Here is a 61,033-nt window from a genome sequence, read left to right as displayed (position 1 = left end):
TCTGACTACTCATCACAATATAAATTGAACCTGATTCATCCAAGAACCTGTCTGCATGATATGGTTGAAATAACGGTTTCCAGAGGATCATACAGTATGCAGTACAAAAATGACTTTGATGGTACATCATTCAACATACATTTCCTGACTGGAAAAATAAACTGAAGGAAGGAACAGTTACCACGTCCTGAGCAGCAACGAAAACCTCTTGGATTCCCTGCTTAAAAAAAGAGTGCCATAATTCGTAATTTGGGTGGAATAATGAAAAACAGACTGACATTTTGGGAGAATCTTCCAGTAAATGATGACTAAAATGTTATTATGTTCAAGTATCAATTATTTGGTATTAACTAACTTTTCAGTGTGTTATTTTTTTTTGTTAATTTATTTACCTCAGTAATTTACGTAGAAGTGTTTTGTGAACTGTATACCTTAGTAAATATAACCAAACATTTATTTTCAACTTCAATGTTGTACCTTTGTATCATTAATATAGACTATTAACAGAATGATTGGTAAATAAATTGCTGTCTCTTCACTAATTTTCTAGATAATATTTGTCTTAGATTGCAGTATTTTTACAATACTGCTATGCAGTATGTGTTGTAATTTATTAAAATAATAAAAATATTGAATAAAATAAAACAGAATTAATTTCACTTACTGGTTTTTTATGTACAATATGAGATACGCCTAATTTGCTAAGCATATCAGTATCTTCAACAATTAATATTAATACTTAGCAAATTAGGCGTATCTCAAATTGTCCACAAAAATGTAAGCTAATTAGCCTAAAAATTGTATTCTATATATTTTGAATATATTTCAATAATGAATACGCTGAAAATTCCAATAAATTAACTTTAAAAGTAGGCGCGCTTTGATCATTCACTAAATCCTCAATACTGAAAAATATTCAAGTTTTGAGATACGGCCTTTTGGCTTGGGAGGGCAGTAACAGTTAACCAAGTAACTTCGGTGCTCCGCTGCCAAGCACATAAACAGATAGAACCGAGTAACTCAACAGTTCTACTCGCTCCGTCCCCAGCTCTAATTTACACTATTCACCTGTTAACTGAATTGATCATCACAAGCAGCTCACAACAGAAGTTCACCTGTGTTGAACTGGAACACCTGAGATTGTGTTAGATTTCAAAAATTGGTGGCCTCCACTTTACAAGAAGTGCCCCGTATCCCAAGAAACTGCAAACAAGTCAAAGAGAGAAAGGTCGTTTTTTTGGATAAGCAGCCGGTACCATTTTCATTATAATTCAGATAACGATGGAGTATGCATAGGTTCCACATATATGAACGGAATGATGCAATGTATTTTCATCCTGAGACAAACATCAAGACCATAGATGCCCAATTGTAACTCGTACGAGGAGACAGTGGCGACAAGAGTGTGTGTTAATTTTCATTGGTCGAGTAGATCACGTGGTACCAGCGGCCATTATGCAGCAAAAATTGTGTGCTACATCAGGACTTAGGAGGTCCTGGCTACATGGTACTAGATACGTTTTCTGCGTTATTTTTGCGACTGATTTGCAATATAAAAGGTAAGTATCTCATATTGTGCTTTATGCTTGTTTAACTTACAGGTTTATTCTTGATATAATTCATACTGATGTAGTGAAATACGCTCATATACTTATGTTTTTAGATAAATATGCCTGGCTGTGCTGCAGTAATTCAGCCAAGAAGGGCATGTTAATGAAGCGCTTCCCAAAAGATCCAGCAAGAAGAAAGGAATGGCATATTAAAATGAAAAGGGATAAGTGGAAGCCAACTGATTATTCATATTTATGTGAGGTATGTATTAAAATATAATTTGTGGAAAATAATAATACAAACAGCCAACAGATGTTAGGTCTAAGTATGATATCAAAATATTCATTGTATAGATCTATTATGTTAATACCAATATAATTTTGATTTATTTAGGTTCACTTCGCTCCTGATATGTGGGAAAAAAACTCGTGTTGATGGCACACGAAAACTAAAATCGAATGCTGTACCAACAATCTTCTTTTTCTCACCACCATCAGCAATGAAACGAAAACCTCCAATCCAGAGAAAAGCTTCAGTTCCAAAAGCCACCAAATCTTCGTCAAGTAAGTAAATTGCTTTCCATTAAAAATATTTTAAAAAGGTCATTTTCATTTTAATATTCATATTGTTAATCTGATAAGTTATAGGCCTAATTACTACTATTAATCACGTATGTGTAAATTATATTTCATTAAAAAATACATAAATCTAATGATATTAGCCACCGGCGTGGCTCAGTCGGTTAAGGCGCTTGCCTGCCAGTCTGAAGTTGCGTTCGGGCGCGGGTTCGATCCCCGCTCAGGCTGATTACCTGGTTGGGTTTTTTCCGAGGTTTTCCCCAACCGTAATGTGAATGCAAGGTAATCTATGGCGAATCCTCGGCCTCATCTCGCCAAATATCATCTCACTATCACCAATCTCATCGACGCTAAATAACCAACTAAAATAAAAAAATCTAATGTTATTCTATACACATTACAATACATTATTATATTTTTGTGTATTTTAAAAGGATATTTTAAAATTTAAATTATCTTCTAGTATACTGGTACCTTAAATTTTAATATAAAACTTAGATTTAAACTGATGACACCTAGCAATGTAAATGGCGAAAACGTTTGTTAATTAGACATTAAATACTAATGTTACGTTATTTGGCGGAAATATAATATAGGCCTACACATAAATAATAATAATAATAATAATAATAATAATAATAATCTTATATAAATTTCCGTACCCAATTTCTTAATACATGTTGTCCCTTAGGTATGAACACATAAGTTGCATTACATTAACTTAACCTCCCTGAAGTACTATTTGTATTACTGTGTATTTAATTGGTTTTAATGTTAAACGCCACACAACAGCCACAAAATTATATTCTGAATTAGGCTGAGATATAGTTAACACGAAGCATTTTCCACTGACCTTAGTGGTTTCAGCTGACGTCATTTATTTATTTGTGTTTATAGTCCCAATCAGTGGGTGTGAAAGCCTCCTTCATCCAACAAACAGAAAATTACATTCGAAATTAGGCTAAGACATAGCCAATATGAAGTATTTTCTACTGACTTAGCTGCTTCCAGAAGTGGCCTCTGATCTGGTACCTTCTATTGATGTGCACTTACAAAGAACACAAAATATTAAGTGAATATTTTCAAATTAGTCTACCAAATCCCTTCATAACGTATTGGTAGAGCATCTGCCTATAAATCGAAAGGTTTTTGGGTCGATTCCCAGTGACTGCACATAAGGTAAATTGAAATGTATTAAGATTAAATATGAGATGAAAAATATAAGTAAAGAGTGGTGTAAGCAGGATAAAAAATAGATAAAGGAATAAGAAAAAGGAGAGGAAGAGAGAAAGAAAAATATAGATGAAAAAAGAAACAATACAAAATTATACAATTTCTTACAGACATAGCAAGGTAAGTGCGAAAACGACATAGGAACATCGACTGGTACTAGGAAATTACATAAATTTCAAACAACACTGTTGGCTTAGAGTCCTTCCTCATTACGGGAGAACAAAAAATTATGTCATATGAAGTGAGCTTACAGAATAATTATGTAGTCAGTATATGTTTGCCATGAAGAGGTATGACACCCTTTCTCAATTTACCTCTACACTGTATTCGGTAGCAATAAATTTCCCCTTCATCTGACAGATACACAAATGCATAGAAGGAAGAAGGCTGCAGATTTTATCTTAAACTTTTATTACCTATTTTAATGCGTTCTATTGTATAATTCAAAATCAAAACTTGTTTTGCCTGTTTAGGTCCAGTTCTAGATTCTCAAGTGGTTCCACAAAATACGGCAGTTTCTATTGGCAGTGGTGCTGAATTACAACCGTCTTCATCACATGCAGCATCATCTTGTGAAATTTCAACTCCTGAGTCTTCTGCATCAAGTGAGGACAGTGACAACTGCTGTCAGACTGAACAAGCCATACATGAAGAATCAACTACAAAACTGGCAAGGTATGAGAAACTATATTTAAAAGAAAAAAGGAAGGCTGAAAGCTACAAGAAACTTTTAAGGAATTCAACCAAAAGATTAAAAAACATGAAAAAGTGTAGTGTTGAAAATGATCTTTCTTTTGTAAATAAGATTTTTAATAATGATCAGATTATTTCATTACAAAGAAAGCAACAAGGAAAGACGAACATGTTTGTGAAATGGTCAAATGTGACTATTACCAAAGCCCTAAAGCTGAAATTTAGTTGTGGTGGAAGTGGATATGAGGAACTGCTCAAACAAGGCTATCCATTGCCTTCTGTACGTACTTTGCAGAGATCACAGAATCTCAAATTTGATAGTGGGATTTTACATGAAGTTTTTTAATTTCTTAGAATAAAAGTGGAATCCTTCGAATCTCATGAAAAGGACTGTGTTTTAATATTAGATGAAATGGCTATCACTTCAGGGAATGTATATGACTGCTCCTTAAGCAAATACTTTGGGAATGTAACACTGCCCGAACACTCAGGCATGGCAACTCATGTTTTAGTTTTTATGTTAGGTGGTGTAATTACACGGTGGAAACAAGTAGTTGCCTATTATTACACCAGTGATTCAGTAAATGGTGCTGTTTTTCATGACATCATCGAATGTATCTTTCAGAAAGCTGAAGAGTTGCAATTGAACATTTTAAGTGTATCTGATATGGGTTCTTGTAACCAAGCACTATGGAGGGCTTGGGGTGTAACAGCAGGCAGATATTCTGAGATCAAGTGCACAGTTGCCCATCCACTGCACTCGGATAAAGTTGTATTTGTCTTTGCTGATGTACCACATTTATTTAAAAACATTAAATCAATGTTCATATCGAATAAGGTGATTAGAATACCCAATTATATTAAAGAGAAACAAAAGCTACCCACAAATGAAGTTCTGGCAAGCCATATTTATGAAATAATTGCACATGAAAAAGAGCATTCTTTTAAACTAGCACCAAAACTATCAGAACGAGACCTGTTCCCTAGTCACTTCGGCAAGACGGAAGTGTGTACATCAACAAGTGTGGTAAACCATACTGTAAGCAGTGCTCTGAAATTTCTTGCTGAAGAACTTGATAAACCTGCTTACTTAACTACTGCATGGTTTTTGGACCAAGTAGAAAGATGGTTTCATTTAATGACCTCTAGACATCCATCATGTGCTTTAAGTAAATTTAATTTAAATGTTTACAGAGATTCCATAGCATTCTTTGAAGATTTTAGGGATCTTTTTTGTAATATGGAAGTTGGTCAGAAAAAAATTTGGAAACCATCTCAAACTGGTGTCCTAATTTCAACGCAGGCCATGTTAGAATTGCAGGCTAATTTATTGGAAGACAGAGAGTACAAGTTTCTTTTAACTAGCAGGTTTCCTCAGGACTGTTTGGAAAATCTTTTCAGTGTGCCAAAAAGTAAACAGTGTGTTCCAAATGCAGTTCAGGTTAAAAATAACCTCAAGTTGATCTGTGTGTCACAATACTTACGAAATGCATCTCGTAGTAGCTACGAAGAAGATGACAGGGAATTTCTTTCTGGATTATTGGACACAATAAAGCCTAAGTCTGAAGAAGCAGAAATTTCTGCAGAAATGAATCATCCTATGGCAAGTCTCAATTCTAGTGAACTGGATTCCTTATATAATATATCTGGTTATATCGTTCAGAGTATCCAGAAAACATAAAAAACATGTTCAACATGCATATCTGCTGTAGGCTCTAAAACGCCTATGTTTGAAACATTTACCAGGTTCACAAACTTTCAATGCTTCAGGCAAGACACACTATTTTTCTGTTCAGAGGAAACATTTCAATTCTTTGTTGAAATGGAAAATATTTTTGTAATGTTCCTTCCAAGTGTTTCTGTACAAGATGTAAATTTGAAACAATTCTACTTTAAGGAGATGAGTAAATTAGAGCTGAACATACCTGACTGTCACGAACTGAAAACTAAAATTATTAGCAGATATATTGAATACAGACTGAAAATTAATTCTAAAATCTGCAAACCAGCTACTAATACCTATGCAAGTAAATCCATTGCTGGACATTCACTGTAGTATAATTTAACACTAATAATTCTGGTATTGTATGCATATGTGTTTATTTTTATCGTGTACATTTTATTGAATTCTCTGTTTCTGATTTTATTATGTAGCTTAAATCATATATTCTTGTAACTTAACACTAATAGATTATGTATTGCAGTGTGTTTACTTTTATTTCTATTGTGTACAATTTTTCAATTGTCTGTTTCTGATTTCAATGTATTTGACAGTAATTTAACTTTAATATGTATTCCACAGTGTGCATTTTTATTTTTATTGTGTATATTTCATTCAAGGGTTGCAAAGGGTAGTGATGTGTATTCCATAACCTCTCCTACTCAATTCCCATTCTTACCTTCTCGTGGTGCACCCTGTTCTAATGAATGAGGCTCTGGAGACCGAGTCATGGCGGTATAACCATTTCATCTTATACTGAGGAAATGCAGTATACACCAGTTTGTCAGAAGCTGTAAAGTGATAGCCCTACCATAGGACTTGCCTCCTCTTTCCTTGCAACTAGTTGGAGGAAATCATTATGTTTGCAAGTCTACAAATATAATTTTGTAGATCGTTGTTATAGCACTATGGCCTGTTAGAATGATATTTTATTAAATTCTCTGTTTCTGATTTTATTATGTAAATCATATTCGTTTGTAACTTAACACTGATAATATGTAATTACTTATATCTAATATGTTTTTTATGTTTGGCTATGAAGTAAGTTTTACTCCTATTTAGTGTAAGAGAAAACCTTATGGTCTTAACTGTACCAGGTTAAATAAAACTTTCCTCGTCGTCATTATATTTGCAGCTTTCACATGGTATTTTTTTTTTCCACTGCAGTATGCCATTTCCTTGGTATGTATGCCTAACTGAAAACTTGCATATTGCAGTGAAAAAAAAGATTAAATGTAACAAGCAAATACAATAATAGTATTCTTATAGGAGATGTTATGTAACTATAATGTTCACCACTGTTACCAGAAGAATTTGCATAGGCCTGTTTGTATAATTATTAATTCCTCACGCCTTCTATTCTGTAGGTGAATTCATGACATTGAACAACACTTCATGAAATTGATATTAAAGATATGTGTTGTACAAGTAAACTATATTGTAAACCTCTTCTGTTTGTATTTCAACTAGACTAAATTAAGAGTTTACAGTAGTATTAAGTTTCTTTGACTTGTTCCATATTCTAGCTGTGAAGCAATGTATGAATACCATGGAATGTTAATAAATACAATAAGTTTACTGTGTAATGTATTGTCAGCATAATTTTCCAGGTACCATTCACAATATTTAAAATGCTATGAGAGTTGACATGTATACTGTTTACTTTGATTCATTATGACTTCTGTTATTGTTTTGTATTTCCGAAAATGTATTGAAATAAAAAAAAATTAATTAAATGTACTGGGAAATACAGATATTAAAAGTGTATCCGTACCAACATACTTTTCCCTTCCTCATGTGTAAAAGTGATATGTTGATTTTATGTCATTTTTCCAGCTCAGTTTATATTTAGACATTGGAAATGGGAGACCTCTCAAGAAACTTTCTCAGGTACGCAATATTAATACTAGAAGCTCCAATTAGATTAAATTAAAGGATAGGGACTCAATTTCCAGATATATTAAAAGTTATATCCATATAGGCTCTGCTTGACTATGCAACAACATGGGGGATGGGCGGAGCTTAAGCTGTCTTGTCGCCACTGTCTATATACAGCCACTGTAGTACGAGGTAACCCCTGGCATAAGCAACTAGCAGTGCATATTCTTTAAGGTCGTTTTTCTTATTTTATATGAAAAGTTATTGACTTTAGCACAGCATACTTGACGTGCAATATCTCCTGGTTCTATAGGCGTTTGGACATCCATGATCAAGACAGTTCGTTGAAGCCGTACCCTTTCTTAATCTTGCATATAAAAACAGAATACCAATAACTAAGGCAAAGCTTGAGGACATTTCCAAGGCTATACAGTATGTTCCAGACGAACATAAGGCTTTCTATGAAGAGTTTAAGGAATGATCTGTGTCTGCAGGAACATAAATCAATGGAGAATGACCCAGGAGTTGATGTGGAACCAGGAGGGACAGTAAACTAGGAAGAAGAGCTAGAAGAAATCATATAAACATTATTATTAATAAATATGTAAGTTAGTTGAGTTTGAAACACAAATAATAATTGTTTTAAGTTTTTTTCTTTAATTTTTTGTTAAAAGGGTATAATTTAGTAGATTTTGGAATATGATTACTCTTAATACGGTAGATTTAATGAAAGATTATTTGTTGAAGTCCATGTCTCTTAAACAGTTCTATGTAGCCCACCTGAGATCTAACAAGTCTGTCTCTTGGTTTAGATGTGAATATGTTTTTTGTGTTTTCCCACAAATGTGGTTTCATGGAAATATGCCCTTTTAATATCAGCACGTTCATATAATTTGAACTGGTAATGGAAATTACGGGAAAATGACTGAACGGATTTTAATGAATAACTCCTCATTTTGAAGTTTGGAACCCAAAGATTTGCAGAAAAATACTAGTTTTCAGTGAAATGTCAATTTTCCTACATAATTTTCCTATTTTCCAAAATCCATCTGTCGTCAGTTTTGAGAATGAAAATAAAACACACACACTACAATAAGCAATATTATACGAAGGCCATGACCTACAGGATTGCCAACATATTTAGAGCAAATCAGAGCAAATTCTGTGACATCATAATGACAATAATGTGTCGATCTTCATTTGTGTAATTTTATAATGTCTCTGTGATCCGTTATTAAAATTTTTCAAGACTTGCTACAAATAATTTACAGATCTGATTTTGTGGTGTGTAATTTTCTGAGTACAGCTGTGTATTGGATATTAAAAACTACGAAACTTGAGGTGGTTTGATGACATTATCACCATTGAAAGTGAAATATTATTATAGTTAACGCCATGATGTGAGTATTTGTCACTAATATACATATTGATGATATGAAGCTCAAACTTTTGGAGTTATATAAGTAGACGTAGAGAATATCTTAAATTAGATCTCCATTTCTATAATTTACTGAGTGATGGCTGTATAATATAAACAATATATGTTGCTGAAAACTAAATAACTTAGGTACATAAATTTGAATTTTAAATTCATCTTTGTAGATTATCCAATGAGTCATATTATGATGAAAGAGTAATATGGGTTCAATGTTTCCGTCTTGACTTATTTATAATGTCAACCCAAAAAAATATCTTTGTTAACACATTTTAATTATTTTTGTGAACGTTTCCGCCCTGTTTGGGCATCTTCAGACAATATAGATATCTGTACATAGTGCATATCAAAATTACATAATACATATGACCAATTATACAAACAATAACTTGAAGTTTTAAAAGGCTATTAAAACTTTTAAAAATCTAACTAAAAGTACAGCAACAAGATTAATCAATAAGTTGTATAATAAATATTCATATTAATTAATATCATACTCTGATCGTCCAGACAGATAGAGATCGCAAACGGGCTATTATGTAGGATCGATAAGCTGTATTGTTACTATTATGTGTGTGAAGACTTATAGGTGGACACTTATTTGATAATAGGACCCATAAATGTCTTTTAACAGAGAATAACATGAAAATATTTGCAAATCAATGAAGGTCATAGATAACAAGTATGATTCTGAATTGGTGTTTAGGCGTGAAAAAAAATGTTATGTTGTGAAATTTAATGTCTATGAAAGAAAATAGTTCGTGGAAATAATAATAGAAATAAATTATAGAAAACATCAATTATAATAATTATAATAAAATAATAGGGCATATATTTAACTTAATTACTGCTGTTGTTAGGAATATAAGTAATGAGAAATAATTGTGTTATAATTCAATTTATCCAAATTTAATTGTGTATTCATTTTAACTTTCAGTTTAATTTGTTTATAATATATTAATATGTAATATGTATTCCTGTAGCTACACTAGTATTTTCTATGAAATTTGTCACTTAGGCCCTTCTTCTATGTTGTAATTTCTTGCTTAATCCCTATTAAAACAATATACCATGATTTTAATGTGTTTTTCCAAATACGCGTTTGTTTTCTGAGCAGTTAATGAGGATTATTTTAGTATCACGGAATTAGGAAAACACTATCACGGATTTAGGAGCCACTGTATAACAATGAAGAATCATATATTATATACCAAACTTGTGAAACTGTTGACACTGAATGTTGTAAAAAGTGTAGCTAAGACGTTATTTGAAAATTTTTAATACAATTTTGGCACAAATATAGACTTTATTAAATATGTCACGGAATTAGGCAACTTTACCCTAATTGTTGCATTACCGCGCTGAATGGCGATACCAATGCCCTGACGTAGATATTGACTGCTTCGAGGGTCCCCAGCAAGCTGCTTTAACATCTGCCTATGGTGGAGATAAGAGTTTTTGGCTTCACTACACCATGATCCAAACGTTTCAACCGCAAAAGGAATAAAATTATAATTATCTGTAAGATGTTTATATTTATGATGTTTACTGACAGCAACACTTTCTGCTGCAGATCCTGATGTCTTAGAGGTTGAAGACAGATGAGAAGGGGCCAGTGTATTCACAGTCGTCATCTACTGCCATGATTGTTTCACGAGTGGAATCAACGTCGACCCTAGTCGCCTGGCTGTTCCAGTGTGGCTCTTCCTCTTCGGGGTGCCCGTTACCTGAAGGTCTCCAGTATCTCCAGCTGTTAGCAACCCCCGTAGAAGCTCACTGACCAGTTGCTGGTGACGAGGTCCGAGGATCGACGGCCAACTAGTCAACAGATCCTTCATCTGGGTGAGTGTATTACTAGTCTCGAGAGACGTTGTTACAGGCATCCAACAAGGAAAACTCAGTGGGCAGAAACCAGCAGGCGTGACTGTCTCGCGCAGATGACGTATGCTCCCGTTCCCAGCATGCTCTCACGCCTACGGAAGGAGGGTAAGAGGGGTATAGCATGCGTGCCGCGAGGAGTTCGAGCTGAGGTTTGCTTGTGGGATACCTATAACCCTTGTTATAATTTCTTAAAATATTGGTGAAAGTTAGTACTCCGAGTGAAAGCCCTTTAGACCATGGCACAAGCAGATCAAGATCAACGAATTCAATTGTAGACGACCAATTGAACACTCTTCTAAGACAACAAAGAATAAGTGCTGAATTATCCGTTACACCTGCTGCTAAATTGTTTGAAAAATGTTTTTTTTTCAGGCAAACCATCTATGCTAAATGAATTTATTGATAATGATAAGTCAGCTAGGTCATTAATAAACGCAAATCAGGAGAATATATTAATCAAACATATTTTATCAAAAATTACAGGTAATACTAGGAGAACTTTAAACATCCATCCAACATACGAAACAAAATGGGAGGATATAAAGGAAAAACTAGAGGCATATTTTGCTGTACAACGAACATTTTTATGTACAATACGACACAATTCTGTCAAGTAAATCAGAAACCCTACGAAAGTATTACTCTATGGGGGCAAGAGTCGAACAATTGAGTCAATCTACTTTAGACAGTACTAATCGCTTCAATTGGACAAAAGATTTTAATTAAATTAGGAAAAAATGTTTTTGTAAATGGAATTTTCTTTGATTCTGTGAGAGAAGCAGTGAAAGCAGTTGCGGATGAGAAATCGTTAAAAGAAGTGATAGACAGAGGGATAATAGATGATTGTGACAGAAGATCTAGCGTAAGATGTACCTATGACATAGCTCTGGGAGGCAAGGTCTTGTTACGAAAGGAGAATAGGAAAAAGTTGGACCCTCTGTGGGAAGGTTATTTGGGTTAATAAAGTTAACCTCGAATTGTGCAGAATTGGGAGTACGGGAAAAAAGAGATTCACTGTACACATCAATAAAGTAAAGGAATACAAAGAATAATTGTGTTTCTTTTTTTTTCAGAATCATACCAAGATGATTTTATGTAAGTGGTTATCACTACTCATTGGTATGGCTACTGTTAAGGTTGAATGCTTTTCAGCAACTCAAAATGAAGAATTCAAAGGACAGACAGACATATACTTTAATTTTGTAACAGACGTGTGGTTCACTCCGCATCTCTGGGATGTCATTACTTACGTAGACATAGGACCGGTAAAACACCTGTATGATACGCTCAAACAAGGGACTGCAACTATACAGAATAAATGTAAAAATTTATTAGTATACACATGGTATCACAAAATGGATTGTGAGCAAGGATTAGCTCACATCCTGGCTAAAAGAACTAGTGTACAAAGGCTAAGAGAAACTATCCAAGAAATTATTGGACGAATGTTCAATAAAAATAACAGGCAAATGCGTTCTGTACTAGGTTTTGTAAGCGAAATTTCTAAAATTCTATTCGGCACTGCAATTTAAGCTGAGATAGAAATGTATAAGGAAAGAATAGATAAAATGTAGCAAGAACAACTTAACTTCTTGCATATTAGTTCAGAACAGAAGTCAAGTTTGGTAACAGTCAATGAAACAACTACAGAATTATTGTTAAATCAAAAAGCAATAAAAGAAAGTTTCAATACTTCCCTTTCACATTACCAAAACAATGGGAAGGTAAGACCCTTGAAGACAGTGAGATTACAGCAATTAATCTAAAGATTAAACATGTTGAGTCAGGATACTAAGATTGTTATGAATATTACGATTTGTTGATCACAGTGACAACAAATGCGCGACTTGGAATTATTCAACCTTAGGCTATAACTTAAGAGAAAATTAAAAAAGTGTTACGTGAAACAATTCCTATCGATTTTCCATCACACCAAGTGGACCAGGTGATGACGGCAACTATTTATAAAACATCACCTACGGTGGTATACATTGTGAGAGTACCTTTACTGTCACGCGAAAAATTAAATTTATATGAAATTTTTCCTTTTCTGGTAGTTATGAATAATAATAGAACCGCACAATTTATACAACCCCAATACCTTTACATACCAACCAATATGTTGAGAACGAAAACGGCATTTTTATCTCAACTGCATGTTAGAGAATGCAAGAAGATAATTGAGGCACTCAGAGGCAAAGTGATACAAGTGGCGTTTAATAAGTTTTGAGACAAATGACTATGAAGTTGAAAGAAAATTTAAAAATCCTTTACAGGAATATGTTGCTGTAAATTTTCAGTTGTAACCTATAAGTTGAATATGGCAAATGCCTGTTATTATTCTGTTGAGAAGCTTTTGTCATCTAGTCTGCTGTCAAAAAATCTGAAAGTTAGAATTTATAAAACAGTTATATTACCGGTTGTTCTGTATGGCTGTGAAACTTGGACTCTCACTTTGAGAGAAGAACAGAGATTGAGGGTTTTTGAGAATAAGGTTCTTAGGAAAATATTTGGGGCTAAGAGGGATGAAGTTACAGGAGAATGGAGAAAGTTACACAACGCAGAGCTGCACGCATTGTATAATTCACCTGACATAATTAAGAACATTAAATCCAGACGTTTGAGATGGGTAGGGCATGTAGCACGTATGGGCGAATCCAGAAATGCATATAGAGTGTTAGTTGGGAGGCCAGAGGGGAAAAGACCTTTGGGGAGTCCGAGACGTAGATGGGAAGATAATATTAAAATGGATTTGAGGGAGGTGGGATATGATAGTAGGGAATGGATTAATCTTGCTCAGGATAGGGACCAATGGCGGGCTTATGTGAGGGCGGCAATGAACCTCCGGATTCCTTAAAAGCCAGTAAGTAAGTAAGTAAGCCTATAAGTTGGTACGTATATTTTTTAACTTATAAATAGAAATTATCTATTCTAAAACAGTTCAGGTAAAATTGGGCCCTAAAGTCACTTGTAGTATTTTTCCACGGAATTATTTTTTCTGGAGAAGTAATACAAGTGCAAGGGTTTTCAGTATTTGTATATTATTTAAAAGAAGAACAAGAACATTGCTTAGAACATTAAAACATTCCTGTCTTAACAGCATGTGAGCTTTCTTATTATCATATTACGACACAAAATTTGTCTATATAACCGAAAGAAGTGGGTTAATGATATTTTTAATTTTCAATGAAATTCAGCCTTAGTCGCTGTCCATTACGTCACTAGCCTCATCTGAATACGTCACATCTCTGTCTGCTGCAACATCTGTGTTTCTGTCATGAAGTGCACTTGTAGGCCTCCTACTGCGATTGAACTTCCTCTTCCACGTCCACGTCCTGCAGTCCTTATTATAAGCCCCTCCTCATGCTTCAGGTCATCAAAGAAAGAGTGGTTATGGGTGGGATGAATTTCTTCAGTTCTTGCAAGTTGCTCCACTTAGCAACTGTATAGTTGGTCCAGTTCAATGTGTGCAGGCCTTCCACGAAGATGTTTCGAGAAGTCAGCGCTGTAATATATTACCTCTCTCCATTATAGCAAATGAATTAGTCATAAACAGAAGAAACGCAACAACACTATGTAAACAACGCACTTGTATTAGTTTGCCTCTCAGCCAGAACTCTGTAAGCATGGTAATACAAGAGTTAGGCCAACATGGAACAGCACTGACTGCAACTGCACTTATATTACTTTTTCTCTGAATATAGGAAGTATAAAACTGTTAAGATTTGTCCGGTAATAATATAAGGGTCTTCTACTGGTCGTGCTCCAATTCATGTTAATAGAATTACAATATTTGTTATTAACCAGAATATAATTTGGTTAATAAAAATTACTAATTTTATCATAATTACAAATAAATAATAATTTAATAAAAAATTCCAATAAAATAATTAAATATTAATAAATCAAAACCTAAAAAGATTTAAAATATACACTTATCTCACTTTTTTTTTTTTTTAGGAAAATGTCACTTGTATTACTTTCCTTCTGAGCCTCAATTGTTAATATGATTTGTACGGAGAATGTACCAATAAATCATATAGTGAAAGAGAATTGCCTCATCTACCTAACACATCCTACTACTACTGAATATCCGAAATATGTAAAGCATTTGAACAATATGTAACTTACATATAATAGATACCATGTGGATACCGTTAACACATAGTAATGAATGGCTGTATGTAAATCATCAAAAGGATGAAATAACTGTAGTATGTGAGAATGAAGTAAAGGAAAAAGTAAAATTATTCAATAGAGGGAAACTTGTGTTAGCCGTTAATTGTAAAGGGTTGACCTCAGTAGGTGTGTTATATCCACTACAGCAGGAGTTTCCAACCGGTGTGTCGCGAAATTTTGGATTTTAAAAATAAATTTTATGCCATCCACAAAGTCTCTTTACAACGCATTTTTTTATTTGCAACGAAGTCTTTGATATGGTACATTTTATTTTGAGACAGACTTTACCAATGAAACGTGAACATCTGCAACAATGTTCAGTTCAGTTTTTCAACCATAAGGCCACGTACTGTATAAAGAAACTCTGTGCAACCCACCAACCGCAGATTTCACATTAATTTAAATAGGCGAGTTTTCAAGAACAATAATCTTTGATAGGACATCTTTTATCGGATATCCAGCATAGACAGATTGGGATTTTTGACACATCTTTGTTTTTTTTTTCTAATGCCACTCAAGTTGCTGCTTGTTCTTTTAGAATTTTCGATTGCATGTTAACATCGACCTATCTACAACACTACATAGAAGTTGGTATCAATGCTTTTTTCTGGCGGAACGCGCTGGAACGGCGTTCCGGCACATTTTTGTTGCAGTTTTAATCATGGAATCAAAATATGTGTGAATAACTATGTTCTTAATATAATTTTTCTTTGAATTCCGATTAGATCTTGAAAGTCTTAGTTGGACGAAAGGGAGGTTAAAAACGACAAAATTCCCGTGTAGTGAACAGTAAGCATCTCCCCGTCCCCTCTACAATATTCTGCACAGAGTTACACCACCTTTTCTCCAGAATAAATGTACTAGTTATCATTATTATTACTATTAATAAAATCAAATAAGTGTGTCGCGATATCGTGGGCGTTCAGTAAAGTGTGTCGTCAGTCAAAAAAGGTTAGGAACCACTGCACTACAGCATACTAAAATTAATCAAATTACTACTGATATCATCCCTATAGCTCCCATGCATATTGACTGTTGTATTTCACAGAAACAAGAAGAAATAACGACAAAAACTAAAATGCAATTGCCATTTCCAAATATTCTATCTACGACTCATGATTTTAAATACATGGGAGTAAGAATTGATGATCTTCAAAAACAAATATCAGAAGAGCAATCCAAAATTCAATATGAAAGTTTTTGGCGTCACTGTTCTTCTTGATTCTATATTAGTTCAGTAATCGGACTAATGTTGCTCTTTTGTGTGTGTTGCTGTTGCTGTAGCAGTTGTAGAAAGTGTCGACTGTGGATGTTGAAACAATGTAACTGGAGAGAGACGTGTTCAGATTACAGGAAGGGATGTAGTGCTTGTTATCGTTCTATTATTATTATTAATAATAAGGCAACTTTGAACTGTATTAGGGACAAATATAATATGCATATGATTGGCGTAAATATCAGACGTAATATTGCTAACTCCAGCAAACATATTTGTTTAAACTGGGTTCGAGGGCACTCGGGTATATTAAGGAATGAAAGGGCAGACCAGCTAGCCAAGCTTGCTTGTTTCATGAATGTCGTTGATAATTACCATAAAATTCCTGTCAGTTTCATAAAACATAAATTACGGGAACACATGTTAGCACGCTGGGATGTTCAATGCCAAGGAAGTGGTAAGGCTCTCTAACTAGAGACTTAGGCCCGGTTTCTTCAATCTTTGTTAAAATGCACTCACATAGCATTAATTAACTGTAAGCTAAAAGTCTGAATTGCTGTTAAAAATATTGCTTTTCTTCAACTTTACATTTCACATTTTAACATTCTATTTAACTCTCTGTTAGGATCAGAGATTCTAGAGTTCAACCATAACCTATAACCAAGTGTAGGCTCAGTTCTGTTTTCTGAACTCTGACAATTGCGATTCTCGCTTGTTTCCGTTGTTTGACTCGGGGCCGGTTTCACCTGAGAGGATAAAAAGAATGATCTCAATCTTCTCTCAGTATGAACTATTTTATACAAAATTAATATGTAATATATGCACGCATGCACTTTTGATTAAACTAACACTCAACAACGCAGCACATTCATAGAACACCAATATGACACAATGTATTATTGTGACAGAGAGGCTAACACAAGCTATAACAAATCAATATCCCCTCCATGGTCCCCCCTCAAGCAGTTTTCACCAACGCTTTACTCTCGATTAAAGTTCGATTTAATCTCGAGTAAGACCTCGTAGCGTTTCACCCACTGCCATCGTGATCTAATACAGGCCGTACGGCAGACCACGTGACTCGCTTAACAGCTGATCGCGAAGGGCGGTCTTTCAACCATATCAATTAGTTGCAGTACATGAAAAATAACATATATTTCTCTGAAATGCAGTGTAATTGCGTCGGTAAAATTTTAAACAGTGATTGTGAGACACTTGAGACACAATTCACTTGCAACGTAAGGTATAATATTATTTTTGGTGTAAAAATTACGTTGTTGCAGGCAAAGTTCGTATGTATAATACCTGCCTTTATTTCGATTAAACATTGCGCCCTTATGTGGTTAAGTGAATTTTTGGTGTCATAAACAGTAAATATGTATAATAATATACACGTGAAAGTGAAACATTGACTGGGATGTAAAGTAAATTATGATTAGGCCTAAGTGCAGCGTTACTGATGTTACTCTTGTCTAATCCATTATTGTTAGTTTACCGTATTTGTTTTATTAAATTTAAATTATTGCGCCCTTCTTATGTGTAAATAATCTACATTATAAATAATACGACGTTTGATAATATACACAATTTGAACTAAAAGCAAGATACATATAGTATATTGTGAAAAATTATACCTAATAGTTTTCACTACTGTTACAGTATCTAGTATTGGGTCAATGTTACTTATGTCCCGCCCACTATAGAGACACAGGCCAATTTTACACATATTTAGCAGTGGCGGCTCGTAGTCAAATGTTCAGGGTAGGCAAAATTTACAGAACATTTTTATGTAATTCCCGCGATTCAATGACAGCTCGCTTTCATCATGCCCCCCGAAAACTTAACTCTTGCTTACATAACAATACTGTTACATCAATGAGCCGTCTCATAATTTGTCGGTTTTTCCTAGTTTATTGTTATACTGTTGTCTTGCAACCCTTGTTGTTCAGACGACATTTCCGAAATTGGATTCAAATTCTTTTCAAGTCTCTTTAGACTTACCGAGTTACAAATATGATCTGATTCCAAGTACCTTCTTTAGATTACAATAACAAACGTGACCACCTACAGCTTAGCTTTAACTTCACTTCCTGTTAGCCATTTATGTGTTTCATACCATACTTACTTACTTACAAATGGCTTTTAAAGAATCCGCAGGTTCATTGCCGCCCTCACATAAGCCCGCCATCGGTCCCTACACTGTGCAAGGTTAATCCAGTCTCTATCATCATATCCCACCTCCCTCAAATCCATTTTAATATTATTCTCCCATCTACGTCTCTACCTCCCCAAATGTCTTTTTTCCTCCGGCCTCCCAACTAACACTCTATATGCATTTCTGGATTCGCCCATACGTGCTACATGCCCTGCCCATCTCAAACGTCTGGATTTAATGTTCCTAATTATGTCAGGTGAAGAATACAATGCATGCAGTTCTGTGTTGTGTAACTTTCTCCATTCTCCTGTAACTTCATCCTTCTTAGCCCCAAATATTTTCCTAAGAACCTTATTCTCAAACACCCTTAACCTATGTTCCTCTCTCAAAGTGAGAGTCCAAGTTTCACAACCATACAGAACAACCGGTAATATAGCTGTTTTATAAATTCTAACTTTCAGATTTTTTGACAGCAAACTGGATGACAAAAGCTTCTCAATCGAATAATAACAGGCATTTCCCATATTTATTCTGTGTTTAATTTCCTCCCGAGTATCATTTATATTTGTTACTGTTGCTCCAAGATATTTGAATTTTTCCACCTTTTCGAAAGATAAATCTCCAATTTTTATATTTCCATTTCATAGTGTTTCATACCATGAAGGATTAAATTTTCTTGCACCTTTAGCACTGACTTTATGAACAATAGAGCTTAATGCAGGAGTGGGTCGTCCATTTCCAAAATACTTCTCTTTTCAATGTCATTACGACGCGAAAACGGACAACGTAACAGTTTACTTATTATATCAGTCATAATATAATATTATTGTTATCACTTACATTAACTATAAATCACCAAATATACGTAACATTAATATACAGTACGTACTTGCAAAAATCAAATTTTCTAAAATACACTGTTAAAAAAACATCTTTTAAAACACACTGTTTAAAAACTGTTATACTACTCGTAACAATCTAAGTTCCAACTCGTGAAACTTTCAAACAGAAATTTCGCAAATCGTAGGTGTTCGATAATGCTCGTGGGTTCTCGTTAGGGCAGGCAGAATTCTAGCGCGCTGGCTTAAGCATAGAACGCATGCGCTAAGAAAGCATTTAGAATAGCGATCTCTTTTAATGCTTACTCCAGGGCCAGCCTTGAAGTTACGTGGAAGGTCGGCTAACTTCGCTTCTGCCTACCTTCTGACGCATCGTGATCTGTCCAGTGTATTCTTGTCGCATAAATCGAACTGCCAGTAGTAAGCAACGTCCAACTAAACCTCAAAAAATCCAATTCATAGTTAATTGAAGAATTTCTAAGCACCTAGACAAGAGTATATAATTATATAAGGTTTTCCAAATGTGTTGGGGTAGTTAATAAATATCCACTTTTAGGTTTTTCTAAATGTGTTGAGGTAGGCTTAGCCTACCCTGCCTGCCCTGAGGAGCCGCCTCTGATATTTAGTATAACTTGTTGCTTCTTTCACAGGTTAGGTTTGGTTAGTTTAGGTTTTTGTTATAGCCTACCTTGCATATACGATTATAGCGCAACATTGGCAGTTATAAAAGTGGAATATTCGTTCAGTGGGCGTTGGATACTCTACATTCACCGCCTTATTTCTATATCCGCAATTATGCATCATAATTAAGCATAACGCTACGTATAACTTGTAAATGCAATTTGTCTACACTTCAATTGTATTTATTCGTTTCATACGGTACTCCAGTCTGATTAGTTTAATATGTTACCAGGCCTAAACTAGCGCTGAGGTAGTTCCCTTCGTATTCATACACCTTGCATATACTAATTAGTTCGGTTAGTTCAGGCTTTTATTATGCCTTGCTTAGAGGATTAAATGCCTCTCCACAAAAAAATAAATTCAACTGTTTTCAGTTCAGAAATTACCGGAACTATACCTCAGCGCTAGTAAGTAATATAACCGTATGTACATTTCATAGGAGGAAGTGTGGTGAATTTTCTACCTTTAAGTAAGGAAGATAACCGTGTTCTGAAGTTTATCCTAAATATATCCTTCTTCATTAAATCTCAAAATAGCTTTCGTTCTCAACTTAAAATTTGACGCAAATAGGTTATGTTAACCTGCTGAATTCTCTTCACATAAAAATAACACAGTTTTATAATCCTGCCACATTATACAACAAATAAATGGAACTTATGCACACATTACTTTGAATAACAATTTAATTGTTTTATTTATTTGTTCCCTACTATACTGGGTCGTATTTAATTCTATTTATCTAACCTACCAGATGAAGCAACCCACAACCGTACGTACCTACACTTATTTCATAGGAGGGACTGTGGTAAATTTTCTACCTACAAGTAAGGAAGATAGATGTGCTAAATTAAAATCACAATATAAATAATTCTCCTTTATTAAATCTCAAAATAGCTTCCATTCCAAACTTAAAATTGTGATGCAAACAGGTTATGTTAACATGTAAAACTCCGTTCACATTAAAATAACACAGTTTTATAATTATTTCTGCAACATATTATGCAATAAGAAGTGAACGTATCTTATACACACATTACACTAAATAAAATTGAGCACCAACACGCATTAAAGTAATATATTTCACTCAGCTCCGTACACTCAAATAGAAAAGCCCGACCCATCGAGTGACGTCACACATTCTGCATTACGGCCTGGTCTAGATCACGATGGCAGTGGTTTCACCACTCACTTTACACCTGTATAACTACCTTAATCGAGAGTAAAGGCTGGTTCACAATAAACCGGAAACGAGAATCGGAATGAAAACGAAAACGGTAAAATTGTTAAAATGTATACATTTAAATGTGAGCATTCACAATTAACGAAAAGCTTGCCGGAGCCCGAGATCGGGAACGGAGAGTTGGCCAAGTTTCAACTTTGGCGTTCACGTTTCCGATCACAGCCCACTAGATTCATTCTATTGCCATCTAAAAGCTATTTTGTCGTCGTATATTTTATAGCAAGAAGACCGTGACATAACCTATGCATTATTTTGTTCTGTGCTGTGCATCATGGAGCAAGTTTTATTTGATGAGATTCTAATATTGAAATCCTCACATTTACGATAAGCTGCGCGCCTCGTATAAAGATGAGAAAATGAAGGACAATACGTGGCTTTCAATAGCTGCATCTCTGAACACCGATCGGAAGCGAATCATATTTTATTACTGTATTGGTTGTATTACACACCACATATTCACGCTTCAATTCAATAACTACTGTTGTGATCATTTTTGTTCTATTACAAATGTTTCTTCTCTAATTATTTTACGTTATAGTAGACAGAGAGGATAGAAGTCTTTCTATTCTCTCAGGTTTTATTTCTGCTTCTTTCCATCGTCTGTATCACAGTGGCGTGGAGCGGTGTATTGGTATTTCTGTTGTGAAATGGAAAACACTGGAACAATAAGAAATCGTGGGACTAATTTATTTTCGTTTGAGAGAAGCCTTCTGTTGAAATAATTTCGCAGTATAAACCAATTATTGAGAATAAACAAACAAACGGATCTACGTTGAAAGCGAAAAGTGAGACTTTGCATCAATTTGCTCATATCTTTGTATGAATTCTGTCGAATCACAGAAATCATCCGCTCTGTTTATGTATTCATGGATATCATTTTCTAAATAATCAACATATAATAGTTCAGCATCTAACGCACCAGCCATATTGAATACTTCTATGCTAACAGAGAGTTTAATGACTTAACTCCATGAATTGGTCAGTTAAATTAACATGAATTTTAACAGCCTGTTAGTACTAACAGTAGATGAAGAAATGCTTCAACTGTCAAGTTTACAGTTAAAATGGAATAATACACTGTTATAATTTAACAAAGGTTGAAGAAACCGGGCTTATTCTTTCCTACAATAACCTCTAGGTTAAACTGTAAACACATGATACCCAATTTCGTGCTTACGCAATTCATTTCAGACCATGGAAAATTTAAAACATATTTTAAACGGTTCAAAATCAATAATGTAAATGAATCCATGTGTAAATGCGGTGAAATCGCCCAGACTGTTCAACACCTCCTATTTGATTGCCCAATTTTCGAAAGATCTCGCCTGTTATTACTGTCACATGCCATCTTGTGTTCTGGGCAATTGTAAAAACCCCTGTGTTTTATGTTTAAAAAGATATGCTGTTCAAGAGAATTTCAGAAATTCATATCACATATTCACAATTCACTGTATATAACTAGTTTATGTGTTTCGGCCATAGTATGAGAAGTTGTAGTTAATGCAATTGGTAAGGCTATATGAATGTGTTAATTTGTTGTGTATATATAATATTTTCAGGTTTTGTATCATGAATCTAACATTCCACAGGTCAAAACAGGCTGCAATAAAAGGAGATACTACTACTATTAATAATACTAATAATCACAATAATAATAGGTGTAATATCACAGTTTCATATCATATGCAGGGACATCATTTTATTTTTACTTCAATTTTTATTGTACCTGAGTTTCTGTATGTACTTCACTCCCACCCCTTCTACTAATGAAGTTCCAACTGTCCTCCAACAGAACCAAGGTCGCATATAGTAAACAGTACTAAGTTAGTGAGTATAGTACGTTTCAGAAATATGTTCGCATTTTCCAGTGACGAAAGAGCTTTCAATATTGAATCATATTTTCGCACAGGTACTGTCGTCCGTTTGCCTACGTCGCATCCCGATTTCCCCCACCTACTTCTACTCGCCCCTCTGTAAAACTAGTGGCTGGGCTGTCTTGGTTCTTTTCTGAAAACATTAATTTCTATTGTAATATTATACAACTGTTTAAAATAACTTAAATAAAAGGGCCTCGTTAAGTAATTAACTGTCACGTGATTCCTCCTCTTTCTACGATCCTGCGACATAACCACTTGGACGAAGAGTAGATGGCATGTCTGAATAATTTTATCTTTTCGGATCGGGTAGAAGTGAAGACTGAATTTACAGTACGTAAGGTACTCTTTTATAGAGTAGGTACAGAATTATTTCAAAATGAGTTACTAGTACGAAGAACGAAACTGGTAATTAAGCCTGTATCAAAATGAACGGCCACCATTTTAAAAAATGTGTTTAAATATCCATATTATGACTATTTTTCAATTTAACTTCATTCTCTACATTGTATGCTAATGTGCTGTAGACAGTATAATATATACTGCATAATAAATACGTTCGCATGGATAACTCAGTTCTTGAGTAAAATCACTTATTGTTAATACTGTAGTGTATTTTGATTAAACAAAAACCTAATGAAAATTATCAAACTCAAAATTGCGACATGTCCTAGTTTACGTAAATGAATGAACTACTTTTCTTCCCTCCTATACCTAGTAAAGTGATTTGTTTGTATTTTACGTCAGTATCATCGAACTCCATTCGTGGAAGGGGGTAGCAAACGGTGTTTTCTGTTTTCAACCGTTAATCCAAAGGTATAGTCAGGTTAATATTAAAACTGTTAGTAAAAATAAAATGTCACTATATAAGTTTTTATGCAATTTTGTTTAAGTCTTGTCTGTGTATTTTATATAATATGTTTATGTCTTATGTGTTCTACATGCATTTGTATGTCATGTGTCTATTTCATGTCATTTTTATGTCATATACGTCCTTAAAAGTAATATGTACGTTTCTACGAAATGCTTACCTTTTTGTGTAACAAGTCTGTGTGTGATATGTCCTGGGAAAGTATTGTCTGTAATATGTCTGTGTTTCATATATTGTGTATCTATGTCTATGTATCTATTTTATCTCATATCTACATATTTGTATATAATATAATTATGATGTTTATTATGTCATACACATTTAATGTAATATGTGTATTTTATGTCATAATTATGTATATATTTTATGTAAGTATTTGTACAGGGCTACAATATGTACGATTTAACTACAGACCTAATATACCTTCGGTTAAAATATGGTTCTATAAACTTGAAAATTCAGTAATAATATTATTAAGAATAGCCAATACAATCAGAGATCAAAGGAAAAAGCAAGAGAGGGAGAAATCTCAGATAGTGACAATGAAATGCAAACATTTTCTATGAATCCTAGTAGGTAACGTGGAAGAGGATAAAGTCGATCAAAATTTTGCAATTTTTAATGATATTGAGGTTATGCAATGGAGCGAAGTTCCTCAGAAAATAGTATTTTGTCGTCATATACTTTCACTTACGAAATCACATTACAAGAAGTGAATTACAATTTACCAAAGTCTGATTTTTTTTATTTTACTTGTGATCGAAGTTACCTGTTTAAATAGGGTAAAGTTGACCACCATTGAATTTTTAGTTTAAGATCGATTTAAAAATATTGCGAAGTAAAGTCGATCACTGTTTAGATTTTTAAAAACAAATTAAGTGTATTACATGTATGTTATTTGTTATAACGGGTGTAGAAAACAATAATAATCTATTATATAAGTCTATAGGATTATATAGTGGATATTTTGTTACTGTGATCATACAATTCGATACAATTAGGCCTATAGGTCTCCACTCTACAAACGTGACTATGATTGCCAATATATAAAACATAAACAAATTATTACTTCACATATCAACCAGGTTAAATAAGTAAATAAATATCAACAAATAAAGACTTAAGAATTCAAAATTTACATTGAAATATCACACTTCAATTATAATCTAAAATGCTATTCAACATTGCTCAGGTTTATGTCAGATGTTATTTGAAATCTTCCCCTCCTCATGTTACTTTAGAAACTACGTTGTTCCCATCGTCAGGTACAGAGGGGTACACAAAATACGTTCCTTTGGCAGTGCTTCTCTTACGCAAGAAATTCACCATAAATTCGTCTTCCTCTTTCCCCACTACCCCATCTCTATAAGCTATACCATGACACTTTTCTGTTTATAAGTGTTAGTTGGAGGTATTTCGGTGAAAAAAATTATTCTTTCTGCTGGTCCTATCTGCTTCGAGTAGGTCGATGGCATGATCGACTTAACCCTACAAAAGTACAAGTTTTTTGAAAATAATAAGTTTCAATACTAACATTTAAGAACTGCAAAACTATTATTTCAGGATACAATCTCAACCAAAAGTACTTACGTATACTTCTTGTCTCCTTTCACTGCTGACGATAATTTAGAGTTTGTGAGACTTTGTTTTCGTTTAAGAGAAAAAGTTAAGAATAACCATTTTCACTTCAACGGTAATTACACTGTGTTCCCATTGTTGGCATTTGCAAGCTTTTTGTTGTCCCTCTCGCTTACATTTGCAATGACAGGCAATGAAGTCAGCATAACAAAATTTTAACAAGTAACTGAGATAATATATAATTTTCAATAAAAATCGCAAATGATCGATTATACACCCACTGATTGACTTTACCCATTTCTACGGTACCAGCCTGATCCTAACGCCACAATAGATGATGTCTCCCAAACCCTTCAACAAATAAAGGGAAAATCCCATAAATCCATCCCTGCAGTCGTTTCAAAATCTCCATTATCATCCAGAAGACAAAAGGAATGGGATAAAGTGAAAGTTTAACCTCTTAGAAGTTGGTCAAACTTTTAATAGGAAGGGAAGTGTGGAATAATATTGTAACTCCTTGTAGACTGTAGTGTGAATTAATAATGAACCACGTATGTCAATTATATGTTACTGTATTCTGTGTAATTGCATCATTGCAAATGTATGTTACTCCTAAGGATGTTGGTGACTGCATAGAAAGCTATCTCCCTTTCACCCACGTGTTACCTTCTCACCCCTTTGATTTATTTTTGGACTCTTTAGGGCCGCGTTCCCTAAAATATTACTATACATGATCATGTGGAACTAAATAATTGAAGTGTGATATATCGTAGTGCACGTGACTACAACCCCTAAACATTACCATGTATGGTCATGTTTCGACATGACTCGCGTCCTGACAATGCCCCAAACCTGCTCTATATAATACGAGTCACCACTAACCTCAGGGCTTTTACTCGTTAGTTGTCATGTCGACGGCTTAGTGTCAAAGGACACTAACTCCAAAAATCGACTTTTTGAGTTATTTATAGTATCATATTGTACAAAGTAGCCTTTATATGGTGTGAAAGTAATATGTCTCTACAAATATAGTTTTATTTTTTTTGGTGATAGTGTTGTGTTAAGTTAGACAGATGCTGAGTGTCAAACAACACTATCTCGACTTAGTTTTCTTTGACAGTAACAAAATATAGAATAGAAGAACACTAAGTCGAGATAGTGAAATTATTTATCATTTCTAAGATTTTATTGGTGACACTGCCTCAGAACATACAACCAAGAATGTAATACAATCACCATACTGTTCATTGTTAGAGAATTTTTTAATTAATAGAACAAGCATTCTTAAATCAATTCAGTTTGTAAGAAACGCACCACAGGATTGCTCTGATAATTTGATACTCTTTTATTAGAGCTAAAAAATAGTCAGATCGAATACTAGGGGCAGGTTAATGGTGAAGTTGGCTTTAGCGACATCTAAAATTTCGCAAGGAATGAGTGATGAAGCTAATAAGAGCATAGTTGTTAGTAGTCCATGTCCAATGCCGGATAACAGGAAAAAGCCCACAAGTCCTTAAATAGTGGAAAGAAATTGCTGGTAAAAAAAGTTCTAGACAAAGATTGTACAAAATGTCCCCTTAAATGGAACTTCTCATTTAGTGCTGAAGACAAACATGAAATTCATAAACAATATTGGAATATTAAGAATAACGATTTAAAGCGGCAATTTTTATGGCCTTACAAAGGTGAAGGAAATCCAAATCCAAAAAGGATGAATCTAGAAGGCAAAACACCATTTTTTGTCTTGTGAAAAATAAAGAAAAGATATGGGTATGCAGGGGTTTTTTTCTCGCTATCTTTGACATATCCAACACAATAATAGAACATATTTTGAAAAAAGTGACAATAACATAGTGGATACTGATCGAAGAGGAGGGCATGAACACGGAGTAAAGAAATCTGAAAATATTCGTGAATATATAGTGAACCACTCTGCTTCATTTTCAAGAGTACTGTCCAACAAGAGTACAAGAAACGACACTGCAAGAGAATATATGTCTTGTGATTTAAATTTACAAAAAAATGTATGAATTGTATAAAGAAAAATTCAGATTTTGAACCGAGTTCTATATCTGGACTATATACCTTAATCAAGGTAACAGGGCTGATGAATCAGTATTAAATTATAAAACATAGATAGCACAATAAGCCTAAGGCTGCAGTGCGTCCGGAGCAATGACGGGCCTAAATGTTGGTGGGGGGGATTCAGGAATGCTAATGTTCAGGCAGAAAACCTTTCATATTATCGTCATATTTTCAAAAATAATTTTAATATAGCTTTTCATAATTCCAGAAAGGATCAATGCGATAAATGTTATAAATATGATCACATGTCTGAACGTAAGAAGATAGAGACAGAGGCAGTTCATCAGTCCCACATTGAAAGAAAGGAAGGAGATCGTCAAGTAAAAAACGATTACAAAATTTAGGGCATCAGTAAACGATCTTTACTTTTTTAAATTTGATTTCGAAGCTGTGCGCTACAGTCCAAATGTTAAAATGGAATTAGTATTTTATAAACGTAGAATACCTGTATATAATTTGATCGTGTATGATGCAGCCAACAGAACAGCAGAGGTACCATTATATCTCTTTGCTCAAATGAAAAAAACTGCAAAATGGTAAAAGGTTCTGTTTCATGTCCGATACCTGTGGAGAACTGTGCTTATATCAACCATGCTCCTCTACGCTGTGAATGTTTTGGACGTACCTCAAGTTGAACTTTCTTTTAACTAAGACATTCACAAATGGACACAGTCCACGTGCACATTAAAAAAAAAACAGCAAAATATACAGAAATATTTGATCCATCAGAGTGGTATACAATAGTTAGAGCTGTATCCAAAATAGAAGTGGAACAGAGTAATGTAATGATGTAAGAGAAATTCAGAAGACATCAATAAAGAACAAGAAACTTGACACTAATGGAAACATTGTAGATGGCTGGATATAGTGTGGTTCCAGTATCGGAAAAGTGACAGTGAACACGTATTTTTTTTAAATACAACTATGATGAAGAATTCCATAAATTCAAGGTATAGAGGAAGATTACACGTGGATTTAGGCTGGATTATCTTAAGCTTAAACCAAAGCATCATGGTGCACTGAAAATATACAAGATTAGAAAATGAATAATGTATTGCAACTATGTAAACAGAACATTATACCAGGAAATTACCATTTTTTACAACAGTTTAAAAATGGAGAACAGGAAATCGTAGTAGAAGAATCTCAAAATGAAGAGCAATGAGTGATTATAAAGTCAAGAAGAAATTTTAAATATTAGTATGAGAGGTATGGATATTGATACTACTCAAAACGAATACTGAATCAAATAAAATGTAATATATTCAGATTATAATTTTTTCAATGTCATTTAGGGTATACATTCTGAGCTAAGTGTGTATTTTCTTTTTATTACGTGCAGACAGACTTTTAAATCAACTGAATTTGTAGACGTTGCTATTTTTTCAAATAAATTGATCATTAGATAAATAACTTTTTCGTCCAAATCCCTCATCAGCTGTGGTAAATTAAAGGAGCGTAACATTAGCAACTATTTAAAAACACTGTTGTTCTAAAATGCAATGTAAATTGAAGATAACATTACTCTTTTATTATTTTATAAGTGCACTGTTAAAATTATTATTTCAGATAATAGTATAAATTAATCTAATAATGATAACATTATGCTTTTATGCTTTATAAACAATATTAACTGGCACTTTTATAATAATGCTGATATGTTTTGAGTTTAGATAATGTTCCTTTATAAAGAAGAAGAAATATGATAATTGCAGCTCTCCACAATAAGTTAAATTTATTAATTTGCATTGTCAAATAGATCTATAATTTTTTATTAGAGTGTTTAAATTCAATATTTTGGCATTTATTTTTAACACTATCTACTAAATTGAACGCTTCGTGTTAGTAACAAAGAACACTATCTCCAAAATTTGTTAATTTTTAAGACAATATTAAATATTTCTAGAAAATATGTATTGTATTGTCTTTAAGGTTATATTCTATATATATGGTTTAAATTTTATCAACATATCTCTTAAATTAAAGCAGTAACATAAGAAAATGTACACAATTAAACTGTTTTTGCCTCTCCTGAAAAGTTGTGATTTTGGAGTTAGTATTCTTTGACATTAAGCCGTCGATGTAGTCTACAACACATTCAACTGTATTACTACCTATTCTCCAATACAATACTTATACCACAGTTTGACGACTTCTTATTCTCAAGAACCCTATACTCAATTCCTGTAACTTTACGAAGTGTGATCAACTCTACCTTACACCACACACTCTCGCTTAAGCCATAAACTAAGACATAAGGGGAGAGAACAGTGTGGTGTCTGCCTGCTAAACAGCGGGAATTTTTATGTTATTTATGGCCTATTTAGGAAGACAAGTCACCACTGCTATACCCACACCACGAGGCCAGACGAATTGTCTTAGTTACACTGTTTCAAGTGCAACCTCAAAGCCCGCGAAAACATACGAAATGCAGAAACCAGACCCGACACGAGCGATCCTGGCCTCAGGAACAAATTTTACTGCAAAACAGGTCTATGTCCATCACAAAGTTTTCAAATACTTCTACAGCGATATATGCTTCATTCAAATGACTAATATATTATATAAAAACACAAATTTGATTTCAATTAAGGCAAGTGACTGAGACCTGGCCTCACTTGTCTCAGTCAATCAGCCGTCACTGGGTGTTATTCATTTGTTATAGGTGACATTCATTTGTTATTATTCGACGATTGAGAAAACACTGTAATAAAATAAATTATAGACAGTTTAGTTTTGCCTTCAAAGAAGTAGATAGGTGACACATTAATCATACATCAGTATTAATAAATAGCATAGAGAAAGTAATTGTAGGTGAGACATTAATTGTACAGCAGTATAAATAAATTGCATATCGGTATAGGTTAATGCTTGAATATGTATTTTACTCTGAGAGGATAAAAAGAAAGGAGGGAATACTTCAAGTCAAATATGCTTGAAATCGGTGCGACGGATATGACGTCCACCGCGAAATACCGCCAATTCCATCCATCCAATGGTTCTACAGCTCATGTTTGAGCCTTGACCTGCCGAATTTTTTGCCTCCATAAATCTCTATTTTGCGCTGCCAGTTTCCAATCTCTGCAATGTAGTAGACTAGCCTCATCCTCCCTGATATTATCATCCCATCTCTTCATGGGTCATCCTGGACGGCCATTTCCATGAAAACTAGCTCTAACAATAACGGCTTTTTTTGGTAGACGACCCAAAGGTAATGTTTGTAAGTGACCTGCCCATTGGAGTTTTTTCAATTTTATATGGGTGAGTATATCGTATTCTCTATGAAGTTCTTTATTATTTCGTATCCTATATTCCTGATTTTTGTTTACAGGTCCAAATATTGTCCTAAGTATTTCCTTTCAAAGCTACCAATAGCTTTCTCAGCCCTTCTGGTAAGAGACCATGTTTCGCAGCCACACATGAGAACAGTTCTTATGAGTGTTTTATAAAGTCTTATTTTAGTTGTCATGTGGACGTCCCGATTACTCATAACCTGGTGTAGGGAATAAGTTTTATTGGCCGATCTTATTCGCTTTTGGATCTCATTAAAAAGGACATTATTATTGGTAATCCTTGAGCCTAAGTAGTCAAAACTATCAACCACGGTTATCTCTGGTTCACCGATCATAAGTTCCCGGCTATTTGTAATTTTAGAACTTCCTTGAATCATTGCCACGTGTTTTGGTTAGATTGATATTAAGACCTTAGTGGCCTCTTTCAATTCATTGCAGGTTTCGTTTATTGCCTTGATATTTCTACTTGATATGTATATATCATCCGCATAGCCGATTACTTGAGTGGTCTGGAAGTCCAGAGTACTTTTCATATTGATAGAGAGCATTCTTATTGCATATTCCAGTACTAAGTTGAACAGGCATGGGGCCAGCCCATCGCCTTGTTGGAGTCCCTGCTCTATGTTAAAGGGGTCTGTTAATTGAGTTTGAATTTTGACCTGAACTATTGTTCCTTTTATCATTGTTTGTACTAATTTTATAAGTTTACATGGAATATCAAATTCTTGCATAATCCTATAAATTTGCTTCTGACTTATGCTGTCGTACGCTTGTTTGAAATCTATATAGATTTGGTAGACACCGCCATTTGCCAAATATTAAATTGCTACTATCGGTTTTGGTCATACGTAAATGGATTAGAATGGATCTGGAGGTAACAGGACTATTAGCAGATTATTATATCAATGTATGTTTTACTGTAGCCTATATTTATTAAAAGTGTTATGGTTGTGACATGGACTGAACACTTCATTTCCACATTCTTTCTCTTATCAAGAAGGATGTTGGCATTCTTTCATATGTTAAAGCATAGGGGAACATATCAACGGACATATTCTACATTTGAGCCGAACAGAACATTAACTTATTTTGAAATATTCACAACAACACGAAACAATTTGTAATCGTAATACAGTAATACGAACAAAACAGCTGATAAACACACCGGAAAAAAATATGAACTATGGACAATTTGACGGCCATACTAGTACACCTTTTTGGTTCCACCGTTTCAAGCTTATGGCCGGGGGTTGATTTTACTCCATGGATGTTTTCGCATTCAGCCACGAACCCACGAGTGGCGCTCAGAGCAACAACCGGAAGTCGTCAGACGCTTATGTCTTATCTGCATTAATTCCTGAGGAAAAGAGGCACATCTACTATACAATGGAAAAAAAAAAAACTTGACATCAATAAAGCAGTTCATCATGCACCCCTCCTTTCAGATCGCAGCCACAATTGCACATGAGGCAAGAAATTAAACGCTGACGTTTGTGGTCCAACACTTTTTAGGAACAAAAGTCTAGGAACTCTTTTACTAGAAGAGTATTCCTTGCATTGCTGCAATTAAAAATAGCACATAAACGAACCATACTTATTCAGCTCAACCAAACAAATGGCCACCCGTCGGCTGTTCAATTTGGGAGCATAACACTAGCGCCAGTGAGCAGATATCGTTCATTACAGTAATGCTCATTCACATTATTCAGTTGAAAAGAAGTGCAGTACGAGTCCAGACAGAGTCTAATCTGACCAAGGAGATTTCAACAGTCCCCTCTACTGGTCTAGCGGTTATTTAGCAAGTCTATGCTATAGCCTAATCTCTTTCTAACTCGTTGGTTGTAAGTTTAACTTACAAGGCTACCAACAACAGCATTCTTGTCTACCATTTTTGGTTAATCATGACTCATGACAATGATGCGTGTGTGTGTGTCTAATGCCTATCGACTTCACTTACGTGATTCGGGATCCGCATATTGTGGATAGATGGCAGCACTGTGACCCATTTTCAATTTGCACACCACTTCGGCGGGCCACACTGTTCATGATAAGTATTTGTGAAGAGTTAAGTAATGTAGGCTACTAGAGGGAGTGTATGTGTAAGTGAAGTGTAGGGAATGGGTACGGAAGGGAGAAGGGGAAACCCCTTGCCGACACGTAGCGTATTCCTGTCGAATAGCACCAAGGGGGTCGCAAGGCTTAACGTTCCCATCCGGTGGACGAATCACTATCATCAGTGACATATGCCTTCTCTTCATATGCACTGCGGAGTGATTTGAGATTTAACCAAGGCATATTGGTGCGCAATTTAGTAATTAGAAGTTGTGCACCGCCATCTCTTCTAGACCCGAGGTAGAAATTTTACATGAAAATTTCTGATCTCGCCGGGAATAGAATCCAGACCGTATAGTTGAAGGCAGATACGCGACCACAGAGCTAAGATGGCGGACATTTATGACAATGATAAAATATTACATAAATATATCTATTACTCAAATAAAGATATATATATATATACATATATATATATATATATGTTTAAATTATTACTCATTTTTTGTTTGTTGCCATCTCCCACGCAAATAAATTTTAAGTAGCGGAGTTCTTACGCGTTTGTGGGCCGAGAGCTGAAAAATAGTATTAGATTGCATTCGACTCTATTTACATGTAAAACCTACCCTTACCAAATTTTTAGTAAACTTATGCGATCACTATGACCAACAAAGAAAGGCTAGTGTTCTGAGTAATGAAAAATATTAACCACTGGAAAGGAGCAATAATTATGATATTTGTATAAGACTGCCGGAAAATAAAACGATTTTTACAAAATGGTATAAAATCAATACGAAATGGACAGAATTATTTCTAATTACCTTCCCATCCCTAAAAAAATTGTTAGACAAAAATGGAAGTAATACAAAAAATCTTTATATAGAAAAATTGTGTAGGTATTTTTTTGTACAAATCTACACGCCTTGACCGACATTTACGAAAGAATTATTGAGTTTTAAAAAATTTAGGCCTAAGATTCGTAAATTTGAGTGCAAAGTCAATTATCAACGTTGGTTTCAAAAGTAATTACTAGGGAAATAGACATTTATTCCAATTATCAAATGTCGAATTAACCTGTTTCTACTGTATTACTATTTGAAAGACTTTTGACTCCTACAGAAGTTTATGATTCATATTTTCTATTAGTACGTTAAATCACATTACTGACATCAAGTAGCATGATAAAAAACGGTCTACTTTCAATTGTTCTTGAGAAAATGGGAACACAAGCAAAGAAATTTAATTTTTTGAAAACCGAATACACAGACCAACACGTGGGAAGAACACAGTCGCAACATTAAAGTTCAAATCCTATTCCAAACGCAGCCAACATAGTAGGCACAGAATGAAGTTTCAGCTACAGAATTATTAATAAATGAAGAGGAAGAAGATCTCTAAGCCAAAGAGTTTTGAAATTAATATTCTCGCAATAAGTAAAGGTTTGTGATTTTATACTGATAAAAATCAAGTAACATTAATACAATATGTAACTGCATCATAAATAATGTAGCTACGTTGTTGTATCAATTACTTTAGAAAACTTAAAAATACGTTCTAAACATAAAATATGAAAACGAGAATATTTAAACTCCTTTGCGGCCGGTTGATTACTCTTACAACACAAGTACTATCAATTTTCTTGTCTACAGCTCCTACCACTCCTTTGGCTGTGATCCAGCAGGCAGTGGCTCCTACTCATTCACACTAGTTCCATTTTTTCATTCTCTATGTAATCGACGTTCATCTCTCAACGCGGAACAATACCGTCTTCAACAATGTAAATGACATATTGAATCGCCATTTTGAGTTTTGATTTCGATTAAAGCAAGCAAAGATGACGTTTTATGGAGCGTAATGTGAAATGAGGAGCTGGGTTCGATTTCCACGGAATAACCAGGATGAACTTCTTCCCATTGAGGTAAGTTTTCTAAGTTATATTACAATTCCTGTTTGAAAACTGCAACAATAAGTAGGGAATAAAAGCTTTTACGTTTTGTAGCGTCAATAGCGATTTTAGAAATAAAATATATGTATATTGCAGACTGACAATTAAGCCTCGATTGGACAAGCACGTTTAAAAAACTACCGAAATCGCGACACTATTTAAAATTACTGAGGACAATGAGGTTTTATGTTTTTAATACATTATATTGTTTTATGACCATTCTTCCTTATCAATAAATACGAACAAAATAAATTGTATAATGCAGCGCTTGTGAAAGTGTGGAATTCGGTGAATCGTAAATTATATTTAAATATTATTTTAAATTTGGAGATTAGGCCTACTGAAAAAAGTATACAAAGTCGAATCACTTAAATTTTGAAACATCACAAATAATAATTATTATAATGTAATCATAATATTATAAAATGAATATTAAAAATCATATTTCATTATTATTAATACTATTAAAGATCTAGAAAAGAATATAATATATATTTATCCGCATATCATCAGCTAAATTCCAGGTCTCAACATAACAATTTACTCATTATACCTTACCACAAGACATCTTTATATTCTTCATCTTATACAGTTTCAGTTGCTAGAAATTGGAACTCGTTTCCGAGTGATGTAAGGGATTGTTGGACAATAACTTCATTTAGGTCAAAATTACACAAATTCTTACTTAACAGATTAATGACTGATTAATATTTGTTACTTATAATGAAACTAACATCTGTCCATTCTTATTATTATCATTAATTTATCTAAATAGATTACAACACCTCTAATGGCAAAATTTAATTACATTAATATTATCATTATATAAATATATTTTTAGATGTAATATTTTTTCTCCCTATAACATAGTTCTAGTAAACTAATATTAAATTAATTCTCACCATTTTACTAGCTACCTCAAATTAATTATAGTTGACTGAATTAAATTAGCTCATAAATTAAGTTACCGGTACTACTTTATCTTATAGGTTCATCTAAATTTAAATAAACATGTACTAGTCGTTAAAACTTAACTGAAGAGTATTGCCGGAGAACATTTTAAGTGTCATGTAAATATTCGTAATTTAAATATGTATTGTACTGTTTAAAGCTGGTTGAGTGGAAGAGAAGGCCTTATGGTCTTAACTCTGCCAGCGAAAATAAAACATTCTATTCTATTTTATAATCTTAATTAGTTTCATATCTGAATTCTCTGCGTATTTATCCATGAAAACAAATGATCGAAATAGGCTAAATGCAGAAGCAGAAAAGAAGCTACAGAATTCCGCTCTAAAACTAGATAATTATAACAAATTTGTAGCAATTAAAAAGGAACATATTCATCCCACCGAGCAGAATAATTAAGTACCGGATTTTATATAATTACAGCCGGAGTGTAATCAAACTCACATCCACAGCACACTAGACCCTTTCCCTACCCCATCTACGCCGGTTATCACTAGCTGTGTTAAATTACATTCCAAGGGTTCTGCAAATTTTACGCGTCTTTGTAATTTCTTTCAGAACTTTCGAAACAATTCCAGGAATCTACATGTAATTAATTGATTAGATCATCGAAGTTTCTTGCACTATTGTAGGGCATGTGGACGTGAGACCAGCAGCAGGCTGGTCGGTCTTGGCCCTTCATGGGCTGTAGAGCGACGAATTTTTTTACAATCACCACCATCAGCACCAGCGCTAGCAGCAGCAATAGTAGCATCATCACTAGCAGCAACAGCAGTACCAGCGCTAGCACAGAAACAGCAACACCAGCGTTGGCAGTACCGATGTTAGCAACAGCGGCAACAACAGAGTGGTGGTCCATCTTCGCTTATTTTCTTGATGTTGCCATAGTAAATGCTTGGTTTCTGTACAGAAAAATGAAGCCTCAAAACTCTTCAGAACCGCTCCTCAACTTTTGCCGTCTCCTGGCTTTTACAATACTGAAAAGGCATGGGGTGAGTTCCCACTAAGGAAAAATTGTTCCCATTCCATCAGGAGACATAAGATTTGATGGTCAACACCACTGGCCAGTTGAAAATGAATCTCTGCGAAGGTATGCTAATTGTACAGAGAAAGCAAAGTCCATCTGCAGCAAGTGTCAAATTGGACTCCACCCTAAATGTTTCTACCCTTACCACACAAAATACAGTAGTGTTGTGCAATGCGTAGGCTTGTGTGAGGAGGGCAGTTGAACCACTGATTCTAATATGTGTATATGTATTTGCTACATAATAAATACATAAATAATATTGGAACTAAAAGAGGGGTTATTCTATTCAGCTACTGTCACTGACCATTATGCATAGCGTCCTATTTATGGGACGGTCCTTAATTCTTATCCCAGAAAGTAAATAAAGATAAAAATGGTAAGAAAGCATTCTTAAGTCACAAATGCATGTCATTAAAGTACACCTATTCATTAAAGTTTAGGTTTTCGATTATTCTCGGATATGCAATCGAAAGACAACGAGGAAAACGTCACAGAGGCTGGAAATCCAATACTGTCGCAGAAGGTTATGTTCTGTTACTATAATAATTAGCGTTAATTGTAAATAATATTCAAATAAATTCAATTTGTCATCTCGTTTTTCAATTCTAATCCAATTTCCAGGTTATATCAAAATTAGTTCATGTTATTCTCTACATTACATCGAGATCAATGACATTACTGTTCTTCGGAAAAAATCAATACTTTCGCCTCTGCGCACATCTCACAATTTACGAGCTACGCACAAGGTCACTTCCGATCTTCAGTCAGATACAAATAAAATTGATACTTCTGAATAATTTCAAGTTAGAAATATGGTCGAGCATAAAAAGTCGTATGAAACTTGCATATAATGGTAATTAAGACGCTCGTATGAAAATTATGAAACTCGCTTGCGCTCGTTTCATAAACAAACATACTCGCGTCTTAATTACTATCATTATAGGCTCGTTGCATAATGTACTATTTTGATTTTAAAAATGGTGTCGTTCTAATAACTTTAGCCTATTAGTAATGTAGACAAAACTTCATGTTTATTTCTTAGTAATAATGTTAATTTTAAATGTCTAATATTTCAATGACATGATAGAGAGTGGATTAATCTTGCATAGGATAGGGACCAATGGCGGGCTTATGTGACGGCGGCAATGAACCTTCGGGTTCCTTAAAAGTCATTTGTAAGTAAATAAGTATTTCAATGACATAACTTTAATCTTATATCATCCTTGAAGACTAACTTTCTTGGTGTCACCTTCGATAAGGATCTTAGTTGGTCATTTTAACAATGATGTTCTTTGTAATGGTCGACCTGGTTGGCGAGTTGGTATAGCGCTGGCCTTCTATGCCCAAGACTGCGGGTTCGATCGCGGGCCAGGTCGATGGCATTTAAGTGTGCCTAAATGCGACAGGCTCATGTCAGTAGATTTACTGGCATATAAAAGAACTCCTGCGAGACAAATTTCCGGCACATACGGTGACGCTGATATAACGTCTGCATTTGCGAGCGACGTTAAATAAAACATAATATTTAACATCTTTGTAGTGCTTTAGACTTAGGGGGGCAAAGGCAAATTAGGATTTCCCGGTCTCTGATCGGGTCAAAAACCCTGATGGAACTGATATTCAACCCTTGCGGTGAATTTCGGTGAAGTCCGGAGGGTCTAATTAGTCAAATCCACTCTCCTCACCTCCACGCCGGGGCCCCCTGGGATCTTTTAAGATGCGAAAGAGAGAGTGGTGTGCGGAAAGCAATGGGAGGCTTCCGCATTCATCCATCTATCCCAAGAAGAATGTATCGAATAAAATTGCATGATGGATCTTTCCCTGGTAAAAAACTCCGGACGTAAACTATCCCCCCAATCGGATGTCCGGGTGGGGGATACTGGGGAAGGACCCGTCATGACGTACAACAACGGACAGCAACAAGGAGGATCGACGACGAATGCCAGTACTTCTGGGCTACGAGGTAAGATGGAAAACTTGAAGCAATGAGAAGAAACAGAGTGGATGTGATGGGAATATCGGAAAGGACGTAGGAAAATAGTAGAGAGTTAATGAGTGATGATTAGAGCTGGATATTGATAAAATATAATTTTTTCTGAGATCACAGACAATGCAGGATACCCAATATAAACTCGTTTCATTTTAACACGAACCAATATAGTCTATGTTTACTTTTATTTTGCATTTATTTGCATTTTTTGCCTTGTATTATTTAATGGTCATTTTTCAGGAAATGTTATTAGCAAGTACGCTGGTCATATTAGTTTACGAGCATAATAACATTAAGATTATGTTTTAGAGAACTTTTTTTTTTCATAACCGTCTTTTGCATCATTTTTTATTTTGTTTAAAGAAGACAAAATATCTCCCAAGTAATGGTTCGTTTTTACTTATGATAAACCTGAAATTTTAAGCTTCAAGTTGCTGTGAAAAATCCAATTAACACATTTAACTTAATTGAAAAGTATTGTATAACTAAATGAAATATTCCTCATCATCCTCATATCATCATCATCATCATCATCATATCATCATCATCATGATCATCACCATCATCATCATCATCATCATCATCGGCATTACGTCCCTTGTAGTTTAGCCTTAGCCTCCCTCAGAACATCCGACCAATCACTCCTGTCTAATGCTCGTGTTCTCCATCTTCTAATACCAACTTTTGTCAGGTCAGTCTGAACATCATCCAGCCATCTCAATTTAGGTCATCCAACTTTCCTTCTTCCTACTGGCAATGCATCTAGTAGAGTTTTAGGTGTGCAATTGTTCTACGTCCTGGCTATGTGTCCCAGCCACTCTAACCTTCCGAGTTTTATGTCAACAACAATGTTAATATCTTTATATAATTCATATAACTCAGCATTTGTTCTGATTCGCCAAAACCCTTGCTCATAAGTAGGCCCAGAGATTTTCCGTAATACTTTCCTTTCCCAGGCATTTAAGATCTTTATTGCCCTTTCAGATAGAGTCCAGGTTTCACTTCCATAAACTACTATTTGTTTAATAATAGTTTTATATATTCTTATTTTAGCTTTTCTTGAGATACACTTGGACTTCATAGTTTTATTCAATGCCCAAAGACCTCGATTCCCAGCTGCAATCTTCTCTTTTATATCAGTCATAACATCATTATTGTCTTTCACCGCGGAACCCAGATACTTAAAACAGGAGACTCTATCAAAATTAGTATCATTTAAATTAATCTTATTAGTATTGTCATTATTCATATTATACATGTATTTAGTTTTATCATTGTTAATTTCCAGACCGACTTTGATTGCTTCAGCTTCTATTTGTTTGAGTATTTCATCCATTGTACATTATTAACAGAATTCTGGAGTAATTTCAACGATCCTTTGGTGTCTCACAGCAACATATTGCTTTAAAATGCAGTTTCCTCAAAACTTTAAATTTTCAGTCGTTTCTTTCTCAAATAGGTCGTTTATATCATTTATACAACAAATCCACTTTGTTCGTATTTTATCAAGTGCATTTCAGAACAGTAACGACAACACTCGAAACAGAACGAATTTCAGTAAGTCCCTTAGCGATAGCTTGTGTATCTATGCACTATGTCTCTGAGCATGCGCAGTTTATTGTATCTGGAAATTAGAATAATCAAGGGCCTATTGCTTTTTTTTTTATAAAAACAGCAGTGAAGAAGAAGGAGAAAAGAGACGCATCAACACAGATGCCCGAGGTGATGATGACCACCAAACCCGGGAAGCAGACAATACCAACTACTGCTCCTAAAGGTAAGTTAGCCTATTGTTCACATCAGTGCCGCGTAGTAATATTTCAAAGTAGGGAAGCAGTATCCAAATACAATGATTTTACTTACTTGGTTACATACTGGATTTTAAGCAACCCGCAGGTTTATTGCCGTCCTCACATAAGCCCGCCATCGGTCCCTATCCTGAGCAAGATTAATCCAGTCTCTATCATCATATCCCATCTCCTTCAAATCCTTTTAATATTATCCTCCCATCTACGTCTCGGCCTCCCCAAAGGTCTTTTTCCCTCCGGCCTCCCAACTAACACTCTATTTGCATTTCTGGATTCGCCCATATGTCTACATGCCCTGCCCATCTCAAACGTATGGATTTAATGTTCCTAATTATGTCAGGTGAAGAATACAATGCGTGCAGTTCTGTGTTGTGAAACTTTCTCCATTCTCCTGTAACTTCATCCCTCTTAGCCCCAAATATTTTCCTAAGAACCTTATTCTCAAATACCCTTAACCTATGTTGCTCTCTCAAAGTGAGATTCCAAGTTTCACAACCATAAAGAACAACCGGTAATATAACTGTTTATAAATACTAAATTTCAGATTTTTTGACTGCAGACTGGATGATAAAAGCTTCTCAGCCGAATAATAACAGGCATTTCCCATATTTATTCTGTGTTTAATTTCTTCCCCAGTATAATTTATATTTGTTACTGTTGCTCCAAGATATTTGAATTTTTCCACCTCTTCGAAAGATAAATATCCAATTTTTATATTTCCATTTCGTACAATATTCTCGTCACGAGACATAAGCATTTACTTTGTCTTTTCGGGATTTACTTTCAAACCTATCTCTTTACTTCCTTTAATTAATATTCCCGTATTTTTCCTAATCGTTTGTGGATTTTCGCCTAACAAATTCACGTCATCCCCATAGACAAGCAGCTTATGTAACCCGTTCAATTCCAAACCCTCTCTGTTATCCTGGACTTTCCTAATGGCATACTCTAGAGCAGTGGTCGTCAGCATTCGCTGAAATGGGTAGAGTGCATGGAGGGTAAGGAACTCTGCTCCGTCGTGCAGAAGGGATAGAGAGACAGTATACCCGCCAGCAGCGACGATTGCACGCTAGGGCTGTGTCTTGTCCGCGGGTAAGCGACGCTAGCCCAAGCGTGCAGTGTTTTGATGACCGCTGCTCTAGAGCAAAGTTAAAAAGTAAAGGTGATAGTGCATCTCCTTGAAATTCAATTAACACATTTTACTTAATTGAAACTTATAATATAGCTATATGAAATATTAACAGAATTCTGGAGTAATTTCAACGATCCTTTGGTTTCTCACAGAAACATATAGGTTTAAAATGTAGTTTCCTCAAAACTTTAAATTGTCAGTTGTTTCCTTCTCAAATGGGTCATTTATATCACTTATTCAACAAATCCATTTTCTTCGTATTTTCTCTACTGCATTTCAGAACGATATAATACAGCACTCGAAACAGAACGAATTTCAGTAGGCCTAAGTCCCTTAGCGATAGCTTGTGATCTATGCCCTATGTCTCTGACCATGCGCAGTTTAATGTATCTGGAAATTAGAATATTCAAGGGCCTATTACTTTTTTCTTATATAAACAGCAGTGAGGAAGGGGAAGAAGGACGCAGCAACACAGCTGCCCGAGGTGATGATGACAACCAACGCAGGGACGCAGACAACACCAACTACTGCTCCTGCAGGTAAGTTATTGTTCACAACAGTGCCGCATAGTAATATTTCAAAGTAGGAAAGCAGTAACTAAATGCATGAATATTTACTTACATACTTACTGGCTTTTAAGAAACCTGGAGGTTCATTGCCGCCCTCACATAAGCCCGCCATCGGTCCTTATCCTCAGCAAGATTAATCCAGTCTCTATCATATCTCACATCTTTCAAATCCTTTTAATATTATCCTCCCATCTACGTCTCGGCCTCCCCAAAGGTCTTTTTCCCTCCGGCCTCCCAACTATCACTCTATATGCATTTCTGGATTCGCCCATATGTGCTACATGCGCTGCCCATCTCAAAGGTCTGGATTTCATGTTCTTAATTATGTCAAATGAAGAATACAATGCGTGCAGTTCTGTGTTATGTAACTTTCTCCATTCTCCTGTAACTTCATCCCTCTTAGCCCCAAATATTTTCCTAAGAATCTTATTCTCAAACACCCTTAACCTATGTTCCTCTCTTAAAGTGAGAGTCCAAGTTTCACAACCATAAAGAAGAACCGGTAATATAACTGTTTTATAAATACTAACTTTCAGATTTTTTTGACAGCAGAATGGATGATAAAAGCTTCTCAACCGAATAATAACATGTATTTCCCATATTTATTCTGTGTTAAATTTCCTCCCGAGTATAATTTATATTTGTTACTGTTGCTCCCAGGTATTTGAATTTTTCCACCTCTTCAAAGGGTAAATTTACCATTTTTATATTTCCACAACCACAGAAAACCTTACTCGAGCTGGAGTTACATGTACACATTTTTCCTTTTATCATTCTGTTGGCAGAGACACAACAAATTATGATGGTGAAATAGAGGCTATACACATTGCTCTCCGACAATTATTAAATCTTCCCTTAAATAAATATAACAAGACAGTAATTCTTTCAGATTCTAAAGCTGCAATTCAGGGAATATGTTCGAATGCTACAAAGAAGTCAACAAAAATAAGAGAATGCTACAAAATGTTAACACAACTCCGAAAGTTAATAAGATTGTCCGTGTTCAATGGATTCCAGCACACTGTGGAGTCATTGGGAATGAAACAGCAGACACACTTGCCAAGAAAGGCACAACAATAAAACAAAAATCTAAATTTAATTTCTCATATTCCTCAATAAAACGCTTGATCACTACAAAATTTTCTCATTCATACCTACAAGAAATAGAATCAAATGCTAAAGACAAAAAATGGATTACACTACTTTCCTACCCAGATATAATCCCCCAGAGACCAAGGAAAACAGCAGTTGCAGCCTTCAGACTATTGACAAATCATGACTGTCTAGCAAGTCATCTCTACAGAACAGGTATCTCAGCTTCACCCATATGTGTCTTGTGTAACGATCCAGCAGAAATGAATGAAGACCACTTGAAGACCTGTGAAACATTAAGATCAGAAGAAACTACAGTTCAAAAGTATTGGAAAGCACGACTGCTAATGGCTTCATTGCCAAATGCAAGGCACTAGACAACAACAACAACATATTTCCATTTAGTACAATATTCTCATCACGAGTCATAATCATATAGCCTACTTTGTCTTTTCGGGATTTACTTCCAAACCTACCTCTTTACTATCTTCAAGTAAAATTCCCGTATTTTCCCTAATCGTTGTGGATTTTCTTCTAACATATTCACACCATCCACATAGACAAGCAGCTCATGTAACCCGTTCAATTCCAAACCCTCTCTGTTATCCTGGACTTTCCTAATAGCATACTCTAGAGCATAGTTAAAAAGTAAAGGTGATAGCGCATCTCTTTGAAATCCATTTAAGACATTTTAATTAATTGAAACTTATAGTATAGCTATATGAAACATTATTAACAGAATTCTGGAGTAATTTCAACGATCCTTTGGTTTCTCACAGCAACATATTGCTATAAAATGTATTTCCTCAAAACTTTAAATTTTCAGTTCTGTCCTTCTCAACTGGGTCGTTTATATCACCACGGGCGACTTGATGTTCCCTTCGGTTTTTTGTATACGGCCTTGACAATAGTAATATTTTCTTGAAATTGGATAATTTCTCAATTCCACCACGAGGCGCTCTCTGCCAAGCTCTGGTGTTCACAGAAGAAATACTCAATATGAATTAAAATAAATGATTAAAGAGTAATAATAACACTTATAAATAATAAATAAGAAAATAATAAGTATTATTATGTTTACTTCTGTTAATTATGGTAAAAGCGTGAGTTTAAAAGCAGGGAAGGTACCACATAGTAACCTGTTCAGTTTAAGTAACATGATGACAGAGGCGTAATTTTGTAGTTCATTCGCTGAGTAGCACCCCTACGCTAAATTGCGATTTCAAAGTAATCACTAGGGTAATTATTTACAATAACTTGTACTGAGTTTTATAATTTCACTCACTGCACTGATACATTCCACTTGATAGTGCAGATTCAAGAATCATAGTTCCAAGATTTTGCGACTTAGTGGATTATAAGCCGCATTCTTCGAAGGAACAAGCTTTTCAGTTAAAGCTGCTGCAATGTTATCTAGAAGGGGGCCTAACAAATTTCACAGTAATGATATTAGCAAGTCGGTTTTGGCCGTCTTCATCAGAAATTGGCATTGCAAGAGAGGGCATCTACACAGTAACGGCTCAATTTCTGAACACAAATTTTCTAATATATTCTTGTTTGGTATTCTCTTTCGTTGATTAAGCAGCTGGTCTAGAATCAATTTTGAATGAATACTGCCTTCATCGGCCTCTTTCCATACATTTTCCTGTTCTTCATGTAATGGATCTCTTTCAATTAGTTGGAGTTTTTCGGTTGTTTTCGTTATCCCATCTTGCTTCTCTTGTAACACCTGATTAAGTTGTGTAATTTTCACATTCAGTCTGTTAATTATTTCTTTTTAGCTCCACAAAGTTGACAACGTCTATTTGCGTCGCTTTATGGTCATTTTCAACTGGCAAGAAGGGAATGTTATTAACCGATGCTGAGCCACTCGGAACATCTTGTTCAAATAGTGAAAAACCAATATTACTAAAAGATTTGCGTTTCTTGGGTGGAGGGAGATCAGTTTTAGTAACTGTTCGTCATGATCTTCTGATACGTGTCACTTTATACCTAGGATAATGAGGGAATATTGTTGGCACAGCATTTAGTTTTATTAGAATAATCTTCTTCCCTGAAATGTAAACTACAAACGACTGAATATGGGGAGTTGCTTTAGGAACAAGGTCTCGGCATGAAATCACTTTATGCCATTTCCGCATCTTTCCCTTACATACTTACTTATGGCTTTTAAGGAACACGGAGGTTCATTGCCGCCCTCACATAAGCCCGCCATCGGTCCCTATCCTATGCAAGATTAATCCAGTCCCTATCATCATATCCCACCTCCCTCAAATCCATTTTAATATTAACCTCCCATCTACGTCTCGGCCTCCCCAAAGGTCTTATTTCCTCAAGCCTCCCAACTAACACTCTATATGCATATCTGAATTCGCCCATACATACTACATGCCCTGTCCATCTCAAACGTCTGGATTTAATGTTCCTAATTATGTCAGGTGAAGAATACAATGCGTGCAGTTCTGCGTTATGTAACTTCCTCCATTCTCCTTTAATTCCATCGCTCTTAACTCCAAATATTTTTCTAAGAACCTTATTCTCAAACACCCTTAATCTCTGTTTCTCTCTCAAAATGAGAGTCCAAGTTTCACAACCATACAGAACAACCGGTAATATAACTGTGTTTATAGATTATAACTTTCCGATGTTTTGACAGCAGACTAGATGACAAAAGCTTCTCAACCGAATAATAAGAGGCATTCCCATATTTATTCTGCGTTTAATTTTCTCCCGAGTATCATTTATATTTGTCACTGTTGCTCCAAGATATTTGAATTTTTGTCCACACCTGTGGAGTAATGGTTAGCGCGTCTAGCTGCGAAACCAGGTGGCCCGGGTTCGATTCCCGTTCGGGAAAAGTTACCTGGTTGAGGTTTTTCCGAGGTTTTCCCTCAACCCAATATGAGCAAATGCTGGGTAACTTTCGGTGTTGGACCTTGGACTCACTTCACCGGCATTATCACCTTCATCTCATGCAGACGCTAAATAGCCTAAGATGTTGTTAAAGCGTCGTAAAATAACCTACTAAAGTAAAATAAAATATTTGAATTTTTCCACCTCTTCGCAGGATACAACTCCAATTTTTATATTTCTATTTCGTACAATATTATGGTCACGAAATATAATCATCTTTCCCTGTCACTCGAAAATTCGTGGAATGATATTGCTCCTCCACTCTTTTTTTCTATTCGAAGCACAATATAGTACACAATAATATGTCATTTTGAATTATATCACAATAAACTCTCATACCAGTAGAAAGAAACGCAATATTACTAATTATAATCGTACAAGAAACCATACACACATTCCTCAGTGAACCTTGGGAGTCAGTGTCATCTGGCGGGAATTTCATATTTTCTCGATTACAGCTTTAACACAGGGATCAAAATGAATTGTCAAGGCCGGTAAAGGAGAAGCGAAGCGAGCATCAAGTCGGCCGTGATATCATACAACAAATCCAATTTCTTCGTATTTTCTCAAGTGCATTTCAGAACGGTATACTACAACACTCGAAATAGAAAGAATTTCAATAAGTCCCTTAGCGATAGCTTGTGACCTATGCTCTATGTCTCTAAGTATGCGCAGTTTATTGTATCTGGAAATTAGAATATTCAAGGGCCTATTACTTTTTTTTTTCTCATAGAAACAGCAGTGACGAAAAAGAAGACCGACGCAGCAACACAGGTAACCAAGATGATCGAAAACAACCATGCAAGGACGCAGACCATACCATCTACTCCGGCTCCTCCTGCAGGTAAGTTATTGTTCACAACAGTGCCGCGTAGTAATATTTCAAAGTAGGAAAGCAGTAACTAAATACATTGAATATTTAGAAAAAAAAAAATTAACTACTCATCTGTAATTTAAAGTGCAGAGTGACCTTCCCATTTTGATTGTGAAACTCGTCCATGACGACATCGTAAAATCGAAATTGTTGGGACAGTTCCTTAATAAAAGGTTTTTCATTTTCAAAACTGCCGACTGTGACATTCACTCTTCGCGTATAGATTTTCTCACATATGTCTTTACCCCCTTGCGAATAGAGAGGAAGTAGTGGTAGGAAATGTTAGTTTCAATGGCGGCTCCTGCATATTTCTTAAGAGGAGGAAAGAAATTAACAGCGCAAAATGATACCTTCTTGAGAGAAACATGCTACAAATTAGCTTATACGCATACATGTAAGACCAGGTAGTGTTGGGGTTGGGGTTGGCCTTCCTCCCTTTTGTATAGCAATAATCTGTTTTTGTAAACTGAGTTTCCTAAATTGTCCAAAATATAATATGTTTTCACTTCCATTCATTGTTAAATAATTGCACAAATTAACAATTACAAGGAAATTCACAACCTCACAGCATTTTTCATGCACACCACAGCATCACACGTGTTGGAAGAGACCACCTACTAACACGTAACCTGAATGAGAAATAATCTCTTAGGAAAGCGAGAAAACTGCACCCACCCACGTGGTCTGGGTTGTCACATATGTACAGTTTACAAGTTCAATATCACATGATTTTAAAGAATGTCATTTCTTGTAAAGTCATACTACCATTACTGTTCAAAGCTGCCAGTGGCTGATTAATTTTTTTATGTTAAAAATAATGTAGTTTGCAGTACTTTCAATTTCAAAGATATTTGTGCAAAACTGACAACTTGGCTGTTGTCCTGTCTAGCAGACAATGAATGGAAGTGAATTTCAGGGGCCAAAAAGATCTGCAATACTAATGTAGAACTACTTCCTCTTTGTTTTATATAAATCCAACTTCAACTTTCAGATATCCTCGAAAGTTTCAAACCATGAATAGTAGCTTTTATAAAGTGCAATGAATAATATATTTTGATCTATATTTAAAAAAAAATTACATGGTGTCTTTCATAGCTTTGCGTTAAAACTGTTTTTATTGTGTTTCCTCCTAGATGTGTTATAGTCTGGTTGAATGCAGCATCGTTATATGGCAGCGGTAGCGAGCTTGCTGCAAGACCAGTCGGTTTCTATCCCGCCCATGCCCTGATTCAGAGGAGGATCTCCTCCCTATCCGTTCATTTACTTGCTTGAGAACTCTGCTTCTTTCTTTGGCCGCTAGCGCGCTGTTGTCTATGTGTGCTTTCTGCACTAAAGGAGGAATGGATTGACATTCCTCCACACAAACAATCTCGCATCCTTCTCACAGTTTTCTGGTAGCACATGAATGCGCGTCGTTAAAAACTCGATCAACCGAGGTTTTCTTACAGCTGTGAACTTAAAAATTATCGGATCTTCCTTGAATTTCAAAGCATATGTTTCATTTGGTATTTACTTTCAAAAGAAGAAAAATTTGAGGAGGACGTTCCTCCCTTCCCTCCCCCGAGTAACCGCCACTGGTTAGTTTAAGTTCACAAACAATTGCAGAGTATGCCACCTCTAGTTTATTTTCCTTTAAAATTTCAACAACTCACTCACGCAACCAAAGATAATACAATGTAATGGATCTTGAAACTTTTAACTTGCTGTCCTGTAAAAACAGTAAAACGTGACTTGTCAGGTTTTCTTACTTATACTATTGATATGCTAAGACATTTGTAGTGAGTTGTAGCGCTCTTATGTCCACCCATTGCCCAGATGGTGTCTTAGTTTACTCCCCATATTCGTGACGAGACTTAGCATTTTAAATTATACACATACTTTTATTATGCACGAACTGTAAAAATCGGAGATACCCTTCTCGTTTATCATTTATCACCTTTTTGATATCTTCATCCCATATCCCTGTTTTTATACTTCGCCTAGAATTTTTAGGCCAATATTTTCAAGTGCAATCTTTCTTAAAATGTCTGTTAACGTCTTCCATTCTTCTTCCATGTTATCTAAATTTTGATTTCTTGAAAGTGTTCCTTTATTATAAACCCCATTTCAGTTTGGTTGATAAGCTTACCCCTCTACTCACACAGGGAAAGGTGCTACTGTCCATCTTACAAACGTTCGACTAATTAACTTTCTACATAGTGACAAATTTTATTTCTGAAAGTGTTTACCGGGACTCTAGCCTATATTTTGAAAGCCCACACTAAGCGTTTATATTGAATTGATTGCTGTTTATATTAACAGGCACATTAAAAGTTACTGACAACAGAAGATAAAAGTTTTCTCCACCGCTAGTTGCTAATCTACAGCATACACACTGGGAAATTCTGCACTGTGTCGCTTCCCCTGACTTCATAATACAAACTAACACTCCTTAACCTATTTAATTATTAGTTGAAAATATTGTAAGAGCGATACTAAAATATACTGTAACAAGTAATTGTCAAATAACTGTGACACTGTATATTATGTGCACTTATGTACTATATTTAATGTTTTATTTGCTAGTGTGTACAGCTTAGGGGGGGGGGGTGCAAGTATAAGAGGTAACAGCTAACAGTCTGTCACTGACGAAATCAGGGCAAGTAGAAGGGGAAAGAAATGCCTTCGCATCCTCTCAACTTGTATGAAATGTCGTTTACATTCATAAAACCATTGAATACTACTATCTCTCAATGAATCTACTTTAAAAATAAGCCTATTATTTTCTTGCTTGGAATTTTTATTGTTTCTTGTATGCCAAGGTGATGTTATTATAATAGGGGATCCGACTAAATAAAGATCCGTCTCTAATTCGTTTACTCCTAAGTGTTTAATACACACAACTGAATGCTTTGTTAACGCGAAGACATTTGTGGTATACGAGTAGCTTCTAGCCACATAACTTATCCTTTTCAGTTATAAATTTGAGAACTGTAACATAACACTCATTTATAGCACTCTGGTAATTGCTGATACACACAGACATACAACATTTAGGAGCCATCTGTAAATAAAAGAATATGGATAAATTAACTTCATTTGTAATTAAAGTCTAAACTTCCTTTATTTCAGCTCCCTGGGTTTATTTTTCTTTGAGGTTATAACTATATTAGAAGTAACCGTAGATATGTGCTTCATCTTTTGATTTCCTTTCAGCCTTCACTTTTATAATTCACTTACTGTTAACAGTTTGGTGACGTACATGTTGTCATGCTATTGTCCATCCGAATGGTTGTCACATGGTCGTCAAAACGGGGGAAATCACATGACATTTACTTACTTACGAGGACCTTTTTTTAAATTACTTTAAACAACTGTATAATGCTGCGCAAACTTCCAGTCCCGTATAGAAAATATTTGCAGAGAAGAGCCTAACGACTCAGGCACTAGCCCTTTCAGAGAGGACAGGAGAAACGAGTGGTACAAACCGGGATGCAACATAACCATTCGGCCGGACAGTATAGTGAGGGTCACATAAGAACAGTTCCTAAACAGCAAATATTGCCGTCTTGTCAGTGTTGCCAACTGTTACCAGATATCACACGATCCTTCGTACTACATGACTTATGTACTTACCATACTTTATGTTGGAAGGTTATTCTAAATAATTCAATGCTTTGTAACATATTTTCATAGGCAACCTATACGGGAAAGGGATCAACATGTCAAGTATTTTGTCTGGCAAATACGATATTCATTGGTTTGACTAAACAATTGGCTCACAAGACCTAATCTAAAAATATATTTTGTTTGACCACGTGAAAATTATTAGTACTAACTTCGAAAACTTACCTGACTATAATCTTGAATTATAACCAAAACGCAACACATAAAATAACTAATATGTATTAATATTAATACTGATATTAATTAATTATTAGTATGTTCAAATTTCACTAGCTTCCAGTAACTGGCTCAGAAATCTAGCACAATTTTAATTTCATCGATCTCCAGTACCGAGAAATATTGTCGATAGTTGTCTCAGCTGCCAACATACCAGTTACAAAATCACTATCATTTGTAGTATTTGTTAGTATCGAAATTCGAAACGAAGTTGGCAAAAGAAAATTCAACCTCCAAACTAGAAAATCACCATAATTCACTAGCATATGTAGTAATGGGGGGAAAATGGTTAGGTTTCACCCTTAGGATTAGAAGTAAGCTGATCCGGACTATTATACCTATTTATCCTTTTCATAGTTAGCAAACAGTGTATTATGAAGGTTTCAACTCAGAATTACATTGTCTTCTAGCTGAACAAGAAACATCCAGTGAATTTCCTGAGACAACGGCTACCGCACACACTGAAGAGGACAACGAGAACAACGAGTATGACCCTTTGGCGACATTTAACAGAAACGTCAGAGCATGGGTGCTGAAAATGAGAGCGATTAATGAGTTGGAGCAAAGACAACGTTATCAAATAGAAGGTAAGTAGCTAATTGTTTATATCCTGAAGTAGTGGCGCTTTCAGCTATGCACAAGTTCAGGAGATTTGAATTATTATTGGTACAAGTATGGCTCGGAAATTAGAAAATAAGAGCTTACAATGGTTTGGACACCTTAAAAGAATGGACAGGGCAAGTCTGTCAATGAGAATATTAAATTTAAAAGTGACAGTATACTCCATTTTATTTCAAGGAGTGCAGTTCGGTGGCTCCTTTGAACACCCACTTACAGATTTATGACTTCCTACACAAACACCTCTGACAATTCCATCCTGTCCCCTCGTCCTAACATTGCACAGATGCCAAAATCCTTGTGACCCTCGAAATGAGACAGTGAGACTGGCGGGATTCTTGGAATTCGGAAAAGATGCGACAACTCTGCCTCCACGTGGATTTGATGGGAGCATGTCAATTCTTCTGAACGAGGGTTGTGATTGGTTACTAACAAGAGAAGATAAGATTTCCGTCAGCAAGACATTTATTTATGATAGTGGGCAGTAGAAGGTCTGTCGGCAAAGTCCTTCTATGAAACTGCACTCCATGAAATAAAATAAGCTATACCTATTTATCCTCTTCGTAGTCATCAAACAGTGTATTATGAAGATTTCAACTCAGAATTACGTTGTCTTTTAGATGGATATGAAGAAACAACAGAAAGCAGCGGGAGCGACGATTCCGAGGACTACGCATATAACGAATGGAGGTTCCACACCCAGCACCATACATCCTTCGAAGATGGCCTAAATGATACATGGGAAGGTACAGTAGCTAATTGTTTATATTCTGAAGTAGTGGCGCTTTCAGCTATGCACAAGTTCAGGACATTTGAACAGCGGCGGATTTTCAGGGTAGGCAAGGGAGGCCAAGCCTCCCCTAATAATTTACCAGAACACAATAAAAAAAGGTAAAGGTATCCCCGTAACATGCCATGAAGGCACTTGGGGGGGCATGGAGGTAGAGTCCCACGCTTTCCATGACCTCGGCACTAGAATGAGGTGGTGTGGTCGGCACCACACTCTGACCGCCTTTTACCCCCGGGGAAAGACCCGGTACTCAATTTTATAGGAGGCTGAGTGAACCTCGGGGCCATTCTGAAAGTTTGGCAACGAGAAAAAATCCTGTCACCGCCTGGGATCGAACCCAATATGGCAGTAATAATTCCAGCTGAATTAAGATCACAGACAAGTTAGAGGAAATGACGAACATTTTTCCTTTTATATTAATTTTATTATTCACTACGACTAAGATGTAAGTTACGTAAAGTCGACCACATTCTGTTGGTGATGCCCGCTCGCTATACTGTACATAGTACAAATAATTCGTACTGAAAAATAACAGATAGCGCTGTAACCTGTATAGTCCAGAGTCCGTGGATATCCAGAGTACCGCAATTGTATGAGCCGGCAAATGCCGACAAATCCGCCATTGTTAGTCCAGCGCGAGCTATGCAGTATACAGTTGTATAGGGAAAGAATGTAATTTAAATGCGAAAAAATGCAGTGCTGCTGTGTTCAGAAATGTTCACAGAGAAATGAAAAAAGCGCACATTTGTTTTCTCTGTGACAAGGTGAAAGAAATAAGGAAAAAGGAAAGAAGTGACTATAAATATGAAAAGGAACGATCCGCTACCTAAGCGAGCATACATTGTGAGATTAATGAATGACTGTATTTTGATATTTATTTTTTCAAAATTTGGGCCCAAAATATTTTTATAAAAATAATCTAGAATTTAAGTTGCTTCAGCAATGATATTTCTACACGAAACAAATGAAAATCACGTACCAATAAGGATCGGTGTCAAATTTTTACCATCTTCTCCCTTTCAAGTCAAGAATTTCTGAATTTAATCCTATTTGCTATTTGCAAGAATGACATAATATATTATTTTGTGAAGTTCTAAATTCATTCTTGTGACAAGATTGTATTGTTTGGCTCGATTGGAAAATACAAAGACCGTAGAAACTAGAAACCCTATTAAGGTTAGACTGATGTGGAATTTCAATTTCCTAAACTATTCTAGGTAGATCTATGAAATTTTGTACTTTTTTATTTTAAATTTTAAATTGGGTAAATTAAGGTTTTCAAAAATTACTACATTTTGTCCAGAATTTATGTCTAGATACGTGTCAGACCTTCAGAAACAAAACTTACTATACAATTTTCCTTTTTATTTTACTAAAAAAATAATTAAAAATATTTGACGCACTGAAGTGTAAAAAACAGAAAAAAAAAATAAACTCTAGCGTAAAACAATTAGTATTAAAAATATCTCTTATTCATATTCTGGCTTATATATATATATATATATATATATATATATATAGTCGACCTGGTTGGCGAGTTAGTATAGCGCTGGCCTTCTATGCCCAAGTTTGCGGGTTCGATCCCGGGCCAGGTCGATGGCATTTAAGTGTGCTTAAATGCGACAGGCTCATGTCAGTAGATTTACTGGCATGTAAAAGAACTCCTGCGGGACAAAATTCCGGCACATCTGGCGACGCTGATATAACCTCTGCAGTTGCGAGCGTCGTTAAATAAAACATAACATTCAACATATATATATATATATATATATATATATATATATATATATATATATAATCAGGCAGTACATCTCACTTGATGATATGTGTCAGAGGAAGAACAATTGTTTGTATGCATCTGAAGTCTGATTAGTGGAATATGTAGCTAATCGGCGAAGTATGCATTGGAGGGAGAAAGGAACTGGCCACCCTACCCCATTATCTCCTGGCCTAGTTGTCTCATGAGTGATGCCTTTTTGGTGTTACTTATGAGGTTCAAACCTGTCTTCGGACAGTTGACTAAACAACAACAAAAAATATGAGTGTTGGGTATAATCCTGATGGTAAATTTTGTTAAAAACATATTCAAAAACATTTACAAAAAATCATGCATGTAGTCAAAATCTGTAGAAAGAGCAGCATTTATAGCAATGCAAATTTACAGAAAATTAAAGTGGAGAAAATTGACTTCAAAGTTTGGGCTGATAATAATGAATCTAGGCATTTTGAAACTTAGCCTATAGACCTAGCATATTATATGCAGAACAAACCCTTATATACACTACCATTGTGCACACCTAACCTACACTAGTAAATAAAGATGACGACTGAAAAAAAATCTATGTAAACTTATGAAAACGCTATACTAGATAAATATTATTTACAAATCACTATCACTATAGACTGTAGACGGTATTATAACACTAATAATAAAACTGTTAGAAACTTGCAAATATTTCTTGTATCACAAACAAAACTCAAGCTTGGAAAACACGTTGTTATGGCTATTAGCCAACCAGTTAGAAAGAGAAGAATCTCTCTCTTTTTAACTCGTTGCTATAAGTGCAATTTTCCTTTAGACAAGAGTTGTGCTCTCCTTTGTAACTGAATATCTTTCAAAGGAAAGCAGCCTTTGAAGTATGCCTAACATCTGTTGGATTCTACAGTATGAAGAAATATTTCGAGAAGTCGAGAAGATCAATCGGAAATCTAATATGATAAATAATAATGCAGCGTAATTTCCAAAATGGTCGCAGAATTCAGAGTGGACGGCGTGGACGGAGCATTTAAATTAACAGTCAGAGCCCTCAGCCTTTCAAAAATGTGACTCTAAACAGCTGACAGACCGGTCGTATGGCCATGAAAAGGGCATCTTTAGACCACAAACAAATTTTTAAAGATAAAAACAAAGAAACGATTTTTTTGACCAAATCTCACATCAGTGTGTCCTTGGGGACATTAGTCTATACCGGTACTGAAATTACTAACTTCCATATTTTTAAAGCTAAATTCACAAAATGTTTATCACTAGTATATCTGGTTAATAATAACACACGTACAAAATTTTGTCCGTCTATGGTAAGTGGTTTGCATTTTATTAATGACTTAATAAAATATTGTATTGCTTTATATAAAAAGTCCCTTGCGCCACAATTTACATTATTTTTAATTGATATTCACTTATATGATTCTTTATATACATTGGAACAAACATTACTATTGGAATTTTCTGTACAGTGAATGGGTAAATTAGTAGGAATCTTTAAGGCTATTAATTTTATTTTTTATTTTATAATAAAAAATTCTAGTAATTTACTGATTAATTTTACAGCAAACCCCTATAGTAAGCTTTGATTCCATGTATGTAAGGATCCATATAAGTGAATGTCAATAATGTCAATTGTAATGCAAGCGACTTTTTATATAAAGCGGTTCAATATTTCAATAAAATATTAATGAAATGCAAATCACTTATCATAGGCGGATGAAATTTTATATATTTGTTCCTATTAAGCAGATACACCAGTGATCAAAACTTGGTGAATCTAGCTTCGTAAGTGTGGTAGTTATTGATTCCGCTATTGTAAACTCTTAAAACTAATTTCAATATAGTGTCCCCTTATATGCGGAAGCCGGAGAGTTTGCAAGAGGATAGCAGTTGGAAATGTTTAGATTATTGTTATTTTATTTGCAACATTGTTGTTTTCATTTTTTACTTGTAATTTATTAAGTTCATGTTGTTGTAATACCTATAACTGTGATGTTTATGAAGGAGTGTATTGAACACTTAAATGCGTATTTATGCTATAATAATTATTAAATGGAGTTTTTATACATTGGTAAGTTGGCTGACAATAATGTTCTAAACTGTAAGAAGATCCTTTAGAAGTTTTCGCCCTTCAAATTAAAAATATCTGAGTTTTACTTTAAATATTCCTAGCCCAAGCGTGTTCGAAAGGATAAACAATGGCGGCCAACTGGGTGATTGCGCTACTTTGGTATATCCACGGACTCTGTATAGTCGACATCAAGCAGCCAGCAGTGTCTATGTGAGAGCGGGAGAGAGGAGTCGGCTACATGACGCTACTCCCCGGTAACCATGACAACATCAGTTCAACCAATAAGATAGCTGGTTAGAAGAGTGTTTAAACTTGACTAGAACGCGCGAAGGGAGCCGATTTGGAGGCGTCCTAGCCACCGCTGAGAACTGTACTGCTTAGTCACGGCCGGTTTCGGCTGTATTCGGAAGCTCTCTCTCTTTCTCTCTTCTTGGTTTTAGAAAATTGAGTAACGTGTTGTTAGTTTTCTCTCCCTGCGTAAAAGTTTTCATTTATGTTGTTAGATTTTCTCTTGTTTGCGGGTGTTCTTGTTATTTTATTCTTTTGTGTTACGAGATGTATTTACTTAGGTATACAGTATTTTAAATATATCGAGAGTTTAGAAACAAATGCAGATTTGTCTCTAGCTTCTTGTAGTAGCAGTTATTCAGTATGTTGTGGCCTATTTGATCGGTTTGCGAAGAAAGAGGAACGTCCAGTTAATTTGCTGTAAAATTAGGCTATGTAATAGTAATGAGCAAGACCCGGATTCTTAGGTTCGAACCAATTTTGTTGCCATCTCGTTACTCTCGAAATATTGTTTTTCTTGTTGGTTTTATGTAGCAAAGAATAACATTATTAAATGTAATATGACCTAAAAAGACCTAATTCGTAGGTTAGGACTTAATGTGTCCCAAAGAATGCCAATCTTTACCAGGCCGTTGTAAAATATTAACAGTATGTTGTTTATATATATATTTTTTCCCCCTAAAATCATGTAAATTCCTAAACATATTTTTTCAAAATCCTAAAACATAAATCGGAAAACCTAATTTTAATTTCTTAAAATCTATAAATTCTGCGCATGGTAATGAGGACGTCACAGGCCTTATATTTTTATATTCTCATCATTCACGTCTTGGCTTCAACTTTCAAACCCACCGTCTGCTACTGCATTTGAATTATTAGTCGTACAATTACGCCTTGGAAATTAGAAAATAAGAGCTTAAAATGGTTTGGACACCTTAAAAGAATGGACAGGGAAAGTTTTCAAAGAGAATATTAAATTTAAAAGTGAAAGGAAGACGACCAATGGGAAGACCACGGGAAAGATGGATGGATCAAATTCAGAAGAACTTAAAAGGACAGGGATACAAGTGGGATGAAATAAACAGGAAAAGGCCACCGGCGTGGCTCAGTCAGTTAAGGGGGTTGCCTGCCGGTCTGAAGTTGCGCTCGGGCGCAGGTTCGATCCCCGCTTGGGCTGATTACTTGTTTGGGTTTTTTCCGAGATTTTCCCCAACCGTAATGTGAATGCCAGGTAATCTATGGCGAATCCTCGGCCTTATCTCGCAAATACCATCTCGCAATCACCAATCTCATCGACGCTAAATAACCTTGTAGTTGATACAGCGTCGTTAAATAACTGAAAAAAATAAAATATAGAGGAATAAAGCTTGGAAAGATAGAGACGAATGGAGGCATATTTGGAATCGACCTTCGGAAAGGAGGACACGATGACTGGTAGCGAATAGGGTTTTATCCAGTGGTGTCATTCTCACCAGTCCACAGTGGGTCGGATTGCGATTCTAGCCGGAACAAATTCAATTTTCACATGTTCTCATTTTTATGCGTTTCCTACCTCAAATTGTTGCTAATGAATCACAGAATGCTTATCTACGAGAAAGAAGCTTTGACACTAAACATAAGGACGTCACACAATGATGTTGACGAGGATTCCACTCCATAACCAGTTTTATTGCTCAGCCAAGCTGAAATAGTGTAAGAAGCAAGCTTTTTTCTGTGTTCTGGGAGTGAAACATTTCGTGATTCTGAAATGGAAAATGAAGAACAAGGTTGGTAGATAATTATTATGTAAATTTGATGTTCATAATAACTTTGAAATTTTAGAAACGGCGTGTTAACTTAACGGCGGGAAATGCGATTTTTTAAAACTATTTATCAAAGTAAACGTTGACTTATAACAGCAGAGTCACATAGAGTCACATTTATTTTTATGTCAGAATGTAGGTTTAAGTGTGCACTTTAAGACTAACCTAGTTTCATTTGCTCCTACTGACCGCTCTGCATGTGGTTAATTTTTTTCAGACTCAGAACCGCTACCGGTGATTTCGCGCCGTGATCTATTTCCAATACTTGCCAATAAAAGTGGCGACTTGGATGAACTATATAGATATGTTTTGAACAAATTATGTATTGAAACATGTGATTCTAACAGGGAGAAGTGCATTCATACTATTTTGATAAATATTCGAAGTTATTTTAACAGACATTGGATGCAGTGTCACCGTAAAAAGGATTATTTTCTAAAAAACATTGTTCTTGGCAGGTCAGAGGCAACAACAAAGATATTTTTGAAGCTAGAAAACAGGGGATTATTTCTGGATTTCGCTCTCAATTAGGTCTTCTTATTGACAAACCGAAATCTGGTGGCCCTGGGACACCAAATGATGACATTATACCACGTTGGTTTTTTTGAAAACCCACAAATTACAGCCAATATAACGGGCATTAGTAAGACCTCATTCACAGATTTTCTGTAATTTTATTTTATATATATATAGTCGACCTGGTTGGCGAGTTAGTATAGCGCTGGCCTTCTATGCCCAAGTTTGCGGGTTCGATCCCGGGCCAGGTCGATGGCATTTAAGTGTGCTTAAATGCGACAGGCTCATGTCAGTACATTTACTTGTATGTAAAAGAACTCCTGCAGAACAAAATTCCGGCACACCGGCGGCGCTGATATAACCTCTGCAGTTGCGAGCGTCGTTAAATAAACCATAGTTTAATCAAAATTTTCTACTGTTCACCACTGCTTTCAGTACATCCTTCAGTAAGCAGTTTCTTCTCAGCCAGTGACCCAGCCAATTCCTTTTTCCTTTCCTGATCAGTTTCAGCACTATTCTTCCTTCACCCAGTCATTGTCAGTCCATTTCACACTCTCCATTCTTCTCCATATTCACATTTCAAATGTTTCTAGTCGTTTCACTTCACTTCGTCGTAATGCTCATATCTATGCCCCTTACATTGGCACATCCCACACAAAGTACTTCACTAAAGCGGTTTCAGAATAAGAAGGCATATGACCTAAGCCAATCGAGTGTTAAAGCCTGTGTGATGAATCTTGTCTCACAGTGAACAGAGAGAGAAAGGAGATATGTCTTACCTCGTCTGTGTTGTTACTGCGATGGGGAGAGTGAAGCGATGCCAGTGGTGGAAGGGACTAGTTGATACATTCTGTAGCGCAAAATAAAGTAACAAATTATCTCTCTTCGTACTATATAGTTCCGTCACTGAGCTTGTCTTTCAAGAAACTGACTTCCGGTAGCCTGTACAATAACAAGGTTTTGAAAGGAATCCTGAAAATTTACAACCCTCCTATAATCTCCACCCCCATTTGAAGAGACTTGGTTTTATTGCTACTGAGACAATATAAACCTTACTAGGTATAGTAGCAGTATGACGTTGTCACACGGTGCACAAGACGTGGAAGACAGAGACAACAGATAAGGATAGAAAATATCAGTCGCTGCTGCAGCAGCGAGCGGGCGGGTCGAGACCTGTTGCTTCATTGTGTGTAATGTTTAAATATAATTACTCTTACTGAAGTAATTCTCATCCCAATTTTTATTACTTCTTCGCTTCACAGATTAGTAGATCTTGGATTCTATAAAATGATTTTTCATGACTTGCAAATGGACAGTAAAAATATGCATCTCCATATGAATCTTAGCCCTATTAATACGCCATTCACTGAAAGCCTGTGAATGCAACGAACATGCTTAACGATCAAGTTTATTTTATTTCTTGCAGAGCCAATGCCTAGCATCACAGACATGCAAGATGCCATGATGGAATCAGAATCCATGCCAACTATCATATCACCATGGGAAATACGCATGCCAGATCACATTGCAACTTCAATGCCAGTTCCCATCCCACATCACATCCCAGATTCCACCCCACCAGTCATCCCAAGTCACATGCCAGATCCCATGACAGATTCCGCCCCACATGTCATCCAAGATCAAATTCCAGATACCATGCCCGACTCCACCTCACCAGTCATCCCAGATAACATGTCAGATTCCATCCCAACTGTCATCCCAGATCACAAGCCAGAGCCCATGACTGATCACATGCCAGTTCCCATCCCAGCTGATCACATGCCTGATTCCATGCAACCTCCCATGGCAGAACACATGCTAGAACCCATGTCAGCACTATCCATCAAGCTATCAGCAGTAGAAGAAGCAGATGAGGAGAGCACAACGAAGAATGGTTGCTGGTCCCAATTCGTATATATATGTTCTGGGGTTTGCCGCTTTTTTAGGCGT

General features: G+C 35.4%; 1 long non-coding RNA gene across 1 annotated transcript; it reads right to left on the bottom strand.

The window, feature by feature from the left end:
* Positions 1-309: 309 nt before the first annotated feature.
* On the bottom strand, positions 310-55,121 carry LOC138696178 (uncharacterized). The gene is made up of 2 exons (XR_011331270.1): positions 54,909-55,121; positions 310-1,203 (listed from the first exon to the last, which is right to left on the bottom strand). It is a non-coding gene; the product is annotated as an uncharacterized lncRNA (long non-coding RNA).
* Between the last annotated feature and the right edge of the window lie 5,912 nt (positions 55,122-61,033).

Source organism: Periplaneta americana, chromosome 3, assembly GCF_040183065.1.
Source record: "Periplaneta americana isolate PAMFEO1 chromosome 3, P.americana_PAMFEO1_priV1, whole genome shotgun sequence".
Classification (NCBI taxonomy): Eukaryota; Metazoa; Arthropoda; class Insecta; order Blattodea; family Blattidae; genus Periplaneta; species Periplaneta americana.
Note: the sequence above shows the minus strand (reverse complement) of the source record. Positions and strands in the feature narration are given on the sequence as shown.